At 38.8% G+C, this 72,089-nt stretch overlaps 2 protein-coding genes across 2 annotated transcripts; both read right to left on the reverse strand.

Moving 5' to 3' along the window:
• Nucleotides 1–10,509: 10,509 nt before the first annotated feature.
• Nucleotides 10,510–47,398, reverse strand: LOC144994279 (uncharacterized). Its single transcript, XM_078951458.1, has 2 exons — nt 45,442–47,398; nt 10,510–11,117 (listed from the first exon to the last, which is right to left on the reverse strand). Exons 1-2 carry the CDS (start codon nt 47,275–47,277, stop codon nt 10,536–10,538), a joined length of 2,418 nt encoding a protein of 805 aa, XP_078807584.1. The 5' UTR covers nt 47,278–47,398; the 3' UTR covers nt 10,510–10,535.
• Nucleotides 47,399–49,048: 1,650 nt separating this feature from the next.
• nptx1l (neuronal pentraxin 1 like) lies at nt 49,049–52,500 on the reverse strand. The gene is made up of 5 exons (XM_004071538.5): nt 51,899–52,500; nt 51,376–51,583; nt 50,656–50,900; nt 50,397–50,576; nt 49,049–50,241 (listed from the first exon to the last, which is right to left on the reverse strand). Exons 1-5 carry the CDS (start codon nt 52,340–52,342, stop codon nt 50,020–50,022), a joined length of 1,299 nt encoding a protein of 432 aa, XP_004071586.1. The 5' UTR covers nt 52,343–52,500; the 3' UTR covers nt 49,049–50,019.
• Between the last annotated feature and the right edge of the window lie 19,589 nt (nt 52,501–72,089).

A 72,089-nucleotide genomic window follows, 5' to 3' on the forward strand; every position in this document is an offset into this window, starting at 1 on the left:
TGGTGAAGATTATTAAATAAAACTACTCCACCACAGAGAAACTGAGTGTGTTGTTGAGAAAATTAAAATCAGAAAGAACTGCAATGATATGCAAATGAAATGGAGTCATCCGTGATGCTGCAGATCAAAACATCTCCACCTTCTTTAGGGAATTTAAACATGATTATGAATTATCATTTTTCAGGAATATCAGACAGGGAGGAACAACATGGGACCTGGATTTAAAGCATTTCTGTTTGTATTGACATCTAATGACTAGAAGATAATGATATAAATGAAAAATGAGGGTTTTGATCAACATAAATGACAATTTTAGCCCTCTAAATTATAAAACTGTTTTCAATTATCAATTTTTAGAGGACAAATGTGTTTTTTATGACTAAATTTAATAATGTGAGGAAAAACTCCTCTAATGCATTAGGCTGCAGACTTTTACTGTACTGTTCAGCCTCATTAAAACGTGAGTCGTGTTCTATGTGGCTCCTTCTGACAATCTTGACCTTCCCGCTAATTGAAAAGGAGAGCTCTGAATTGGTGCAGTAAATTATTTTTTCTGAGGCTCACAACACTGGAGGAGAAACTTTTCCCAACCCCGTTTGTCCTCCAAACCACTTCCAATTTAACCTGAGACTAACTGGTGCAAATCCAAGTCCAGGTTATATCTGTTTATTCTTACCAAGTCAAGGTTCTGCCAAATTCCTGTTTTTATAAAAATAGTATAGAAGAATAGAATATAAATATTCGTTTCCTGGCTCGATCAACATCTGCACAGGTTCACTTCTACCCACATGTGTTTTAAGCTTTGTGTCTGCACTCCTGTTATTTTCTTTTATTTGAGTAATATTATTCCCTGCATATTATAAAACAACTTTTTCTTTTCTTAAATATAAAAGACAATTTGTTTACTCATCAAAGGAATCCAGTACACTCATACAACTTTATTCAAATTGAGAAGTTTGCTGACAAATCCAAAAAATTTGACAAGTATATGAATGAACTTAGAACTTAGAAGGGAATTTCTAAAACTAAGTCTTAGAAAATTAGACTTTTAATGATTTTGTCTAAAAACAGCATTATCACAATTAAAAAAAACACTATAAATGTCACCACAGTTTCTTCAGAAGTGGGCCAACTTTGGCCCCTATGCCAAATGCAGCCCATTAAACTAAAGAATCTGGTCCACCAAACTGGAATAAATAAAAATGAGCAAATACAAAAATGTTGTTTTCCCTGATTCGGGTGTCCCCACAGATGGTGCACTACAAATGAATTGACCTTCATTCATGTGCATAAATTCTGCCTCCATGTGGCGTTGGAAGAGTTCGTTGTTTTCTGAAGTTATCTGCATTTTCCAAGTCGGACAGTGATATTTGAGTCAATATTAGTTACATTAATGACAAATTAAGAAATGATCATGACAAGCTTCCTAAGCACTGCAAAAATAACAAAGGCAATATTTTTAATTGACATAAAAACTATAAAAATAACGTAACTGTTGCAAATTATTTTAACATTTCGTGATTGCTTTCCACTCAGTTGTTCTCATTTGCCCCCTTTCCAAAGTCTTCTGTTCCCCTCCCACTGCCCCTCTTCCAACCACATGAATGCAGCATTTCTTCAAGTTAGCATTTTTTCCCACAAGTCAAAAAGTTTGCCCAACCCTGTTTTAGATGAACACAGATCCTTTAAGATTTGGAGTTTTTATCTGTACAGTTATTTTTCTGGTAACCATTTTTCTTTTTCTTTTTTATATTTAGAAAGAAGCAGCTTTTTTTATGTGCTTGTATTGCAAATTGTGTTTGTAAAAGCCTTGTTGCTACAGGAAAACAGATCTTACCCTCACTTTTCTCTCTCTCACTAACCTAGATTTTGTTTGTATATCAACAGCATGATTCCACAAAAATGGAGCCACAAAGGGTTTTTATGGAGTGTTGTTATGATGCTGCAGAGAAACACAATCCCTCTAGTTCCTATTGAGGCTTTAGCCCAAAGCTCATCAGTAACCATCAGGGGAGAAGCTGTTTACATTGAAATCCTTATGAACTTTTTTTAAAAAGGCAGCAAAGTGTGCATATAAAGCCTATGTCAACAGTTAAAAAAGAAAAATTATTCCTGTTAAATATTAAAACAGTTTTGTTGGTCTTGGAATCATTTACTACTATTTAATAAAGTTAAAACTTTATTGTTCCACTTGATTTCAGTCAAGAGGTGTGAAATTGACTGTTTCGCTGCTGTAACATACAGCCTCATTGACATACGTCTTTGTTGTAAGCGTGACAGGAAACACCTTTCTCCTGTTGGCGTGTGCGTGTCACCATGCAGCTAACGTCTGGGGTATGTCGATGCCTGGAGGACTTTTTTTTGTTCAAGCAAAAAGTGAAGAGTGGCATATGAGGCATCTGTCGTCACTCTTCCTACCTGCCAAGAATTACCACCCCTCAGTGAGCACAGGCTGACTTGTTGGGAGGAAAAGGGCTTGGCAGGAATCCCCCATACACTGCAGGGACGTGAGCATGCACTGAATTAAGAGCAGAGCCTCCCTGATAAAGGGGAATACTGAGGGCTGCTGCATGTAAGTGAAGCTGTGAAAGGAGGACTAAGAGCAGAGTAGGATGTAGATTTCGGAGAACTTCTGCTAATCCCGTGGGACGAGCTGCCATCTTAACTGTCTCGCTTTTTCATCCTTTTCAACTTTGAAAGCAGAGACTTTGCACAAGTGGAAACTTACCTTCCTGACTTTTACAACTTTGACAAGCACACACTGATTTTGACATGTGCAAAAACAGAATATACGCTACTTGTGTTGTATTTATTAAAGTAGGAAGCGATATGCTTGAAGAAAAGGTTTCAATCAGCTTTCTTATCAAGATCTAAGATAACGTGAGCTGGCCAGTGAAGATGGGACATATAACACAAAAGCAGATCAACATTTTTGTATCATAATTAAACCTGAACTTGTTTGCATGTTTTTTTTAAACCATTGATTGTATATGAGAACTACAGTAGACTGACTGACCCCTCCCTCCTGGCATTCCAAACAGGAAGTACCTGCTGGCTCCAAGAAGCCAAAATCCCATATAGAAACAAACAGCTATCTATTAGTCACTCTATTTGTCTTACTACCATTTTTAAAAACATGTTCATGCTCTGCTTTTTTTCAAGAGATTTTTCCTGTAGCGGAAGTTATTCAAAGTTGTGAACGGACCAATCAGATGCCTAAATAAAGGTGTTTGTGGTCTCACATCAAATGTTTGACACATTTGGTTGATAGAATCTCTTCTGAGCCCATTTTCAAATGTTAAGGGTGTAGACTTTCAACAAGCTTACTCCTGATTGGCCAGAGTGGTTCCCATAGAAACGGGATCAATCACTGCTTACTGACATGGCTCTAACATGCCGGCGTCTGCATTGTGAAAATAAAATGGTGCCTGAATTGACTTTCTTTCATTGAAACTCGAAATATCTGTTTTCTATGTGTGAAATCACACTACAGTCGATTAGTTAGCATGTTTGCTTTTACTTGTTCTTGCAATTTAGCTATGACCTGGCATAACACATTTTTTTTTTTTACATTTTATGTGATCCATTTTCTTTTGTGCATTGTCCCTTGTTTTAAATAAATACACTCAAACTCTCGAGCGTCCTCCTCTGACGACAAGTATCTATGACAACAGGTACATTATTGATGCTCAACATTTCACTTGACATTGTTTCAAATAAAGGACAAAAAATAGTAACAGCAGCATGCACCAATGCTAAACATAAACCAAAAATATACTTTGGAATACAGAAAATACAGTATTTCCTGCACTATGGGGCTCACTGGATTTTAAGATGCAGCCTCAATGAATGGTTTATTTTTTAACTTATCTCATCCACAAGCTCCAAATTATAAGGCGTATTAAGTGAGATAAGATTCAGAGACAAGTCTGTCAGTCAGACGGACTTTATTAACTCAGAGTAACTTTAGAACTTATTTGTAACTTACTACATGTTCGCTATAATAGAAGCGTTAGCATATTAACTCCCAACCTTGCTTGTAACACGTACAAAAAAACAGACTGATATCGTGTTAATTTGAAAAAAAAAACTCAATCAGACCCGCTACACATTAGCCTCGTAAGCGTAGTCACGATAGCTGTAACTCAAAACCTTGTTTGCAACACATAACAAAGTAGACTGATACCACTAAAACCAACATTACTGTGACTAGTAACCAACTTCTTGGATCTTTTATTTTGGGAGAGGTGTGTCCCTCCCGGATTACTCTAGATACCAGAGGGACGTAGAGGAAGCCTTGATCATTGCTGAACTTTGGTCTCTGGTCTCTAGGGTAACCCGGGAGGGACACACCTCTCCCAAAATAAAAGACAAAAGAAGTTGGTTACACTGGGTTAAGCCCAAATCTTGTAACTAATAAAAATCGCAGTCCGACTCTGCAATGTGTTGGCTCCGTTAGCATATTTACAAAAACACCAAAATCGTTAAAAAAATTTAAATAACAGACGGACATTTTGTCACTTACACACTATAAAACACAACCAGAATAAATCCATATACATAGCACTCTGGATCATAAGGCTTTTAAGTGGGCTTCATAGTTCAGAAAAACCAGTATGTAAATTGTTGCATCATTATTATGTCTACACCAATTTTGCATTCTCTATTGTTCTATAAAGTTCTTTGGAGTTTTTATGTGTATAAAACTGTTGTACTTATCGCTTTATTTTATGTTTTAGGGGAGCTTTGTTTATAAAAAAATAAAATAAGAAAAACACTCACAGAAAACTCATCTATAACGCACAAAAACTTGTGTTTTAGAAAAAGGTTAGCATCACACCCATCTGTGTAAATTCATTTTCCAATTTCATCAAAATTATGCTTGTGTTTAACAATCTTTTTGATGTTGAATTCAACTACTAATCATACTATGTATTAAAAAATACATTTAACATAAGTGTTCAGTGACTTATAGTGATGCCCTTTAACACGTCCATTTAAAATGTCCAATAACCTAAAGCAAAAAGTGAGACTGACGATCAAAAATTGGACACATCATCTCATATTTTGGCAAGTAATATAGTAGATTATTTTGCTTTGGCAAAAGTTTTACCCCACTGCATTTTTTTGGTCTTTCTTCCTCTTTTCAGTTTACTGAGCTGATGCTGACAATGTTTTGGCTCCTGCAGGCATTCAGCCTCTTCCTAATCTCTTTAAAATGAGAGGAGAGGTGAGCTGCTCTCTTTCTCTCCACATTTTTCTGTTCTTTCTTGATGTAACTATACTGAGTCTGCAACTCTAAACCTCTGAGAAATTTCGGAGCTGGATGCAAATGTGGAGAGTGTTTTTCACCAGCCACCGGTACTTGGGAGAGCATCTTTGATGAGTAACAGAACCGGAGAATGACAAGTTTACTTATTGCTTGTGCCTGGGGGAGACTTGTCACCTCAGGGGGCTGAAATGCACTCGACTGGTGTTTGCTGCACTTACATGTTCTTATTTGTATACCAAAATCTCCAAAGAAGAATCAAACAAGGTTAGGGTTGTTGTGGCAATGAGTGTTTTTGCCATTGCTTTTCTGTTTACATGATGTCCATCTGCTGTTGTCAAACACAAAAAAATAATGAATGGGAAGATGTATTGGGGAAAAAACGCATGAAGTCTTTCTGATAGTCAAAGCCAAACTGGAAGTCCCTTTAAACAGGAAGCCAATAAATACTGTTGTTCAGGGGTCACTAACTTGCCGATCGTGGTTCTGATCCAGACCGAGATGCTGGGTAAAGGGACCCGGACACGGACCAGGATCTGAACTTGGCACAAAACTAATACGATTGAAAACTGTCCAATGCTTGTTGTTGTTGCCGCTAACACATTCTCACTCCCAACCTGTAGTACATGGACGTATTTTCGTGTCACTTTTTGACGTTTTGGGTGTCCCCAACTTCCCATGCTGCCTGTACCCATTAAATCACAGTTACCCAACCCCTTAGCCATGAACCAGTTCTGCTCCTGGTGTTTACCGGAGATGAGTCAGACCCAAGCCACTCATCTCCCCAGAAAACGGTCCCTTGGATATGGGTTTAGGAGGTCAGTCACCCCAGAGAGCTCGGAGTACAGCCGCTACTCCTTCACATCAGTTGAGGTTGCTCTGCTATATGGTCCGGATGCCTTATGGGGAGGTGTTCCGGGCGTGTCCCACTGGGCGGAGGCCCCGGGGAAGACCCAGGAGACTCTGGAGAGACTAGGTCTCTCGGCTGTACTGGAAACGTCTTGAGGCCCCATCCCCAGAGAAGTTGGAGGAAGTGGCCGGGGAGAGGAAAGTCTGGGCATCTTTGCTTAGACTACTGCCCCTGTGACCCGCTCCCGGATGAGCAAAAAAAGATGGATGGAGGTCAATCTTTGTTTCTGTTCCTTCCTTTCCACTTCTTGATTTTAACCTCTTCTTAAAGTACGGACAACACGGATTTTCACACATAGGGACATCTACTCCTTGAAAATCATAAACAACAAAACATCTTCTTTTACGAATTATATTAACATGAAACAATGGGTTTGCACCTTCTAGTGTTCATACAATGCATAGGTTTTGATCCAAACAACTGTTCAAACATTGAATGTGTTTCTAAACAGATATACAAATCTGATTGAATTTAGTAGAATAGAAATTAGCAAATAGAAATAAATAAAAGAAAAGAACAAATCTTGCATTATTTCAAAACTCATGAAATAATTATGAGTTTCACATAATTACTTCTTAAAGCTAAATCTTGTAAAGAGAAAACCAAATTAACTTGCTTTCTTAATGAAAAGATCTCCTCTATAGAAGTTTTAGTATTGGTTGCATTTGATTTTACATTTTTTCTTCATACTCTGAATATATGTTTCGTCCAAGAACCTACATTTCATATTGTTCATGGATTTTGCAGTGACGGCGGAAGCAAGTGTAACTGTGGAATTCACTATACACCAATTTTAGCCCACCCACCCTCCATCTCCAGAATGTGAAAGACTTCCCAAACTAGATGGATAAGTATTTTAGTTTGCCAAAACAGAGTTATTATCATGAGAAACTTTTCCATTAAGATGTGACCTTTCGCACTTAAAATATTTGATTGCTTTGGACAGAGAATTTTTGATTAATTAAAGTAGTTGGGTCAGATGTGCATTATTATTTCGCTGGTGTCCCTGATCCCTGGTGCACAAGAATTAAAGATTCTTCTATTTCCTTTTACAATTTATTAAGGTAGATCATGATGTATTCTTTGCTACCCTTTCCACAGTTACTATGACAACGCAGGCACATGTTAACCAGCAAGAATATACATTTTTCAAGCCTCTTTTTTTATTTTTTAAGTTTCACTACAGATGAATGAAGCAGGGTTTTATACTTGGACTTGTGGAAATAATTAAAGGAGGAACTGGGGAGAGTTTTATGCCTACTTTTAATGCCTTTTTTGGTATGCACAATGTGAACTGGAGCTAGAAGTTAATGTAAAATCACAATGGTCTGAGTTTTATTCAGTATATAGATGAGATTCATTAAGAAAAAAAGTGTGCTACTGTATAACTTTTAGGAAACCCGTGAGTTTATTTAAATGTTGATGATCAGGAGGCTGTAAATAGGGGTCATGTATTTCATGATGCTATTTTTCATTTTAATGATTTGATTCATATCATAACTTGTGGTTGATAACTCGATTCATAGTTTTGAACGATCCAATTTGATCGGATTCACTGGGATAAATTGGATCCAGGACATCTTTAGCCAAAAAATTCAACCAGTGACTTAGAGATTAATGCCAGGGTATGAAACAGTGCATGTGAAGTTTCCCATTCCTTGTATTTCTTGCAAGATAATCAAGTGTAAATCTAATATGTGTACAATCAAACAAGGAAACAAGAATCAATGGAAAATCCATTCACATTTTAGATTCCTGAAGTTCAGCCCAATGTTGTTTTTTTCCATCAAAATAATACAAAGGGAACATTATTAGAAAGTTCTACAACACTGTATGGTCACATTGCTTTGCTTTTTCAAACTGTTTCCACACATTGGAGTGGAATGATGATTGATTCGTTTTTGCCGCCATCACAATTGTGTTGTTCGCTGTGATGGCACTTGGCCATTTTTACCTTATAGTAAAATAAACCAAACGTGGCTCAACCTTAAGATATTTTCCAACATCGATTATAATCAATTTACTTAATTTTGAAACAATTTTTTAAATTGTTTAGGTCGATTCCATTAACACTTGCCTCAGACAGATTGATCTGGTTGAATCACAGGAACATAAATCAATTTATCAATTAAGTCGATAACACCCCTTATAGACATTTATAATTGGGTTATAATTTCTGACTTCACTCATTGAAGTCTTTACAGCTAAAATGAACGCTGAAGTGGAATGGACACACAGACCAAGCCAGACTCAAATGCAAAGTAAAGCTTTGCTGAGTTCACCTTTGTGTCTACCCACCTACCAATCAAATATCTACACTCATAAATCGGAGAACAAAGTTAAAAATCAGTTGTTATTAAGTGAAGCTTTTGGCATAACTTCAATGAGGAAGATCTATCTCACCTAGAAGTACGCTGGGTTCTTACATTACTCTACAAACCCATTATCAATTACAATTTTGCATTATAAAGGGTAAATGATTAGGTCACACATGTTTTTTTACAAATGTGAAAAATTGCATGTAAATGGGATAGGGTTAATAAATGGTAACATTTGTTTCTAGATAATGATCCCAGGTCACATTAAAACTCGAGCGTAACCCCACAGCCTAAATGATTGTTGTAATACAGTGTAATGGGTCTGGAGTCCTTTTTTCGGCTCTTTGCTTGAGTGGGATCAGATGGACGGTTGCGTCAGCTTCAGTCAGGAAGTCCCTGCATCCTGATCAAACATTTTCCTACACCTGAATCCAGACGTCTTCACCGTCTTTGAATTAAAGCTTTCAGGCTGATCAGGATTATGCAAGAAAGAAAGGTAAAAAAAGAGCTTACACCTTGAACTGAAGCCAAGCCAGGAAATTCCCTTTCATCCTCATTAGAATCCAAGAAGAGGGCTTCATAGCTGTAAATTGCAATTTCATGTGAGGTGAATTCCTGCCGTGCTTTTAATAGATGTCTCTGTGGCATTTAATTGTTTGGGAAGCACCATCACTTTGCAGGACAGCCCAGTTCCACCTGTGATTTGATGACTTTGAACCTGTCATGATCCCTGGATCCCGTAATCTTTCAGGTGGCACTGCCCCTCTTTCTCCTTTCCCATTTCAATGACACATTTGGAATTTATTCGGCTGACATCGTCTATCAGTTTAGCTTTAATTACTTGAGCAGTAATACAAATTCATTGCAGGATTTTCCAACCTGCAGTCAGGTCTACAAATACTGGTGTTCTGACTGTCCATGTGGGACAGAGGGTTTCAGTAAAACACCTGCTTCCTGTTTCAATGTCAGTATGAGTGCCAGGATCCCTGATAAGTGATACAATGAAAACTATGGAAATACCAGAATCAGTCAATAAGACAATACCACTTTGATGATCTAGGACAGGGGTGGACAAACTTTTTGACTTGTGGGCCACAAAGGGTTTTTAAAATTTGGCAGATAGGCTGGACCAGGACCAGATACGTCAAGTGTTTTGGTAGTCCTCCTAATAAGAGGAAGTAACAACACGGAATCTGGATGAAGACACGTTTTATTTTAATTGAAATATTATATACATTAATAAAGAACTTTTTTTTAAGTTTTTGTTTGAAACTGTGTGGCTTCCGTTCTTGTTTTAGTGCCAATTGCACCAATGGGTCGATGTCCCTCATGGGCAAACGCAAAAATAGAGAAATGCTGCATTCATGGGGTGATGAAATGAACGTCCAACTCAGAAAACACTCAACAATCTTTCAACACTATATGAATTCAGACCAACTTTCGGAACCTAGACAAAGGTCAATGTATTTGTTCTGTATCATTCAAGATCACAGGAAAATTACAACATTACTTAAGATTAGCAATAATACTTTCCAGTATTCCAGTTTGGCACACCAGATTCAATAGATAAATGCCTGTTCTAAACAAAAGCTAAAAATGAATTCTGTATATTGGAGAAGCAACAGCAGGCTCTGGAAAAGGACTTTGGGTTTTTAACAAAGCGTGGTTCCATTTGGACGACAAAGCTCCACCTGAAGAGCTACAAACACTAGAACTGCAGTTATTGCAAGCATTTAAATATACACCTGCGGATGAGCATGATATTTTCAGCTGCTACACACTAATAAACAAAGAAGATAGAAAGAAATCAACTATTACTGAACAGCTGATGACCTCAAAACCAAAAATCAACATTTTGACACGGACAGAAAAACTAAAGAACTCATAAAGGAACCAAGGAAAATGGGGAAATGGGAAGAGCAATCCACATCCTTAAAAAGAAAAGCAACATTTTAAACAAAACTGAAATGCAACAGGAAGGAAAACAAGACCTGATTGATAAGAACTGTACTTCTTCTTTCTCTTTCGGCTTTTCCCATCAGGGGTCGCCACAGCGAATCATCCTTTTCCACCTCACTCTATCATGGACATCTTCTACCCTAACATTAGCCAACTTCATGTCCTCTGTTAAGACATCCATATATCTCCTCTTTGGCCGTCCTCTTGCCCTCCTGCCAGGCAGCTCCATCTCCAACATCCTTCTACCAATATATCCACTATCCCTCCTCTGCACATGTCCAAACCATCTCAGTCTGGCTTCTCTGACTTTGTCCCTAACACAGGCAACATGAGCCGTCCCTCTGATGTACTCGTTCCTTATCCTGTCTAACCTGGTCACTCCTAAGGAGAACATCAACATCTTCATCTCCGCTACCTCCATCTCAGCCTCTTGTCTCTGTCTCACTGCTACCGTCTCTAACCCATAGAGCAGAGCTGGTCTCACCACTGTCTTGTACACCTTTCCTTTGAGTCTTGCTGACACTCTTCTGTCACACAACACTCCTGACACTTTCCTCCACCCGCTCCAACCTGCCTGCACTCGCTTCTTCACCTCTTTTCCACACTCCCCATCACACTGAACTGTTGACCCCAAGTACTTAAACTCCTGCACCTTCTTCACCTCAGCCCCCTGTAACCTAACGCTTCTACCTTGATCCCTCTCGTTCAGACACATGTATTCTGTCTTACTACGACTGACCTTCATGCCTCTTCTTTCCAGAGCAAACCTCCACCTCTCTAGCTGTTCCTCCACCTGCTCTCTACTCTCACTGCAAATTACAATGTCATCTGCAAACATCATTGTCCAGGGAGATTCCTGTCTTACCTCGTCTGTCAGCCTGTCCATCAGCATAGCAAACAAAAAAGGACTCAAAGCTGATCCTTGGTGTAGTCCCACCTCCACCTTGAACTCCTCTGTCTGACCTACAGCACATCTCACCACCGTCATACTTCTCTCATACATGTCCCGAACTACTCTGACATACTTCTCTGCCACTCCAGACGACCTCATACAGTACCACAGCTCCTCCCTCGGCACCCTGTCATACGCCTTCTCTAAATCTACGAACACACAATGCAGCTCCTTCTGACCATCTCTGTACTTTTCCATCAACATTCTCAAAGCAAAAATGGCATCAGTGGTGCTCTTACGGGGCATGAAACCATACTGCTGCTCACAAATCTCCACCTTCTTCCTAAGCCTGGCTTCCACTACTCTTTCCCACAGCTTCATTGTGTGGCTCATTAACTTTATTCCTCTATAGTTGCTGCAGTTCTGCGTGTCACCCTTGTTCTTAAAGATCGGAACCAGAACGCTTCTCCTCCATTCCTCAGGCATCTTCTCACTCTCTAAAATCCTATTGAACAACCTCGTTAGAAATTCCACTGCTGTCTCTCCTAAGCACTTCCATACCTCCACAGGTAGGTCATCAGGACCAACGGCCTTTCCGCTCTTCATCCTTTTCAGAGCCTTCCTAACCTCATCCTTTCCAATCTCTGCTACTTCCTGCTCCACAACAACCACATCTTCCTCCCTTCTTTCCCTGTCATTTTCCTCGTTCATCAGCTCCTCAAAATACTCCTTCCATCTTTTCTGTACACTCTCCTGGGTTGTTAGCACCTTTCCATCTCTGTCCTTAATCACCCTTGTCTGTTGCACGTCCTTCCCATCTCTGTCTCTCTGTCTGGCTAGCCTGTACAAGTCCTTCTCTCCTTCCTTTTTGTCTAACCTGTCATATAGCTCATCGTAAGCTTTCTGTTTGGCCTTTGCCACCTCTCTCTTCACTCTACGCTGCGCTTCCTTGTACTCCTGTCTACCTTCCTCAGTCCTTTCTACATCCCACTTCTTTTTAGCCAACCTCTTCCTCTGGACGCATTCCTGTACTTCCTCATTCCACCACCAAGTGTCTTTACCATCTTTCCTCTTTCCAGATGACACACCTAGCACCTTCCTACCTGTTTCCCTGATAATCTCTGCTGTAGTTTCCCAGTCATCTGGAAGCTCATCCTGACCACCCAGGACCTGTCTCAACTTCTGCCTAAATTCCTCACAAGTTTCTTCATTCTGTAGCTTCCACCACTTGGTCTTCTTTTCTGTTTTCCCTCTCTTTTTCTTCCTGACCTCCAGAGTCATCTTACACACCACCATGCGGTGCTGTCTGGCTACACTCTCTCCTACCACCACTTTGCAGTCATTAACCTCTCTCAAATGACCTCGTCTGCATAGGATGTAGTCCACCTGAGTACTCCTACCTCCACTTCTGTATGTCACTCTATGTTCCTCTCTCTTCTGGAAGTAAGTGTTGACTACAGCCATTTCCATCCTCTTCGCAAAGTCCACCACCATCTGTCCCTCCAGATTCCTTTCCTTCACACCAAACCTGCCCATCACCTCCTCATCACCTCTATTGCCCTCACCAACATGGCCATTAAAGTCTGCTCCAATAACAACTCTCTCTCCTCTGGGGATACTCTCTATGACCTCATCCAATTCACTCCAGAATCTCTCCTTCACTTCTAACTCACAGCCAACCTGTGGTGCATACCCACTGACTACATTCACCATCACCCCTTCAATTTCTAACTTTAGGCTCATCATCCTGTCTGAGACTCTTTTCACCTCTAGAACACTGTTTACAAACTCCCCCTTCAGAATCACACCTACCCCATTTCTCTTCCTATCAACACCATGATAGAACAGTTTGTATCCTCCTCCAATACTACGTGCCTTGCTGCCCTTCCACCTTGTCTCCTGCACACACAGTACATCTACCTTCCTTCTCTCCATCATGTCTGCCAGCTCTCTGCCTTTCCCTGTCATTGTGCCAACGTTAAGAGTCCCTATTCTCAAACCTATGTTCCTGCCTTTTCCCTTCTCTCTCTGGCCACAGACCCTTCTGCCTCCCCTCTTTTCTTCGACCAACAGTAGTCAAATTTCCACCAACACCCTGTAGGTTAACAGCATCGGTGGCGGTCGTTGTTAACCCGGGCCTCGACCGATCCGGTATGTCTAAAGTGTTGTGGATGATTCGCATGGTTATTTTGGCAATTTTTTACGCCGGATGCCCTTCCTGACGCAACCCTCTCTATTTATCCGGGCTTGGGACCGGCACAGAAGTAACTGGCTTGCAACCCCTGTGGCTAGATTGATAAGAACTGTACAAAGTCCGTAATAACAATAAACCTGAGAGAACTGGGCCAAAACAAATGATTTCAACAAGTTGACTGAACGACAAAGGTATCTGGGTAACTGACCTTTAGTTTCTAATGTTTGAAAAATAATAAATTGTGCTTTTCATTCTTGATTGTATTCATTCTATTTCATTTATTTCATTTCATTCCCAATTCATTTCAAAATTGTCCCTAGGTGTGAGTGTGAATGGGTGTGTGATTGTGGCCCTGCGACAGACTGGCGAACTGTCCTTCGCCCACAAGTGGCCGGGATGGGCTCCGCTGCACCGTGACCCCAAAAGGGAAAAACAGCAGAAGATGAACATTTTCATTCTTGATTGAACTGGAGTTCCATCTTAATTGTGTGTTTATCATTACAGATAAGTGACAGCCAATTTTGGGACCACAACTGCTGTGCTGGAAAGTCCCATAGTGGCCACAAGGTAAACAAGACATCCTCTGTCCGTGATCCAAACGTGTCATTTATGCATCAGGAAGAATTTTGAACTTCCTACCATAGTTAAATCACTTTAGCTCACTGCAACTTTAATTGCTTCCAAACATTAATCGATAAGGTGACCAGGATGATTGTTGTTTCTTTGAGTGATTGTGTATTTGTTAAATGTCACACTGATGTTTAGCATGAAAGATCAGTTTTTTTAGATAAAAAGCACACAAATCTTTGATCTTCTAGAGTTTTTATGTTGCTAAGGTAACTGGATCACATCCTTCACCAGCATTAAATTCTGTTGCAGAGAGCCAGGAAGCTGGAGGAGGGCTCCGGAGACTCTGAGGAGCCTCCAGTCAAACGACAGGGTCTGAACCCTGCAGCTGGTCTGCACACCTCGACCTCTGCTCCATGGGCACAAGTGAGCACTCCACATATGATTTCGTTTTTCCAGTTTGTCATTTTATTTAACAAAGTAATCCCTACAGCTGCCAGAGTGTAAAGGATGCAGTTCAGTGATCTTTTGTCTCAACTTTTCTGTCTATCAAAGGTTCAACCTCCAGGGCCAGAAGACCATCCAGGAGGTGCCAGAAGGTCAACATGACAGCAGCTGTCTGTCATACAACATCTCAAAGTTTCTGCAATGTTACAATGCTGCAAAAATGAGAATTCTGGACAAAAAAAGCACACAAACCCCTGATGTTCCAGATGTTTTTGTGGTTTTCATGTTGGTGAAGAAACTGAATTTCATCCTTTATCTGCATTCTTTTCTGTTGCAGAGATCCAGGGAGTTGGAGAGAAGGCTAGGAGCCCAAGAGGAACCTCCTGTGAAATTGAAGCACCTAAGCAGCTCCTTGTCCTCAGTGCTCCAGTTGTCTTCCACAATGTTCACCCTTTTGTGGACTAGTTTTCCTTTTTTTGGTCTAAATTTAAATTAAACTGTTTTACATTTATTGTATTTTATTAATTTATTCGATTGTTAACTGCTTTTACACTGACCAAAAATATAAACACTTTTGTTATTGCTCCCATTTTTTATGGTATGAACTCAAAGATGTGAAACATTTTCCACATACACAAAATAACCAGTTCTCTGAAATATTGTTCACAAATCTGTCTACATCTGTGATAGTGAGCACTTCTCCTTTGCCAAGACAATCCATCCCACCTTACAGGGGTGCCATATCAAGATGCTGATTAGACAGCATGATTACTGCACAGGTGTGCCCGTACACACCGGGACGAATATTCGCCAGCCGTTTTTCGCCAGTGTTTTTCGCCACGTTTTTTGTGTTCACAACCAGGCGATTTTCGCTGACGATGAGCCGAGCGAACATGCAATTTCATTCCCTGACATTAGATGGCGCTTAATGTAAAACAGAAAACCCCTGTACACAAGGTGGCGCTGCGCAACTTTACCCTTCTTAAAGTCGCTTTTCACTCAGAAGAAGAGAGCAAGTATTTACGCGATTGTCAGAATCAAACAAAGAAAACATGAATATTTCAAGCACCAGTAGCTCCAGCTTCAGTTCCAGCGATGAAGAAATTATTGTTCTGTTGAATGATGAAAGACGCCGGAAAAGACGTCGATTTTGGGTACATCCCATAGTTACGAGAAGAGAAGAACATGGGGAGTTTAATCGACTGGTACAAGAGCTGAAAATGTATCATGAGCGTTTTCGGGGATATTTTAGAATGTCCGTCATTATTTTTTTGCGGCAGTGTAGGTGCTACTTGGCGTCTATCTTCTTCGCTGGTATGTGTGCTCAGAAAGGCAGTTTTGTGTTTGAGCCCCCCCAAGTTGTGTTTTACTGTAACTTCAGAAGCTCCAGACAAGTGTGCAAAAGCGCCATTCTCATTGGTCGTATAGTTTTTGACGCGCCGCGTCAAACCAAAAAAACGAACCCGAGACGTTTTTTAAAAAGTGACGCTTTGACGCGTGGCGTTTTTTCGCATCGGTGTGCATACTCACATTGGTGCCCTTTGTTTAGTCACGAGGCGTTAAACGTCGGCGAATATCGCGGGCGAAATTCGTCCCGGTGTGTACGGGCCTTTAGAATGGCCACAAGAAAAAGCCACTCTGAAATCTTCAGTTGTATCACACAGCACAATGCCACAGATGTCACAAGTTTTGAGGGCATGTGCAATTGGCATGCTGATAGCAGGAATGTCCACCAGAGCTGTTGCTAGGGAATTGAATGTCCATTTCTCCACCATAAGCCGTCTCCAAAGGTATTTCCGAGAATTTGGCTGCACATCCAACCGGCCTCACAACCGCAGACCACGTGTAACCACACCAGCCCAAGACCTCCACATCCAAATAGCCTTCAAGTGCCCACTTTGAAATGAAAAGTCTATGTAAACGCCGTTGAAAGGTAAACCAGGTTAAACTTTGAGCAATCAGGGACTCCGATTTTTTAGAGATGTATGGATGATGTCCTTTTTATCTCGTTGAAGTGGCGACCATTTAAAAACACAGCATAGAGGAGAAATTAATAACTCCAGTTTACGTCCAGCCAGAGGTTTATGACGCCAAGTCTTTCATTTATTTGAATAGAGCTGTGAGAGAAAAAGCCTGGAACAAGTCGGCTCGCGTTCATATTCAAAGCGGACTGACGGCGTCTGTGGCATTTTGTGGCTGAGCATTTTTCTGACTTCATAGCTGTGAATCAAGTGGGTCGTGCTTGGAGGGGAACAATGTGACTGTTGTAGCTAACAAACACATGTATGGTTTTGAGTTATTATGTATCCGCAAATATGCTATCCTGTAGCCCATTTTTGCACCCACCGGGGCAGCTGTGGTGCAGCGGTAGGGTGTTTGACCCATGATCGTATAATTGCAGGTTCGATTCCCGCCTTGCACACCCATGTGTTAAAGTGTCCTTGGGCAAGACACTGAACCCCACCTTGCCTCTGTTGGGAAGTTGGCGTGAGTGTTCGGCAGCAGAGCTGCCATCAGTGTGTGAATGTGTGTGTGAATGTGTGTGTGCATGGGTGAATGGGTCTGTGACTGTAAAGCGCTTTGGGCCTTCGAAAGAGGGTAGTAAATGGTATATGCCATTTACCATTCATCCACCACAAAAAAACGCTTCAGTCCTGCGTGACAGTAAACGGCTTCACGTTGTAAGGATCTGTTAAAAGTCTCTGAACATATTTTAGGTCACTATTCTCACTGCACACGTCACCCACTGAGCATGCATGAGCTGTTCGGACCAGCACATACAACAGCAGCATGTTTCAGTTCAGGCAATTATCCAGCACATTTGCACCACCAGATCCCAACTGGTTTTCCCCTCAACGCAGTAACATTCTTTTTGGATGGCCTTCATACTGTGCATCCTGATACACACCTGCACAACAATCATGCTGACAAATCAGTATTCTGATATGCCACACCTGTGTGGTGGAAAGGCTTGTGCTGACAGAGGAGCACTGCTTACGGGCACATATTTAGACATGTGTGAATAATGTTTCACAAAAAAGAGGATTTTGCTGCATTAAAATAGGTTTTGTGTTCATATTTTTTTATAGATGAGAGCCCCAGTAGGGAGTTTAATATATTTTGTTTGCAAGCATGCATGCAAAATGATGGCTGCAGATTGCATGTGTGTCTTTTTTCTGCCTCGTCAAATTTCCTTTGAGGTCTGAAGCCTGAGCTGGACCTCAAAGACAGACAGACACAGCTCAGGTGATTAATGGGTTTACAGCTTTGGCATAATGTAGCAGGACTGAGTCAAACTGAGCAAAGTAGGGATCCCGGTTGAGGTTATGATGAGGGTCAAGATACGTGGTAAAGAAGGTAGAAAGAAGCACATCCTTCTGAAGTGTTGGCCAAGTCTGCAGAGTTGTCGAGTGTGAAAGCTGCCTTGGACGATGCAAAGGCTGATGCCTCTGTCCTAAAACTAATTGATCTGCAGACTCCGACCTGCTCTTGATTGCATTTCCCATCAGGCAACTGTCAGTCCATCCTGTGACGTGTCCTTTTCCAGATGTAATTTATGGTTTTCATGTCAGTGATCCATCCATCTGTAATCTAACCTATGACTGCTTTGTTCTCTTTATTTACGTTGGTGATTCACAATAGTGTCAGTCCAAATTGTATTCTTTTTTTCCTCTTTCAATAAGCCTGTCTCTGAAAATGTTGACTGTTCAAACCAAGCTGATGCTTTGGAACCACATCTTTTATACCTTCATTGTGGCTCTTTGGCTTTAAAGTAAAATAGCAACAATTTGATTAAGTACTACATTAGTTAGTCAAGCACACGTTCTAATCTGGGCTGCACAGTAGTTGTCATAATGATACAAGATGCAATTCTTGACTCAGTTTGTTGCATTTTTAATTCAAGTAAATCTGTTGCAGCAAGAGGATCTTGGCGGACACTTGGGCATACTTTACTTTAAAAGGAAGTTGCAAGTGCCGCTGCAAAGGTATGGAAGTTAAAGTTTTTATTTACAGAAAAAAATTACACTTTAACAATTCAATTAATGTAAATATTTAAATGCTATATTCAATAAATGAATGGCTTTGTGGCCACATAAAGAGTATTTTCATTAAAGATTGAATCTTAGCAGCTCTTGCTGGGTTTAAGTCAGGAAGAAACAGGACCTAATGGCTCTTTTGCTGTTAACAGTCGCAGACCCCTGGTTTAGACCTAAAAACATGGCAGGAATGTGATGCTATTATCTCGGGGTTTACTTTCCTGCCTCACTTTAATAATGCTGTTTCAATATTTCTCATTAAGGAGAAAAAAAAAGTTTCTGGCTGACTTTCAAAAGAGAACCTGTGTTCACAGGAATAAGTAATTGCTCAAGATATCAGGGAGTAAACCGTGTGTACACTATGTATTTTTTTAGTTTTTAAACCACAGGTGTCATCAGAGGTGAGTCATGCTTGTATTGGAGAAAATAACAGAGGCAGAGATAAAGAGGTTGTGGTGCATCTAAACAGAGACAGATTTTAAAGAGAAGAAAAAGTGTCAGCCAAAGGAAAGGAAAAAGGGTTTTGCTGATGTTCTAATCCTGCTCTGCTGCGGTAGATGATTTGTCTGCCTGATGTCAAATGTGCTAACCACATTAAGGTGGGATGTTTTTGTCCTGCTAGAGTTTTTAAACGGTATTGATGCCTGGTAGATAAATGGATACAGGGAAGAGACAACACCATTAAACGAGAAGACTGGATACAATTTGCAGAACGTACTTTGATAGTGATTTAAAAAATAGTTATGTAAACTTTACTCTATCATTCCTTTAACTATATAGAAGTCAATCTATTTTGTTAATCCCTATTCCATAATTACAGACAAATTAGAGTGCTATTTTTTAAAATTGCAATTATCTCATTTTTAATATGTAACTAATTTGTATTTGTCAGGGATAATGGCTGACAACATACTGATTTTGCTATGGTCACTTATGAAAGAAATACATATTAAATAAATTCTGAGTTCTTTAATCTTGTTCTATGTTTAGGCTTAAAGCAGTTTTTCACAAAAAGAGGAATATATGAAACGTGCTTCGACACGATGCCACGGTAATGGCTATAGAACCTGCAGTGATATAAGTTTAAAAAAAAGCATCATCTTCAGCCAGAAGGTTTACCTCTTACTGCTTGTTTGCGTCCAGATGATGAAGCAAAAGCTTGCTTCAGAAATACAAAGTCTTATTGTTCAATTCCTTTGGTGTTCCCTCTCTCCTCCTTATATTCTCTTCAATTTTTTTCTTCTGCTGCATTCCAGTCTTCAAATTGGTCAAACACGTTAAAGAAAACCATAAAATGACTTTTGTCTTTTCTACTGTCTTGCTGTTGTGATAAGCTAAGAAGTTCATATATAGTCAATATTTTTTGGATTGCTCAAAAAAGGGTTCTTACTGTTTTTTGGTGTGTTACATTGGAAAACTCTGGACCTGATATTTTGTTTTGTGTTCAAGATTGAAAAAAAATACCCCTTGGTGGTGTAAAGGCAAATGATTGGAGTTCTGTTATAACAAAAAAACTTTCATAATTGTATTTTGATCTTTTTATGTGCACCAAATTTTAGTGACATTGCAGCTTTTCATTTGTTAGGTTAGATCAAAAATAGATGAATTAATTAGGTGAATGAATTAATCACTCAAAAAAACTAATTGCATGACAGCACTAATTATAAAATGTTTTTTTGTGTGTGTTAATGCGATAAACTAGTGATTTTGCTTAATCTTTTATGGTCGAGATTGTCTGGCAGTCAGGCAACTTTGTAAATACTGCTGATTGACAAAGTTGCCCACACATGCAAAGCATAATGTTGAGTCACTTACAGATATGATTATGAATTATTTATCTGTTCTGCATTCCAGTTGTCTGTGCTAGCATCACATTTTTTTTTGCATTATGGATGCATAAAGTACCGGACAATCCATCAAGGATGTAAGACTGAAAGAATCAAATACTCACTCAAAATATTCATCTCCTTTCAAAGGCTCTGCAGCTAGTAATTCAAAATCCATTTTTGTCTTTTTAAACAAAGACAACCTCATTAAAATAATCCTTTCCTTAAGGCGAAACAACGTTCACATAGCAGGGCTGGATCAACAAGTAATTGATTTTATGAACTGTTGAGACTGTGGATGATATTTAAAGGGAAAACCTAAGCAGCTCAATGTTGCTCCAAGTCAATAACACTTCTGTGTTATCAAACTGTCCAATTAGGAAGCAACGCAGACTGACAACTAATTTCGTATGTTTTTGTGCAAGTGGAATAGACAACAGGTAGAAATAATTGGCGATCAGCAAAACACCTTCCAATAAAGAAGTTGTTCTGCAGGTGGTGACCACAGATAACTTCTCTGACCTTATGCTGTTGTTTTTAGTGACTTTCAAGTGCCGACACTGTTGTCACTCCAGTGGTATCATGAGACGTTGTCTGCAACCCAGATACTCAACTCATCCAGGCTGGCACATCAATGCGAGCTGTGGCAAGAATGTTTATTGTGTCTGTTAGCGTAGTGTCCAGACCAGAGCGTGGAGTCGCTACCAGAAAACCGAACATAAGGAGATGTGGAGAAGGTTGTGTGAGGGCAACAACCCTACATCAGGACCACTACCTCCTCCTTTGTGAAAGGAGACAGGAGGAGCACTGTCAAAGCCCAACAAAATGATCTCCATCAGATCATAAATGTGCACATATCTGCTCAAACTATTAGAAACAGACTCCATGAGAGGGTGTTATGAGGACCTGACGTCCACAGGTGGGAGTTGTGCTTACAGCCCAACACACCGGAAGACATTTAGGAATTGCTATAGAACACCAAGATTGGCCAATTTGCCACTGATGAATGAAAAGCAGGTTCACACTGAGCGCTTGAGAGAGTCTGGAGAGGCCGTGAAGAACATTCTGCTGCCTGCAACATCGTCCAACATGATCAGTTCGGCAGTGAGTAAGCAATGGTTTTGGGTGGCTTTTCTTTGGAGGGCTGCACAGCTCTTCATGTGCTCAGCAGAGTCTGACTGCCATTATGTACTGAGATGAGATTCTCAGACCCCTTGTGAGATTATATGCTGGTGCGATTGGCCCCAGGTTCCTCCTAATGCAAGACAATGCCAGACCTCATGAAGCTAGAGTGTGTCAGCAGTTTTTGCTAGATGAAGGCAATGATGTAATGGACTGGCACGCCCGTTCCCCAGACCTGAATCCAAATACGCACAACTGGGACACCATGTCTCTGTCCATCCACCAACGCCAGGTTGCAGACTGTCCAGGAGTTGGCCAATGCGTTGGTCCTGGCCTGGGAGTAGATCCCCCAGTAGAGCATCCGCCGCCTCATCAGAAGCTGCAGAAAAGTAATTTGGGCATGTGGAGGCCACATCTTGACTTGTTAGAGACATAACATCCAAATTTGTGTAGTGTGTTTTTCACATCCAGTCAGTCATAGGCTAATACATTTTTTTCCCAATAATAATTTTTTTGTAGTTGTGTTGTCAGCACATGCAACTATTTTAAGAATAAAGCATTTAAAAATTATATTTCATCTGTATTTTTGTAGAGTACTCTTTATTTTATTTATGTATGTATAATTTGTGTATATATCGTCTTTGGTGTTGAATTTGAAAAGAAACACACCTCTGTCTGATTCGCAGATGAAAACCTCAGACTCCAACCTCAGTTCAACTTTGTAGCTTTAATATGAATGTTACATCAGCTTCTTTGTGAAAAAGGGAACAGTACTCCTCATTCTCAAGTGATTTTTGATGAATTTTTTCTTCTTTTCATTCATTTTCTAAACCTGTTGCCAGAGACTGGCCCAGCCACTATTGGATGAAGGCGGGGTAGATCCAGGATAGATCGCAAGCCTGTCGCAGGGCCGCAATCACGCACACCCAGAGACAATTTAGAGGAATCAACGATCCTGTGAAGCATGTTTTTGGTTTGTTTTTGAAACCCATACGTATGAGGAGAACATGCAAACTCCACACAGAAAGGCCCCAGCCAGGAATTGAGCTGGGGACTTCTTTCTGCAAGGCAAGAGTGCTATCCACTGCACCACAGTGCAGCCCTTTTTTTGATGATTTTTTATGAAGTAAATCCAAAAAGATACAATGAAATTTACTTAAGCTAATTGAGTGATATAAAAGCATAATCTTCTTCAGTGATCATCTATATTGCATCATTAGCATGTTGAGTAGGCAAAGTATGAGAAAACAACACATGTTAATCATACTTTTGATGTATCACATGAATAAATCATCTGTAATGTTAGTTTGCATCTGTAACTGGATGAACAGAGATTTAAATGTCACGCTGGCGATGATTTGTTGACTTTCATTATGTGCTTGTGCAATTAAAGCTCTAATTAAGTAACGGCTAACACTGTCAACATCAATAAAGGATATTCAGTCAAATGTTGAATTAAATGGGGCAAATATATTTTGTGAAATCATTTTTCACAAAAGATGCATTACCTATCTGTCAGAGCATCAGTACAGCTGGAATTAGTAAGGAAAAGTTGGTAGCGAATGCTGAAACTTTAAAACTGAAGCAGCACAATGGTTTTTTTTCTCTCCAAACGCTGCTATCTCCCAGTGCTAAAGGTGCTGATCTTGTGATGTGGTGCTAAAAAAAAAAGAAAAATAAGGCAGATTCTTTTTTACTTATTGATTATGAGGTGCATTGAAATTCTACTAGAGTTTTCAGGACCCCAAAAACACTCTGGCTGATCGCAGTCCTGCTTTCTTTTGTTTTAGCTCGAGAACAAAGTTTGGCAGAATCCATTCATCAGAAAGCTTGTTTTATTTCTTTATCCACTTACAGTGAAACCCAAAATCGGTAATTAGATTTGATCTACCAAATTAAGGTACAGGACAAATGTTAGTTAGTAAAGAGGATGTGACCCCCTGTTGGACAAATTAAAAGGAAATAGACAGCTTTCATCTACTGTTTTGTGCATTTTAGACTGAATCCAGGGGTGGAGCCCCCCGCAATTTTTGAGTCAATATTTGTATCATTATTGACAAAGATGAAGAAATGACCAATACAAGCTTCTTCTTTAAGAATTACTGCTTTACATTAGTAATATCACCAAAGCTAAACAAACTGCAGCTGTAACCCTTGTGCTATCCTAGGCACTTTAACATTGGGAGTTGGGTCATCTAAACCCACTAGACAGTGCTCTAAACCTTTTTTCTTCAATTATTTGTGATCTTCACTGGTGTCCATGGATTACATGAAATCTTTCCACCTTTATCCACCTTTGTCATGGTAGGAATAACACATCAATGTAAGGGTGGAGTCATCTAAGATAGCACAAGGGTTAATACTTAGAGCAATAATAAAAAAACTTTGAAATGTGTATTTCAGATTTTTTATTAGTGTACCCCCCCCCATATAAAATGTTCTACTTCCCCCACAGCCAGAACCTGTTGGGTTCATATCAAATCTGCACCCCAAGGCTTTTGCTCAACATTAATGAACCTTGCTATTCAAAAATAAAAATACAAAGAAACAGTATAATAAGTTGTTGGGAGTCTAAAAAAACATGCAGGAACTTCTGAATCATCTGATGAATGAGAGACCAGAGTAGCCATGTTGGCCCCTCTTTCCAAGGACAGTCCTCTCTTAATGGCATGTGTTTCACTCAAAACTGTCCTCATGTTTGTGTGATCACTTTACATGCTGAAGAGTGATTCATTATGTTGCACCTCTCATTTACTGTCAGAATAGATGAATTTGTTGAGGCCCAGCCCTCAGTTTTGTCAAAGGGAACGAGAGCATGCAGCAGTACAGTTTTAACTTGAGAAGTGCCCAATTTAGCGTAATAAATGCATCTATTTTGCTGTTATTTTTGTCCAAAGGTGAAGTGTGTGATCCATTTTTAAGTTTTCCCGGAACTAAAATCCATTTTGCTTACATAAGTTATGGGATTTTTATTCTTTTTTTTTTCTGTAAATAAAAGTTAATTAGATGAACCACTTGATGTGCGTTGATGCATATATGTTTCAAACCACTTCCACTCCAAATTTGACTTTATTTCCCCTACATTGTTTTGTGAAATATGTGTCTTTTTAAAACATGGCAGATTAAATGATGTCAACCTCAAAGACTAACTACTACTTACTCTTTGAGGTAAAATAAATAAATGCTAAATCTGCAAGCTGTGCCTTAAGTAAATCAATACATCTAATATTTTCAAGAACTAAATCTAATTTATATTTGTAGGAATGCCTAAAAAAAAAAAACTAAACCGAAGCCATACATGGTGTCAAAAATAAATATTAAAAACATGGGGAGTAAAATGTGGGACAAAGGTGGATAAAGGTGGAAAGATTTCATGTTATATATGGACACCAGTGAGGATCACAAATCATTGAAGAAAAAAGGTTCAGCGCACTGTCTAGTGGGTCTAGATCAGTGTTTTTCAACCAGTGTGCCGCGGCACACTAGTGTGCCGTGGGAGATGGTCAAGTGTGCCGTGGGGAATTGCCCTCATTAACTGAAAAATTAAACATTTCCCATCTCCAGGATTTCAGCTCTCTGTTCATCCAAACAGGCCCTGATAAAACAATGAGGAGTTAGGAATATAAAAGATCGAAAAATACTTTTTCTTTGCGTTTATTTTATTTTATTAAAGACATTTTGATAAGAATGACGTACCGCGATTCAGCTGCAACTCCGGCTGTATTTTGGAAAAGTCCCGCCCCTTTAACTGTCTCCACCAATCATTCTTGGGGAGCTTAATCACATGTCATCGGTCTGACCAATCAGAAGTGGTTAAAGTCTTCACTTCCTTGTTCCGATTTAGCTCGTAAAGTCGCTCAGTTCTAACAAAAATAGCAGCTAAAGCTCGTCTTTATCGGTGCAGCTTTCCACAGAATCCGGTATCAGACCGTGGAACAAGTGAACAAAACAAGGAAGCTCAGAGACGCGATCTCCGCCGGCCGTTTAATGCACTACATCTCCCATGATGCATTGGGTTGTGAGAGTGACGCGCTCAAGGAGATCTGTTGTTAAACGTCTTGAAATCAACGAACACACATCAAACTGTTTTTACATCTTCTAACTTAACTTTTATTGCATCTTTTAGAAAAAAACAGCTGCAGTTTCCAGCTTTTTCTGCAACAATTATCTAAAAAATGCATGTGAGATTGTGGAGGGACTGTAGATCATACAGACCATGAGTTTCTCCTTTTTTTTTTTTTTTTTTTAATTTTTGGATCCTGGTGTGCCGCGGGATTTTTTTTAAGGTTAAAGTGTGCCCTGGCTCAGAAAAGGTTGAAAAACACTGGTCTAGATGACCCAACTCCCAATGTTAAAGTGCCTAGGATAGCACAAGGGTAAAAGACCATCCATTCATTTATTTTCCCAACCTCATCTCTTTTCGGGTCACCGGGTCACCAGAACCTGTCGCGGCTACTGCCAGGTGGAGTTTTTAAGTTGTGTTTTTTCCTCAGCCCCAGGCAGAATTCAACAGTCACACTTCAAAGTTTTGTATATGACATTGCACTGTAATTTTCATTAAAAAAAATTAGATCTGTATTTTTTTTAGTTTGTTACCCTCTCATGATAAATTTTGCCTGTTCAAAACGATCATCATTTCCGTTCACCTTTAAAAAACAGTTTGTTGCCATTACAAGTTCACTGCACAACAGTTTTGCACCGAATTTACTACATTTCCTGCATTTTGCCCCCATAAAAGTTAGACAGACAATCCTCTCTCTGTCAGTGTTTCCAATGATCACTGTCAAAATAGAAGCTTTATTATGTAACTTGAGGATGAGCTCTGGCAGACATGAGTGGAAAAACCGACCTTGGATTAGAATCTTGCCCTTCCACATTGACCTGCCAAGAAGGCCAATCTCCAGGGATTATATTAAAACCGCAACTCACAAGATAATCGGGCACCACATTATCGGAACAGGAAAAACGAGCGTGTGTGGGTTGTAGGGGATCAAAACATTAGGGATTAGTCTTTTGAGTCATTTAGTATTTCTTATTTCTGTCCCAAAATCTTGAGTCATTTGGGTTTTGTTTGTTTGTTTATAACCAAGAATGACCCAAAAGCTAAAAGAAAATACAACTTCATTAATGCCAATTTGAATTTTTTAAACACAGCTTTCTCCTTCTGCATTCAGTGTCCTCCACAGCTCTTAAATCATATAATAGATAGTGGACATTGCAATTCCCTGCTCTGAATTGTCTCAGCGTGACTCAGACACTGTCATCTGTGTGAGCTGCATGAGTCATGCCTGAGTCTAATTTATGTGGAAAACGTATTGAAAAAAAAAAGGTGTTGGCTCTTTTTCACTGCAATCTACTTATTTTGTCAAAACTGTCAATAAAGTAAGAGGCTTCTGTCAAAGTTTTAGTTAGATAACTTTAAAAACTTGAAGTTGTGTGATGAAATGGTGACATTTTATTAACACTATGATATATTTTTTGTTTTGAGGCCCTTCTACTATCAAATGCCAAACGTCTGGTAGAAAGGTTGACTTTTTAAGTTAGGTGCTTTGTTTAAAATTCTAAAAGTTGTGCCAAAAAAACGTAAGAATTTAAAACTTTACAGGCTCACTTTTTCGCTTTTATGTCTGTTTTCTAGCATTACTGCAGGGCTTTTAAATTAAAGCAGTAAATAAGCACTCAGGCGTGGACAATAGCATTTGTGTAGCTGTTCACATGGATCATTTGAAACTCTCATTTGTTTTAGTCACCTGGCAACAGCCTTCACTTGTGAGTGCATCAACTCTAGCATGTTTTTAAAGGGCTTTAATTTTTCTGAAAGATTTAGTTATAGACCCTCTCCAAAGAAAATCGTGTGTTTTTTTTTAAATTCTTGAGGCAGTTTTGATGATGGAGGACATAATCTAAGAAAGTTAAGCTTAAAAAGGAATTTGATTATTTCTTTATTCAAATCGTTGTGAATCAGGACCAGACAAAAAATGTTGTTTAAAAAAAGATTGTATTTGTGATGTAGAAAACACGATGGGCGGGGCTTCACTCCATTCTGATGTATCCATTTGCAGACATATAGATCCACATACGTCTTTGTTTAAAAACTGGACAGCTCATATATTGCTTGCCATTTTAGTTGCACCGCTTTTGTGAGGGGCTGTAAGCTGGCAGAAGAAAGTGTAAACAGATGGGTGATGGGAAGTGGAGGCAGGCTTACACTGCGCCAACAATCCTGCAAACAATTCAGAGGTGAATTTCTAATGAACTACTGCTGCTCCGCCGAAACTATGTCATAGAAAACAACAGTTTTTAGTTTTAATTTGGCTAAAAACAGCATAATCAACGCTTTTAAAATAGATCAAACGATTATTGGAGTGGGACTTTAATTAAAAAATTGTTAAGTATTAGAGGAAAATCTTTTTTTTTTTGAATGAAGATAAAATAAATGTAATGATGATGAAAATTTTGATGATTAAATGTCTGGTATCATTTAATGATACCAGACATTTACCTTAAATTCACATTACTATATGATCCCATATGGCTCGTTACTCTGCTATATGTCTCTACCTCTGCCCTTCTGTCACTGGGCAATATAATTGAGGGGAAATCTGTACTTTCCACCAGCCCTCATCCTAGATTCAGGAAAACACAGAGAGACTCAGGGGAACTTTAGGCCAGACTTCTATAAAACCTGGCTTCATTAACATTTTCTTGACAAAGTCAGGAGTTTCTCAGGAAGGAGAACCTAGAAAGAAGTCACAGCCATAAAGGTTAAAAAGTATGTAGGGCTTATGAAGGGCTCAACCAATTTAAAAAGCTTCGGGCCACTCAGTCGTTGCTGGTATGGTGTCCAGTTCTGATTCAATTTTATACTCGAGACTGGAAAAATGAACAATTCATAATCTTTTTTTGCAGTTAGCTAATGATCGATCAACTCTTTTGGCTTATTGCTGTTTTTGTAGCTATCGTTACCAGCATAAAACATCTCCAGCTCTGTTTGGGCACAGCGCGGCACACAGCGAGAGCTGCCATTGAGTTTCATCTCACTGTAAAACGGAGATTAACTGGAGACAGATTAAATCTCAGACACCATAATGGCTGTTGTCCAATGGTGTGATGATGATCGTGTCATCTCCAGTGTCACTTTGCCGGGCACAATCCATGGTCTGTTTGCACCAAAATTGATCAATTCATTAGAACATCCAGCAGCAATTAAGGAGATTTGTTTCTGCAGGATGTTTGATCATTTCCTACATCCTCAAACCCTTTCATTGGAAATGCTTAAGAGATTTTCTCATATAACCATCACATATATTTATACTTTATTGTATTGTTGATCTAAGTTTTGCTGGACTTGGTGTATTTAGGGTCAGAACCAGTACAGTTTTTTTTAGTTTATACGCTTCAAGGAGAGTGGTGATGTTTTCATATGTTTTGGATTTGATTGAACTGTTTTGATTTTTTAAATGATTTTAGGCTTTTTTTGTCTAAATTTCCAGGATATTGTCTAAAAATTGACGGCTGTTGTTTAGAGTTTAAAAATTCTAATACCTTGGTGTCACCGGCTAAATCATCCTTTTGATCTTCAATCATTTCGGTTTGAAGCGGTTCCACAGAAAACCAATTGGCCTCAAGGCTTTAGTCCGCGTGAGTTTGGTTGTTACCTGTGGTAAAACTAGAAAATTTTATATGGGGGCTAGAGGGTGGGGTGGCAGAAGTCTTTGCATTGCAAATAAAAGCAGCAGAGCGGAAAGCCTTTACAAATGAAAGTATCAGAAATACATATTTCAGTTTTATTATGTTATTGTTATTAATATTAAAGCAGCAGTTCTTTTGGCTAAGGGGCTATTATTAATGCTTAAAAAGCTTGTATTGATGATTTTTTTTTTTCTAATATTGACTCAAAAATGGGGAGGGGGTGTTAGCTTTTGCCCCCCACTTTTCCGTCACAGCTCCACCCCTGCTTGTAACTAAATTCAAAAGTATTCTTAAAATACCTAAACGTACTATAGAGAGGTATATACAGTGGGGCAAAAAAGTATCTAGTCAGCCACCAATTGTGCAAGGTATCCCATTTGAAAAGATGAAAGAGGCCTGTAATTTTCATCATAGGTTTACCTCAACTATGAGAGTCATACGGTGGCCCTGAAGTGCAAATTATTCAACAAATTACTCAATACAAAAACTTTTTAAGATCACGACAATAAAAAAAAGAACGAATGGTAAAAAGCAGTTTAACATTTTAGAAAACAAAACAAAATTTCAGAAACCAAAACTTAAAAAATAAAAATGAAGAAACATTTAAGAAAACAAAATAAATTTCCAGAAAACCAAATGAAATATTAAAAAATGAAAACATTTCACAAAACAAAATTAATTTCCAGAAGACAAAATTAAATATTAAAAAAAATGAAAACATTTCAGAAGATAGAATTCATTTCCAGACATTTCCGAACCGGAAGAGGTACTGATTCCTCATAAATGTGGTTTTCCAGATCATCAGCCTGACGCGAAAGGCAGGAATCATGGCTCGTCTTTCACTCCCCAATGCATCCTTTACAACCAATCAGGCTTATGCAGCAGGTTAATTTTTTTTTCTAAAGGACCTGCAATTAAAAAAGTTATTAAGATATTAAGGTCAAATAATATTTAATGATTACATTGCACATAGATCATTGTGATTTGCCTGTTTACCGCATGGTGAAATGAACGACTTTAGTCTTCTTTTCTTCCCATGTAGAGTCTGTTCTTCTGCAGCACAAACTTTTCTGGAACTCTGCTTCTAGTAACTTCCCCTGCAGAAATAACACATTTTAATTCAATCAACCCTTGTGCTATCCTATGGGGTCAAGATGACCCTTGACTTGTTATCCCTACCATGATAAAGGTGGATACAGTTAATCATTTCAGTGTCAGTTTATGGATGTGCATGGTTCAAAAATACACAATGCACTTTAATATTATTTCCCATATTAAATTGTTTACTGATTTCAATCTTAAGTATATTTTAGCAACACTGATGCCATATAATTATGGTTCAAATCACAGAATCAGGCTGGCTCTGAGCTTCCTCTGTCATGTTGTCGCTGAAAACGGGAAACTAATCATGTGAAGACGGTTCGTCTCCATCAGGTTCCTTGTGCGCATGCGCAAGTTTAAAAAAAGCAACAATTATCTTGTCAAAGTAACACACACCCTAGCAAATCAACATCCTCAGACACATGTGACTAAAAAAAGAAAAGATCACAGAATTGATTCTTACCTGGAAAATGATGGTAATTGATAGCATGAGCCGCGCAGCTGTAGACATCAGAGCGCAGACTTTATAGTAAAAGTTCACACAAACTACTTTCGGGTGACTCTTGTGTGTCGGGCGACATGTAGAAAAAGAATTTAAAAGTTCATTAACAGTTTGCTCCTTTTTTGATTTAATATGTAAATGGGAAATATGTGGATTATTATGGTACATTGTTGTTTGGACAATAAAATCCAGCATCGCTTTATTTAAAATAACGTTCAGTTCAAATGATTGACAAACATCATCATCCAATCAGCGTTGTCCCATATTACCTACCTCTTCCGATTTGGAAATGTTTTTCATTTATGAACATTTCATTTTGTCTTCTGGAAATTAATTCTGTCTTCTGAAATGTTTTTTTTATTTGTTTAATATTTCATTTTGTTTTCTGAAATGTTTTCATTTTTTAATATTTCTTTTTGTTTTCTCGAAATTAATTTTGTTTTCTGAAATGTTTTTTCATTTTTTGTGTTTGAAGTTTTGGTTTCGGAAATTTTGTTTTGTTTTCCAAAATGTAATTCTACTTTTTAACATTTTTTTGTTGTTGTAATTGTCGTGATCTTAAAAATATTTTTGTATCGAGTGATTTGTTGAATGATTTGCACTTCAGGGCCACCGTAGTCATGCCCTGGAAGGATCCTCTGATTATGAGCCCTCACCAGGTGGGCCTAGGCATGAGTTTGGAGACCAGAGGAAATGAATCCTAAGAAAAAGACCAACACACCAACAACAGAGCCAAACAATGGCATCTGTTGAAACCACCGAGGTTCATGAGTTGGAAACCCCCAAATCTTCGGATCCCCTACAAGACGAAGCGAGCGGGGTCTTCCAAAGAAAAGGTCAAAATAAAAGGCAAAACTGTGCTAACTGGAGTCAATGCCCTTGTTCCAGTTGTGGAGAGACACCTAAACAAGATATCTTCTGTCCAGTGGGCTTTGCTGAAGGATAGACACATTGATGGGGAAACCTTAATCATTTTGGCTGAATTGGTTACAGAAATCATACAGATATCAGCAACTAATGTTCTGAAGGTTCTGTTTCCAACGGTCCAGAAGAAAGTTTCCAAAGGAACACTTCACAGGATCTGCAATGAAACTCTTTGACCAAATGTTAACAAGAGACTAGTGTTCAAGAGATAAAGTCAAACAAGTTCTCACAGACATCGAGGACCTCTTTAATGAACTGCTGAACGATGAACGACAGCAGAGGACATTGACATTAAAGAGTCTTTAGAAGAATCATCTGATAAGGGTGATGAATCATCCCTCTTATCTGATGAAGATTAAGAGGATAAAAGCCCTGAGGTTTTGACAAGTTTAGAAAACAGAGAAAATGGGACTCCAACAACAGAGAATGCATCAATGAGTCAAAGAGTCATCACCTGCTGGTGAAACTTGGAACGACGCAGTTGTGACAGGCTTTCTGGTCAAGCCAACTTAAAGATAAAAAGACGAACTCTAAGGAGGCTGCTGGAATCAAAACCTTAATAGAAAGTCTGTCAGACCAGGTGCTACCCAATAAACCATCTGAAATCTGCAAAAGCCTTGTAGTACCTGGAACTTTGAACAATGTAAAGACAGTTCTAATCACAGACCTCCAGGAAAAGTTTGGCAACTCAGAAAAGTTCTTTAAAGCTGCTTTGACATCACCTGACTCGGTTGTTGAAGTAGTTATGGTCTATGTAAAGGAGCACCTGGGAATAAGGGAAGAACCCTGCAAAAAGGAAAGGACTTTCTCGATTTGCAACTAGCATGCGCAATCTATTTTGTCCATGCAGAGGTGTGGTCGAGAGCGATTCTTAGTCTTGTTAGTTAAAAAAAAATTGCAGGATTTAGTTACATTTTTATGACAAATGTAAATTTAGTTAAAATTTTAGGATTTAGTTATAATTATAGGATTTAGTTAAATTTTTAGGATTTAGTTTTAGTTGTAGGATTTAGTTATATTTATAGGATGTGGTTAAAATTGTAAATGGAAATAGTAATATAAAGGTCATGTTCAATGCTGCAAAAGCTAAAAACTCAGCTCTCAAAACAAGGCTGAATTCAGCCATGAGGGGTAATTACTCAGAATTTAGAAAACACACGTACGCAAATCTGGAAGCCCCAATTCAGTAACCAGGAATCTTAAAGAAAAATATTGTTCATTCACTTTTTGTAAATAAAGAAATCTGAAGTCTAATTTAATTTAAAAATCTAAATAAATAAGTTTTCCGTCTTAAAAAATAAATACATAAATAAAATAAAATAATTAAAAAAATTCTCCCCCTACATGAACCGCCACTTTACTGTGGTGGAGGGGTTTGAGGGCTAAAGTTCTCCTGGGAGCTAAGCTGTCAAGGGCTAATACCCCTGGTGGGGTCTCCCATGGCAGACAGATCCTAGGAGTAGGGCCGGACTAAGAGCGGTTCTGAACTTCATTAATAGTTAGCTTCATCAAAGATCAGTTGTGATTGGCGTCACTGGGTCCGACCATAACCCTTGTACCATCCTATGACCCCACCCTTACATTGACATGTTCTCCCTACCATGACAAAGGTGGATAAAGGTGAAGAGGATTTCATGTAATCCATGGACACCAGTGAAGATCACATGTCATTGAAAAAAAAGGTTCAGCGCACTGTCTAGTGGGTGTGGATGACCCAACTCTCAATGTTAAAGTGCCAAGGATAGCACAAAGGCTAGACGACCAGGAGGCCCTAGCTATGAAGGTCATTTACCCTTGAGCGGATCTATGAATATGGGCCCCCACCAGGGCCCCTAGGTATGAGAGGCATGCACCCCTGAATGACTCTCTGATTATGATCCCCCACCAGTGGGCCTTAGTTATCAGGGGGGTGCATCCTTGGAGGGATCCATAAATATGAGCCCCCACTGGGGGGGGGGGGGGGGGGGGGGGGGGGGGGCATGCCTTGGAAGGATCCTATGACTATGAGCCCCTACCAGGTCAACACAACAGCAAATCATGAACCACAACAGCAAATCTATCCATTCAGGATGGATGGTATTTTTTCACTCAGTATATTTTTTGATGCTCAAACCTTTTTTAAATCACCGTTCTGATCTGAAAATGTATTACATTTCGGCTTTTAGTTTGTTTTCTTGTCATCCATCTCATTACAAATACATTAACTTCTGTACTTTTTCCTCTGCACCTTGTCTTAAAGCCCAGCTCTGCTGACAAGCAACCTTTTTTTGACTCCGCTATCTGTGATAAACTGTAAATTTGCAGCCTTTCATCTGAAGTAAAACACAAAGTAAGCTCCAGGCCAGCCACAAGTAAGCTTGTCTTCTAGTGAATAATGGCTTTTACCACCTTTTCTGAGTTTGCTGTATATTGTACAAAAAAATAAAACTGGAAACAATGCCAAATGTGTCTTTGTTTTTTACTTTTTTATTTCTTGATCTGATTTCTAAACAGAATTTAGTTTTCCTACAATCTGAGCAAATAGAATCTCAGTAAACAGCATGACAGAGAGTCGCCTGCATTCAAGAATGTGATTAAGTGTCTGAAGGTGGATGGGTAAATGTTACAGCTTGTTCATTAAGCGTGCCACAGGAGTTGTGATGCTCTGCCCTGCAGTGCTGTGCTGCAAAACACAGAGGGAAGATGGGACAGCAGACATGGACCAGGTGAGCCAGTCATATGACTGTGCTATTAAAGCCTCCCTGTCAGAAAAGACTAAATTTGGGAAGATGCATCGCTTCCAACCATTCTTTCTTTTTGTGGCAGCTGGAAAGCACTCCGTAAACAAGCTCCACATGCATGCTCTTCTGTATTTTATGTTCAAAATACTGCAATCGAATATATTAGAGTTTCTATAATTCTGTACGTTTATCATTTATTTGTACTGGATGAGATGTTTTAATTCATTCTCACTTTCATGTTTTTGGAACTGAAGGGGGGGAAATGAACCCTTAAAAAAAATAAAAAATAAAAAGCTCATTGGTTCAGTGTTGAGTATAACAACTCGGATTGTTGTTGTTGCCGAGATTCTCCCACCCTCTGGCAAGCGCATCTACACTCTTGTGTCCTGTTTTGACAGTCCGCAAACCTCACACCAAGCTCCAGGAGCTGTTCCCGGTGCCTCTGAGGTCATGGATTATTCATGGGATGTGGGGAGAGATGACATGGTCCCATTGTGCCGCTCGTATGCCAGCAAGCGTGACAGAACTGGCTGCATAAGGTCAGCAGAAAAAGCCGTCACGTGTCCGGAGTTCATGGTAGGGAATGATGGCAAACCAGAATCATTATGGAGCAAAACAATCTTGAAGCTGTGATTATGATGTATGACAGGAAACGTGTCCATTCAACTTATGACTTGCTCTCCATCATAAAATAAGAAGATATCAACTTTAAAATAAAATAAATATATAGATCAGTCACTCAGACCTTTCATTTATTTATAATCTTTTAATTTTATGAGAATTCAGAGATTTCAGTCACAAAGAGGTGTTGACCATTTATCATTACCAAACTCTTGATTCGTTTTCAAAACTAAAATTCCAAATAAATTTGTTGTTTTTCTTCTGGGATTTTTACTTCACTGGGTTGTCCTCTTCCATTTGTGGTGGGACGCTGGAATCCACTGGTCCAGGTCACTGTTGATATCCTGCCTTTTGCCAGGGCGGAAAACTCGTAATGCCAAGAAAACGATTGACTTGACTGGCTGCTTTAAGCACGTCCTTCTTTCCAGACTAATGATTTGATTTTTTGACCTCAACTTTTGATGTCCAGCCAGTGAACACCTCACAGAGTTTGTTCATGAATTGTCCATCATGCTTTTTCCACTGACCTGGCTGGATAAATTTTTGAAGCACTGGTGGTAGTCCACTGGTTGGAAATTCCTCCATCTTCTTCATGTCTTGCATGTTCCTAGAGGCTGCAAATTTGTGATCTGACACCAAATCGGGAGTTTTCTTTTGTTGATTCAATCAGGAGGATAAAACCTAACAGATATACAAAGCACAGAAATTATGTTTTTGGTGTTTTTAACTGTCAGGTAGGGAGGGCTGGTGAGCATGAAGGACCCAAAATGCAGAGACGGGAGGCAAACAGTTCCAGGCCAAGGGGTTTATGAACTAACAAAAAGCACTGCCGAGCAGGGAAACAAAACAAAACTAAACTTGGGGGCTAAACAGGAAGACAGGGCAGAAGACAGTCAGGAAAGAGATGGTGTGGACCAGCACAAGAGGAAGGCAGAGACAAGACAAAACAAGACTGACAAGACACAAGTGAACATGATCAGGAGGGATTGGGACCAGGGAAGTAAAACTCCAAAGGATGAGAAAACAGGAAATCATTCAAAATCAAACAGGAAACAGAACTTAAACATGAGAGAAATGAAAGAAAGCAAAAACTAAGGCAAAGACACCCAAACCATGACATTAACCTGTTCTTGTGGCATTTTTCTCATGATGGAGGACATATATAAAGACAAAATTAAGATTAAAGGGGCAAATTTCTAATGACCTCCTACTGCTATGTCCTAGAAAACAACATCTGTTCTAAAAATGGCATAATTATATTTAAAGGACCACTGGAAACTATATTACAAATTATCTTAAACTAATAAAATGCCCATAACTGAGTTCCAATATCCACTTGTGTTTTAAAGTAAAACTGTGTAATTTTAGTCCAGTTTTCATGGAAGATGTTTTTGCTTTTTTTGGTCTCCTTTTGCATCTTTTTCTGTCTTTTTTGCATTATGGTCTTTTTTTTCTGAAGATGTAAAAAGTGGTTTGATTTGCTTTAGAAGTCAAAGTGCTATACAAATACATTTTGATTTGATTTGATTTGTTTTGATTTCCATACATGCCATAAGAATGCATCCTAAGCTTAATAAGTGATCTTTTTTGGAACAATACAAACACAAAGACGTTCTCCATCCTTATCTTTAAAGATCTTTTAAATTTTAGATCTTTGAGATTTGATCAAAGAGATCATGTTTTATTGCTTTGAAACATTTTGTAGTTTTATGTTTCTCTGGTTTTGGCATATCAGACATGTGAAGAAGTCCTTTGAACACACATTCCCAGTTTTATTTTCCTTCTATTTTCTCCATGAGCGTTATTGTGTTGACTTTAAGATCATTTTTATTTTATTTTTTCAATGTCTTCATAGTCTTGTTAGACAGTTTTTCAGACCTCATTTTCCCATACAGTCCCTTTTGCATCATGAAGTCAATAGATCAGAAACTTCTCATAATTTTGAAAACTAGAAAGAAATCCCCAAAACCGAGCCTCTCTAAACGGTTCCAAACCACAGAAAGACATTTCTTCTATAACAATATAAGATCTTGCTCAGAATATTGATTTATTTCTATTTCTTCACATTTATTCACTTCAGTTGTCATCTTGTGTAATTTATGCTTTACCCTTGACTGTCCAGAATTTTGGATTCTCTTTATTACAAAAAGCAGATGGATTCATTGGTTGATGGACCAAATTGGATTGCATTGAAGAAACTGTACAAATATGCTGAGACCTCTTCATCCACAACAGACTCTCAACAGAGGGTACAGACACCATAAACAGTAAACTGAAGTTTATATCAGGATTAAAAACGAAATAAATACATAAATAAATAAATACTTCATCAAAAACACAGACTCAGAAGGATATTTAATTCCCTCCCTAATGCTGAACTACTAAAAACTATTTAGTGCGGGACTATCTAGTGCCTTGGTATTTAAAAGCAATTCGGACAGCATGCTTTATACTTTTTTTAACGCCAAATATTACATCATTGATTTCACAAAGTAAAAAATACAAACAATTAACTAATTATGAATCCACTATGTTCTGATGATGATGAAAACTTGGATGAGTTATAAAAATTTTTTTAATTAAAATATTTTTTTTTCACATGGAACAATATTCAAATGCAATGCATTGTGGTCTTTATTCCTCAATCTAGTGAGCATCTTTGTACACTGTTTTTTTGCAGAGACTTTTGGGAAATTTCTAGTACACGCGATTTTGTAATCATAGATTTAAACAGCTGTAGAAAATGGGGAACACACTATGTTGTGCTCTATGTAGTGAGTAGTGAAGAAATTTGGACACAACCACAATCTCCCTATTTTTCAACATAGATGAACTAGGACCCCTACGGTGTCCATCACCATGCCTGAACAAATGACCATACCATCAAAACTGAAGAATTGACATTATGTTGTTTAGGTAAGATATTTTTGTAAGGTTTTCTTTTACTCATCATATCGGAAAATGAAAGATCCTAATTTTTTGTGGAACATTTTAAATGCATAAAATCATTATTATTTTTTTAGCTGAAACCTTTATCTACCTTAAAAAAAGTGGAAAATTTGACACGTAATTTGACACCTCACAGAGACAATAAATTGTTTTTCAACAACAAACACATTAATTACATACAGGTAGCAATAGGACAGACTATACATACAGATGTATTCCTGTTATATATTTTTTCAGTGAAAAAATAACAGTTTACTTTCCAGTCAGACATTCATTTGTCCAACATGCTCCAGTCTCAAATTTGCAGTCTCTTAGGGTTTGATCTTCTGTCAACACCAACAGGTGGAAATTTAGCAGTTCCCTCTGATCAGAAGTCCGCACACAGCTCCACCTGGAGCTTCCTGGGGTGGATGTGAGGACATGAGTGTTTTTGCTGTGGCTGCTTGTGATTGACCTGATTATGGAAAACAGGCCCTGGCTTTGCTCCCAGAGGGAGCAGTGATCGCAGCATCTTCATGAAAAATATCTCTGCTGTGCCAACTTCTGTCACAAGATGCCCGTAGATAAGAAGCAGTCGTGGAGGGCTGCCATGAGAGAGAGTGCGTAAGCTAAGGGTGAAAAAGGAGGAGAAAAACCAGGAAGCGCTTTTTAATGGAGAGAGAGATGAGAAAGAATGATGAAGCATTTACACAATTGATTATTTCCCCGAATATTAAGCAGAGAGGTGCCACCTATTCATGGGGGAATTCATAAAGGGGGATTTTGTAACTGTTGTATTGAAATCACAGATTCATACATCATGAAATTACAAATCCAATTATTTCCTGGTTTTCAATAATATGGAGGTAAACAACATTTTTGAAATATTTTAAATGATAATCATAAAGTCTAGATGTCTGTCTTTTAGAGTAAAAAAAGCCAAAATAAGGAGGATTACTCTCATCTCAGCCTGTTTACTTGCTGCAGATGTCGAGCTGGTCAAGGAACAAGCCCCTCTTTTTCTGCACTCGCTTCAACTGGATACTGAGGCACACAGTAAGCTTTTATGTAACCTGATTCAGGCTTTACAGCCTGCAGTGCTTATAACTAATCCAGTTAGAGTTTTTGGAGGTTTGTTTGAACGGTTTGTGATTTACTAGAGCTAGATGGTAAAACTAAATGCCGTTTTTAGACCAGTGTGCTTCATATACACATAAGACAATTCCTCAGAGAAACCTGCAGGACCCAAACGATCAATGTGTTTAATCACTGAGTAATCATTATTGCTTATTTCCTAACTGCAAAGCCCTTTGATCAGCACATCTACTTGATTTTTTTAAGTGGATTTTTATATCAAAGAAGATGATGATGATGATGACAATCCTTACAGATAAACTTATGGAAAGTAAAAAATTAAGTTTGAGTAGTTTGTTGCAACAAAGCCCTTATGGTGGTTTAGAGAATCTAAGTGCTAATAAAAATATGTTTCTTTTTAAGATGCTAAAGTTGAAAACAGGGGCAGAGCTATGGGGGGCAGGGGGGTTGCACTTACACCTAATTTTTCAATATTAGTATTAATATTATTGACAAAAATTTAAGAAATCACCAATACAAGCTTCCTTAAGAATAGCAAAACAACAAAAGCAGTCAGCCCTTTTTTTAAATGAAATATTGAGCCCCACAAATTATGTATTTTGTGAGTATTTTTTACGTACACACACTTTTGATCCTGGCCTTTTTATAATGGCCTTCCAATCTGCTGTTCTCATTTGCCTATGTTCAGATATTTATTTTAGTCATTAATTTTAGTCATTAATTTAAACCCATGTTGCCTATTGAGGAACATATGCATCAAACCACTTCTGCTCCTTAAGTGAAAGCAAAAATATACTTTTTTTTTCATGACTGTAAAAAAATTCCGTGAAGATTCTGTTGTTTAGTCTGACTTTTTAGTGGTGTTTTCGGTAATGTTTTTTGTTTAAAAAAAAAGTTCTGCTTTGTCACCAGTTTTGTTGCTCCATGGGTTCTCTCATGCTTTAGTTTATTTATCAAATGCTGAAGTTTCTGCAACCAGGCACGTTCTCCTGCACCTCCAGTTTCTGACAAATCCAGATAAATCGTAAATTACTAATTGATGTATAAATCTCCATTAAAAGTGCAAAAAAAAAACTGCTTTATTTCTTCTTCTCTATAGCATTTTTGTGTTTTGTGTGGAGTGGGGGTCTAGAAGGAAGACATTTGATGCTTCATGACTTAAGGACGACTTTGAGAATCAACATATTAGATCTCATATAGACCCTGGTTTATGAAATGTTGGATCCATAGTTTTAACTGTATCACTGTCCTTCAACAGTAATGTTGAAATCTAGAAGATATTTTAGGATTTAAAAATACTAAAAAATAAAGAAGATTAAAAACCAATTTGATTATAGAAAAAAAATGTGTTAGTTTGTACTTAACCTGTACTTCTTCATCAACCAAAGGCAGTTTCAATCATTTTAAAATTCTTTAGAACAAATTTGAGCCTTATTTCATATAAACCTATAAGGTTTAAATAGAGCATTCTGCATGTAACAAAGTAAAAAAGTGACTCAAATGTATTGTAAGAAAACCAAAAACAAAGAAAAAAGATGAGTTATGGTTAGGGGTTTCTGTTTCTGATGAATGGATAATTTTAGTTAGGGAAAGATTTCCAGCTAAATATCTGTAAATATTTGACAAAAATATACCACGAATAAAAAAAGTAATAAAAAAAAAAAAGATTCTTAAACAAACATCAAAATCTGCAGACCTTTAAGCTGATTTTTCATCAAATTTCCAAAGATGGATCATGTAAAAAATATATTTATGATATATTTATGATAAGGTTCTTCCTTGTATCATATTTGATACCCTTGTTTCACTATCCAAACGTTCATTATAATCCTCTCTTGGTCATTGTTTTCTGCCCTGTAGTTCATCATCATTCCACTTGGGGCAGTAGAATGGCTTTTCCTGTTCATTTCAAAATAGCTACCTCCAAAAACACTTTTGGTGGGAAAACTTTTGCTAATCAAAACTTGATGGTAAAAATAGCTTTTCTATTGTTATTTTTTCTTTTTTTATGACTTATTTATGTTTGAAAATATGCACATTTTATAAATAATAAATACTTTGTTATAAAGTTAGACAAATTTAGAAAAATGTGTGTATTACATTAGAGACAATAAGCAGATTTCTTTTCCTGAACACTCGTGTCAATTGTGTATTTTTCCTTTTTAAACTAACATTGTTGTACAAAAGAAAATATTACCAAATCACCCAATATATCAATAGTAAGTAATATCATTTATATCTTATAAAAAAATATTGTTTGTTTTTTGTAAAATCATCAAAGTATTACAACCATCTAAATTTAAAAAGTTTGAATACTCTGTGAGTTCTTTAATGCAGTGGGGCTTTACAAGGTTAAAAAAGTTAGGGAAATTGATTCAAAAACTGTGAACTATAACTTTTTTGTAAAATGTTTAAACCAGTATATTTATTTTTGGTTTTTTATCTTAATTTTATTTTTCTTTCTCTTTCTGTGTTTGTATTATTTTTCTGTTTTTTCCTTTCACCTGGTCTTTTTTCTCTGTATGTCTGGTTTTTACCCGTCTTCTTATTGTTTTCTATAAGTTTTCCAATCAAGTTACGAATACTCAGTAGACTATCTGCATGTTTGAAACTTTTCTTCTGCATCCATCAATTCCTCAGGTGCTGGTTGCCAGTCAAACTCCAGACTTTTAGACCTAAAACAACCCAAAATGATGTCCGTCCCTGAGAAGTGATTATGAACTTGCTCATGTGGCAAAGACTTCAAGGAATAGCAAGAAGAGCATGCGTTGTGTTAACATTTCCCTGAAGGAAGTGCATTTTTGTATATTTTGATTGGAGGTTCAGTGGCTGATGGTACAAAAGGGAATTTCCCATGTTGGGAGGAAATCAATTATTCATGGGGGGGTACCACCCTGACAGCTGCTGAAGTAGCTCCAAGATTAAGGACAAGAAGGGATGGATGTCTTCCTCATGTATATTCTGCTTCATCAGGCAGACTCAGTTCTTCTCCCTCCCTCCCCCCACCCCCCCCCCCCCCCCCCACCTTCTGTTCTCTTAGACCAGACTACAAATGAAGGGATGCAAGTGAGTCGGTCAGACATCCATTGAATTCTGTGGAGACATGAACCTGCATCCAACAAAAAAACTGATGTGCGCAGCTGTCCTGTAACGAAATTTTTGAAAAAAAATCTACTTGTGTGAGCTTTGTAGCCTTGATCAACAAATAATATGTTTACAAAAATTGAAAGTAAAACTCTACGATATTACGCACCAAGCCTATTCCGTCTGTGGTGTGTGTGCAAGTATTGGGTAACAATCATATGCTAAAGACGCGAACAAAAACCCACATTCAGCGCGTTCCAGAATGCCTGGTGTGAATGTAGCTTCCCTCGATCCAGGCCTTTTCAGCCAACCTACCATTGAAGCTCCTTATTGGCTAAACACACCTGATTCAGGTGATCAGCATCAGATAATTCCTGGAAAACCATCGGGAGGCCAGCCATCAAGGCCTGGAACCTGACACCCCTGTGAGTCTACTACACCAATGACTGCATCTCAAAAGTCCTATCTGTGAAACTCCTGTAGTTTGCAGACAACGCCACCGTCATTGGACTCATCCGGGATGGCGATGAGTCAGCAAACAGAGGAGAAGTGGCTGATGGTTCTCTGGTGCAGCCAGAACCAGCTGGAGTTGAACCCACTTAAAACTGTGGAGATGACGGATGGACTTCAGGAAGAACCCCCCCTCCACCCTCTCCATTTACAAGCCTCAACAGAACAGTCCCTCCAACAGACTCACGCGGTTCCTAGGGTCCACCATCTCAATGGATCTGAAGTGGACCTCCCACATAGACTCCTTCCAGGAGTAGGCCCAGCGGAGGTTGTACTTCCTGCGACAACTTAAGAGGTTCAACCTGCCAGGAGCTTCTTCTCTGCGGTGATCTGCACTGACCATATCTATCACTGTCGGGTTTGGATCGGCAACCGGACACGACAGGGACAGACTGTAGAAAAGCATCAGCACTGCGTGGAGATCATAGGTTCCAATCTTTCCTCCATCCAAGACCAGTACCGGTCCAGAGTTAGGAAGCGAGCTGGTAAATTCTCCACGGAACAATCTGTCTAAACACAAGCTGTTCTGACTCCTCCCCTCAGGCTGGCGTTTCAGGGCTCTGTACGCCGGAATCACTCACCACAAAAATAGCTTCTGTCGCTCTGATTAACTCTTGACCATTCAGTGTGAAACCAAAAACATGAGGATTTTTAACTGTTGTACAAATTTTTCCTATTTTGTATTTGGTACACCTATTTATGCTTTGTCCTTGTTTATGAGAGCATCAATCACCAAGATCAAATTCCTTGTATTTCCACTCATACTTAGGCAATAAAGATGACTTGGATTTGTTTAATATAAAGATTTTATCCAACTGCAAATTAGTCAAATTTCAAATTGCCTCACTTAAAAAAATCTATATCTCAGAGACAAGAAAACTTCTCCGAGATTTCAAACTGTGGTCCTTGTTTGTCCTTTTAGTGAAACTGCTAAAAATCTCATTTTGAAGGTGATTGTGGAGATGTGAACATTCATAGAAACCCATATTTTCAATTTTGCACACATCTCTGTTTGCTTTTGCAACTAAATTAAAAAATGAAAAGCTCCTAAACCAATTAAAGGACGAAACAGTATTGTTAAAACTTGTGAAATTCACCAAATAAGTACAGTAACCATTCTTTGGGGGAATCGTTTCTTTCAAAATCTGTGTAGCTTCTATTTTCATCTTTATTTTATTTTATATAAAGGTAATTGTCATTTAAGGTTAGGCTTTTGGGTTTATGTGAGTCTGTGATGACATTTTATGTGTGGTATTACGGAAATCAAGCTTTCTTTCTGCAATGAGATTTCGCTAATAACTGTTTTGTCTCTTTTGTGGCTCTTTTTTTTGGACCTGCTGTGAGTTTAGTGTTTCATGTTGGACAATAACATTTTTTATGACATTCTCAGAACTAAATCAAATCACAGCTTTAGATAATAACTGTCTGAAAATGCTTTTGTGACCGCAAAACGATATTTGAACCAATTTTTTGGTCCTTTCTGAAATTTCACTAAATTCATTGCCTGAATGTTTTATTTTGCTGTTTTATTTAGATTTATCGTAAGCAATAAAAATGTATGAAAAAAGGTGATGGAAGTTCAGCAGAGCTCGGGAACAGTTAACAGTCTGGATAATATTCAGTTTGTCGGACTTGAAAAGATCTAGGTCAAGAAAAAACCTGTTTCTGCCAGAGAGTGTTCTGGAGGTCAGCTGTGTCAGAAGGATATAAACAAGGAGTGAAATTCAATTCCTCATGAGCACTTGCTGTATACTTCTGAAGAAAGTATCTATCTCCCTGTGTTTACATAAAGCACCACTTCACATACCTGCTAGAGTGTTAAAGTAGCCGTGGTCCTGAGCCAGTTTCTGGGGAAAAGCCTGTGCGGGGCTGTAGATGAAAAATGGCCCCTCCTTTTCAGAGGCAGAGAGTAGAAACCAATTTGTGGGACTTATGTTGCAACTGTGAAGGTACTTAACAATCCAGCTAACAAGGACAAAAAAGAAGAAAGAAAACGTTCTAGTGTCATCAATCAGACTCGGCTGTTTCAGTTACATTATTCCAATCTCCTATTCTCCTACTTTTTTTCTTCCATTTCCATAATCAGAAAAGACTTGGGTTCAAGGCAGGAAGTCCTTATACTGTTAAAGACCAACTTTGATGAAAATTCTATTTGGTGTTGTTACTCATGATGAAGGACATAAATCTTCTTTCTCTTTCGGCTTTTCCCATCAGGGGTCGCCACAGCGAATCATCCTTTTCCACCTCACTCTATCATGAACATCTTCTACCCTAACATTAGCCAACTTCATGTCCTCTGTCAAGACATCCATGTATCTCCTCTTTGGCCGTCCTCTTGCCCTCCTGCCAGGCAGCTCCATCTCCAACATCCTTCTACCAATATATCCACTATCCCTCCTCTGAACATGTCCAAACCATCTCAGTCTGGCTTCTCTGACTTTGTCGCTAACACAGGCAACATGAGCCGTCCCTCTGATGTACTCGTTCCTTATCCTGTCTAACCTGGTCACTCCTAAGGAGAACCTCAACATCTTCATCTCCGCTACCTCCATCTCAGCCTCTTGTCTCTGTCTCACTGCTACCGTCTCTAACCCATAGAGCAGAGCTGGTCTCACCACTGTCTTGTACACCTTTCCTTTGAGTCTTGCTGACACTCTTCTGTCACACAACACTCCTGACACTTTCCTCCACCCGCTCCAACCTGCCTGCACTCGCCTCTTCACCTCTTTTCCACACTCCCCATCACACTGAACTGTTGACCCCAAGTACTTAAACTCCTGCACCTTCTTCACCTCAGCCCCCTGTAACCTAACGCTTCTACCTTGATCCCTCTCGTTCAGACACATGTATTCTGTCTTACTACGACTGACCTTCATGCCTCTTCTTTCCAGAGCAAACCTCCACCTCTCTAGCTGTTCCTCCACCTGCTCTCTACTCTCACTGCAGATTACAATGTCATCCGCAAACATCATTGTCCAGGGAGATTCCTGTCTTACCTCGTCTGTCAGCCTGTCCATCAGCATAGCAAACAAAAAAGGACTCAAAGCTGATCCTTGGTGTAGTCCCACCTCCACCTTGAACTCCTCTGTCTGACCTACAGCACATCTCACCACCGTCATACTTCTCTCATACATGTCCTGAACTACTCTGACATACTTCTCTGCCACTCCAGACGACCTCATACAGTACCACAGCTCCTCCCTCGGCACCCTGTCATACGCCTTCTCTAAATCTACGAACACACAATGCAGCTCCTTCTGACCTTCTCTGTACTTTTCCATCAACATTCTCAAAGCAAAAATGGCATCAGTGGTGCTCTTACGGGGCATGAAACCATACTGCTGCTCACAAATCTCCACCTTCTTCCTAAGCCTGGCTTCCACTACTCTTTCCCACAGCTTCATTGTGTGGCTCATCAACTTTATTCCTCTATAGTTGCTGCAGTTCTGCGTGTCACCCTTGTTCTTAAAGATCGGAACCAGAACGCTTCTCCTCCATTCCTCAGGCATCTTCTCACTCTCTAGAATCCTATTGAAAAAACTCGTTAGAAATTCCACTGCTGTCTCTCCTAAGCACTTCCATACCTCCACAGGTACGTCATCAGGACCAACGGCCTTTCCGCTCTTCATCCTTTTCAGAGCCTTCCTAACCTCATCCTTTCCAATCTCTGCTACTTCCTGCTCCACAACAACCACATCTTCCTCCCTTCTTTCCCTGTCATTTTCCACGTTCATCAGCTCCTCAAAATACTCCTTCCATCTTTTCTGTACACTCTCCTGGGTTGTTAGCACCTTTCCGTCTCTGTCCTTAATCACCCTTATCTGTTGCACGTCCTTCCCATCTCTGTCTCTCTGTCTGGCTAGCCTGAACAAGTCCTTTTCTCCTTCCTTTGTGTCTAACCTGTCATATAGTTCATCGTAAGCTTTCTGTTTGGCCTTTGCCACCTCTCTCTTCACTCTACGCTGCGCTTCCTTGTACTCCTGTCTACCTTCCTCAGTCCTTTCTACATCCCACTTCCTTTTAGCCAACCTCTTCCTCTGGACGCATTCCTGTACTTCCTCATTCCACCACCAAGTCTCTTTACCGTCTTTCCTCTTTCCAGATGACACACCTAGCACTTTCCTACCTGTTTCCCTGATAATCTCTGCTGTAGTTTCCCAGTCATCTGGAAGCTCATCCTGACCACCCAGGACCTGTCTCAACTTCTGCCTAAATTCCTCACAAGTTTCTTCATTCTGTAGCTTCCACCACTTGGTCTTCTTTTCTGTTTTCCCTCTCTTCTTCTTCTTGACCTCCAGAGTCATCTTACACACCACCATGCGGTGCTGTCTGGCTACACTCTCTCCTACCACCACTTTGCAGTCATTAACCTCTCTCAAATGACCTCGTCTACATAGGATGTAGTCCACCTGAGTACTCCTACCTCCACTTCTGTATGTCACTCTATGTTCCTCTCTCTTCTGGAAGTAAGTGTTGACTACAGCCATTTCCATCCTCTTCGCAAAGTCCACCACCATCTGTCCCTCCAGATTCCTTTCCTTCACACCAAACCTGCCCATCACCTCCTCATCACCTCTATTGCCCTCACCAACATGGCCATTAAAGTCTGCTCCAATAACAACTCTCTCTCCTCTGGGAAAACTCTCTATGACATCATCCAACTCACTCCAGAATCTCTCCTTCACATGATGAAGGACATAAATAAAAAATAATAAAATTAAAGTTTCATTTCTGAGTATTTTTGTATTTCTGACAAATTGTGAATCAGGATCAGATCACAAAAGGCAGTTTGCAAAAGATTGTAGTACCTACAGCATCAAGCAACAAGCTCCCTGCTCTGTTCCATTCTGAAACATCAGACTATAACCATGTACATCTTTGTTTTCCTCATCCGAGCTGCAATGTGGCTCAAAACTATACAGCTGCATAGCTATAATATTGTTCACCATTTTTGTTGTACTAATAATGTTTTGTTGGGCTTGTGAGGGGCTGTAAGCTAGCAGGAGAGCTTTTTAACAAACTGATGATGGGAAATGGGGAAAGGCTTATTCCGTGCAAACAGTCCCGCCTACAACTCAGAGGTGAATTTCCAATGAGCTCCTGCTGCTCTGCAGAAATTATGTTTTAATTTTGACTAAAAATAGCATAAACATAATTAAAAGACCACCGGGAAACATTTATAATATATCTAAAGACGATTTAAAATATGTTTATAAGCCAGCATGCGCTCCACTATTTGTTGGAGGATATTTTTCAAACCTGTGGATCAATTATCTATAAAAATCTGGAATTAGTTCCCTTTTTCTTACCCCTTCAGCTCCAATTCCACCATCAAAGTTTGGCATTGTATTTGTAAAACTTTCACTGTGACAGTGAGAGTTTGAATTTAAATCCTTTTCATCTTTCAAAATCCATCTAACAACACAAATGCAACAAGAACATTTTGCTTGGCATTTGATTCTTGCGAGTTTTTGCAAGATTTTCTAAGAATTTAATTAAATTGATCTTATTGTGGAAGTGTATGATGAGGCTTTTTCCTCCGACGATGTTTCTACCACAAATTAAGAAACTAAAAGATTAATAATAATGGGGATGATTTAGGTGTGGCACATTTCACTCCCCCCCCCCCCCCCCCCGCAAACACACATACACAATAATGATTTGAACCCCGTGTTATCTATTGACGCAAATATGCATCATACCACCTCTGCTCACCAAAAACACTGAAACGTCGAATCTATTAGAAAGCTAAGACATTATTTTTCAATGCTGAAAAGAAAATCAAGCAAAAAATGTGTTGTTATAACTACAAAACAATTTTAATCATTTTTTGTGAGTTGTGAGTTTGTTGAGAGTTTAATTAAAAACCAAACTTGTATTTTTAAAATTGTATCCGATATATAAAACACTGATGTCTGATCTTTGCTCAGATAAAGAGATGCAGAAATTATTAAATTAAATTAAGATACAAGTTATTCCGATATAACTGTCATGTGTTTTTAATAAGTCACCTTTAAGAAAGTGAAAAGAAATTAGGTAGGTCAAATTTGAAACCTTTAAAAAGTTACCAAAAATAAGAAATCCTTTTTAATTTTTTGATGTTTTATAATACTGATTATGTTTTTTGACCAAATAAAGTTGCACTAAAGGCAAATGTGTCACATTTTTGTGACTTTTACACCCACACCACTTCTGCATTTTTATTTGCAATCTTTCTAGAACTTGCAGACTAATAACTTTGCAAAACGTTTGTCTTTTTATTATTTTTTCTTATCTCTGTCCCACTTCAACATGTATGCATGGAAAAATAGTTATTTTTACGCCTGCATATGATTGAAGTATCACAATTTATTACAAAAACTAGAACTTTTCTCTCAACTTTGCCATGCTATAAGCATATACATATATATATATATATATATTTATATATTTATAACATTAAAGTAGAAAACCTAAACAAAGGATATTAAAAGCAGAGATCATAGATGCTGGCGCAGCATTACAGAAGTTAAGACATGCTCCAACTGTACAGAGGACATTCCCACCGAAGGTCAAAAGAGTGTAAAAGGCGCCATACTCATCAACAATGACTTGCATTTTATGACCTGGCCACCTGTTGGTTTAACTCTAACAACAAACGTCTCCTTTAAATTCTAATTACAAGAGAAGAAACACAAAATGCACGAAAACACTGCAAAGAAATGAGAAATGTGCTGAGATCTCTTTCTACAGCCTAAAGGCACTCAGGCTCAAAAAGTTGGCAATGAATAAACATTGTTCTTCACGCGAAGCCACGCCAAGCAGGTGGTGAGAAGAGAAGAGTGACAGAGAAACAAAGATGTCTATTTCAAAAACCTTCAGTCGATCACATTCCGCTTAGATGAGTCCACCCCGCCCTTTTTTCACAGTGAAAATTCCTGGCAGTCGAGATGGAAAAGACATTTGAAGAAGTCGGCTGCTTTGCTGAACTGTGTGACATCTGATTTCTACAAACTATGCGACCGCCGCCTGTGCGTTTGGTTCTTCATTTTGCTCCAGAGAGGCCATCTCCACTCTCAGGTATTTTACAAATGAAGCCACCAGTCGACCTGACATGGATTCAAGCACCCCCAAAAGGCCGAAATGTCCTCTTTCAGTTCTCCGTCCCACATGGGGATCTGGGAAAAAAATCATCCACAAACTACGATTTCAAATATCTAAAACAATTTCCAGATTCTTTATCCTGATCTGTCTACTTTGTTCACCAACCACCTGGACAGCTTCGGCTTTTGCAAAATGATCAAACTTTTCTTCCCTGCTTTTCAGTTCAGCTGACGACAAGCTTCAAAAGTCCACTTGGAGGCACCTCCATAAATGTCAAGGCTCGTCTCCATCCAGGCAAAAACGTTGCCCACTTGAGCTTTGCTGCTGCAGGTTGCTAGATTATAAATCTCCTCCACAGACAGTTTTTTATCCCAGATGTGGAAATTTGCCAAGTCTCCAACAAAGGCTTGTGTGGCATCAAATCCGCCTCCGTAGGTGTCCTGGGGTGAAGCAAGCAGATGAAAGGGTAGGTGATGAAGCAGGAAAAACAAAATAGCATAACCTGTTGTGACAGTATAAATTAAAAAAGGGAAGTGGATCCTCAAAGCATCAAAATTTATTTTAAATGTTTGGATCTGGAAATCTGTTTGTTTACCTGCTCTTGGCCCAGAATCAGCAGCCCCTGTGGTTTGATAGGATGATATGGAGCCAGGTTTTCTCCACTTCCCCTCTTGACACCATCTTGGAAAGCTTCCCAAACCCCATCCCGAGTTGTCCAGGTCACACAAATATGATGCCACTTACCGTCATTGATAAGAAATGGCAGCTTTGCCACCTTTAAGGAAGCAAAATTACAGTAAACAATAGACAAATAGTAAGAAAACATGTATCTCGGTGCAGAAAATCAGCCATACCTTGTCATTTATTAGTATCTCCATTGGGTTGTTTCCCCACTCTATGAGGACCAGCTCGTTGGCCTGACCTGGAACTGCATAGGAGAAAGGCGTTCCCACTCCAGGAGACGCATTCGACTTCAGCCACATGCACACAGTGAGGGCGTACATCTCTGGTAAACTCTTCTTCACTTTTGCATACATGTAGTTGGTTCTGAGGGGGAACGTGAGCTGAAATTTATCCAGAGGTCTACTTTCTCTTTGGCCTGAAAGATAAAATTTAAAAAAAGATACATTATTTGATGGGTTTTGCTTTTTTTTCGTGTATTTGTTGAAGCTGAAGAACTCATTTTTTATGGATTTACTGAGTTACACAATAAATCCACAGCAGTGGGGCTCCAGATCTGCTTTAATCTTGCACAATTAATCCAAGCATGGAGCAATGGATTTGTTCCCTTTCATCTCGTCTTTTTTCTTCCTTCACACCTCTTTATTTCACTGCTGCACAGCATCACGTGTGTCCCAAACAGAGACGCTGGGATGCAAATTACGCACCAGATGCAGGGATTAGACGGAAAACCACCATCAGCTTTCACATTTTACTTCAAATGTTTAACTATACATAACTTCCTTTTGATTTTTTTTTATTTCTCCTTGGTTATTGTGTTCCCCATCATCCTCTCACAGGACACTCGCCTTGACTTCGTGCTTGGAGCTGTGTGGAAAACCCCTCCCACATACCTTTTTCCAGGTCTGTGATCCTCTGGTGTAAGGACGTGAGGGTGGACTCTACTCTCCCACGCTGCTCCGTCTCATTCCGGAGTCCGGGCTTCCCCTCCTCAATGCTGTTGACCCGGGACAACACCTGCTTCTCCAGGTCATTGATCTTACTCTGGAGCAGATCTTTGAGGCTGTTCGCCTGCACGGAGCTATTACTTCTGTTGAATTGCTGTTAGGGGTTAAAAGAATGGGATGTTATCCTTTAGGCGTTCTAGAAACCTGAGCCTGTTAGACAGTGCTATAACATTTTCTTTAGCAAATGAAATGACAAAAATGTGTATTTTAAACCGTTTTATTCATGTGCAAAGCTCAATATTATCTCAAAAATTGGGGTGGCAAAGCTTTTTGCGGTGGGGGAAGTTTCCCTCTTGTAGATCTGCCCCTGCTTTTAGATATTTTTTAATGTAGATATAAATAACTATAAGGCAGAATGACCTTTTGCGCAATACATGCAATCTAAATATGCACCCATATGTTCACCTACCTCCAGATTTTCCAATCTCTGCTTCAAAGACTGTAAAGTCTGTGACAGTTGCGCCAAAGTGTCAGCGGGGCCCCTGGACACGTCCCCCATTGTGTTTTTGGTCCCAGATTCCTTCCTTCTCCCCCCGGGCCGCGCGTCTCCAGGCTCCACGCCACTCTGGCTTTCACAGCGGGCCAACTTCGAGGTCAGTTCCCTGATAGTTTCTTTTTGGTTAATAATTGTCTCCTTCTGCTGCAAAACCGTCTCCCGCAGCTGCATGACAGTAGTTTTCAGATCATCTCCCGGAACGCTGTTCTGCAGCGTGGCTGCGCAAATGTCCACATCCTTGGGCACGGACGTGCAGATGAACTGCGTCTGTCCTCCGAAGTCTTGGGATAAACTCTGCAAAAGCGCGCAGGAAAGTAGAAGGATCCTCCAGCAGAACCCGGTGTTGGTCGCCTGCATGCTGACGCTCGTTCTCGTCTGCTTCACAACGTTGGTTTATGTGCTGCGCCCACCTCGCACTCGCGTTCCGCTTGACGTTGCGCTCATCATCCTGTGCCAGCTGCTTTTATACCGCGCGCCCGGTTCTGCGCAGAGCGGCTTTACTGCATCACGACCCTGAGGGGCGGGAATCGCTCTGTCCCCGTTTAAACGTCTGCGCGAGGCGCGTCACATTCATAAGATTTCTGCTTTCAGCCTGTCGCCTGTTTAATCTTTTATCACTTCGACTGTTTGTCATTTCTGGCTTTGTATTATTCATCTGGAAAAAAAATGCGGGGAAGTGGGTTTTCTCTGTGGGGTTTGGGGCAAACAGAGCCAGTTGTATTTGTTTTGTGGCCACAGGATCCTCAAACATAAAGTGGATCGGGTCCCGCAGATTCAGCACAAAGGACAGCTCCACTCACAGACAGGAGTTGAAGCGTCCTCCTGTTTGATTTTTATTTTAAGTCAACTAAATGTAAAGATATATAAAAACTGAAAATTATAATCTTAATATAAAACACACTAAGCACTCTTAATTGTCCCTAGGTGTGAATGTGAGTGCATAGGTGTATGATTGTGACCCTCCGACAGACTGGCAACCTGTCCAAGAAGTCCCCTGCCTTTGTCCCCAAGTGGCTGGGATAGGCTCCAGCAGCCTCGTGCCCGCAAAAGGGATAAAACGGATTAGAAGATGAATGAATGTAGATCAGGAGCAGTTGGAAAAAAGCTGTAGATGACGTAGGAGCAACAATCTGTGCCATTCCCGTGCTTTCACTTACACACAAATAGATGCACATAGATCTTCATTTTCCTTGTCTAAGCTGGCATCTAGCTTAAAACTGTATGGCTGGATAGCTCCAATATTGCTCACCATTTTTGTTACACCAGTAATGTTAGGTTAGGGTTGGAGTTGGGAGGTGCTGTAAATAGCAAAACAGAGTGTAAAAAAAGGGATCATGGGGAATGAGGACAGGCTTACTCCAAACCAGCAGTCCCACCCACAACTCAGAGAAGAATTTCTAATGAACAGCTGCCACTCTGCAAAAGCACTGTCCTAGAAAGCAACATAACTTTTGGCTTAAAAATGACAACTGAAGACACTTAAAATAGATCAATAAATGAGTTGGATTTAAAATTATCCTTAAAATCTTTTTTTCATATGGTTAATGTTGGCATGCCTTTATTTGACTGCAATTTTCTTCTTTGTTTTTTTTAATCTTTAGGGAAGTGTTTTTCAATGTTTTTTGAGCCAAGGCACACTTTATCCTTGCCAAAAACCCCACGGCACACCAGCATCCAAAAATTGAAAAAAGGAGAAACTCTTAGTCTGTATTGATCTACAATGGCGTGGCTGGAGGTAATAGCGCAGCTTGGCAGAGCTTGAGGTTTCCACCGGACTGCAGGAGGACTCGGACTGACATTCACACTGGGGACACTTGGAGGCTGGAATCCTGAGACAGGGAGAGGCAAGTTAAACACAAGGCCAGACTTAAACATGGAAACATAAACTAGACTTGAGACCAGGTTTAGTGACCATAAAAGGGCAACGAACTGGCGTTGGCTAATGGGTCTGGATCTCCTTAAGAGCAGAAGCAGTGATGAGGTGAATTGGTCCCAGCTGGTGGAGTCAGGAGCAGAGCAGGAGGGGGAGGGGGAGGAGACCGACAGGCACCATAACAAATATGTTTGATAAATTTCACACAAAAAGACTAACATTATATTTATGTTTTCTGTAGCTACACAAAAAGTGAACATTTTGAAGTTTATTAGTTTTTCTCTTGTCTTAATCAAAAATAAAGTCTTTGAAAACTTTAATTAAAAATGTTTTATTTCTTTTTAGATGATTAAATAGTTTCAATTTAGTTTAATTGTTTCTGTTGGCCACTTCTTCTTATTCCTGTTTCTTAAATGTTGTTATTACTTCTATCTAAGCTTAAGTTTTCATTTTTCAAAAGTGACTGAAGTCTGAAAGCGAATTTGTCCTTCAATCCAGACATTATTAGAAAAGTGTTCCAGTTAGAAAGATGACTTGGACCAAACTTTTGGATGTTTGGCTGTTGATAAACACAAACCTTGAAGGAGAGCTACACTGTTTACCTCTGATTTCATCAAGAAGATTTAAAAACTATTTGATGTGTGTTCGTTGTGGTTTCAAGACGTTTAACAAGGAAGACTCATTTTACGCTGAGATGCTGTCACTTTAACCCAATGAATCATGGGAGATGTAGTGCGAAAATTGCTGCAGATGCCAGACTGACTCGCTTCTCTAAAGTTTAATTGTTTTCTTAACTTGTTCCACGGTCTGACACCGGATTCTGTGGAAAGCTACACCGCTAAAGACGAGCTTTAGCTGGTATTTTTGTTGGAACTGAGAGATTTTAAGAGCTAATACGGAACAAGGAAGTGAGGACATTAACCACTTCTGATTGATGGAGACAGCTAAGGGGGTGGGACTTTTCTGAAAACAGAGCTGAAGCTACTGCCAAATCGCGGTACCGTCATGTTTATAAGCAGCTTATTTGAACTTGTAAGTCAGTTGTAAGACATTTACAACTGCTAATAAATGTCTTTATAAGCAGCTTACTACAACATTAAAAGTGCTTGTTAATGTCTTATAAATAGTTTATTAAGGACACCTATTATAAAGCGTTACCAGTGTTTTTAATATAATTAATTCATTACAAAGAAAAAAAGTATTTTATGATCTTTAATATTCCTAACTACTCAGTGTTTTATCAGGGCCTGTTTGGATGAACACAGAGCTGATATCCTAGAGATGGTAAATGATTTTAGATCATTAAAAATAGGTTATTTCCCACGGCACATCTGACCATCTCCCACGGCACACTACTGGTTGAAAAACACTGGTTTAGGGTAGCAATTCTTTGCATGAATAAACTGTAAGTATAGCAAAATAAACATTAAGACTACATTTTTTTCATAATAATGAATACCTCCAAATTAAATCTATAAATGTTTGAAGTTTTTATTGAAAGTTTTTGCGTACATAGCTTTCCAATTTTGTGACTGAATCCTTGTTTTTTTTTTTTGTATATTTAGTGAAATTATAATTGCAGAGATGAACACAAAGATGTACGCACGAGCGAGCACATGCATGTGGAACAGACTGCATGTGACAATGGGACGGCAGGTGGATAAGGTTAAAAAGGCCGTGGGATAATTACTGTCATTCATACAGAAGACTGACAGTTTTGGGACAGCACGTGCCAGTTTGCAGGCCAGGAAGTAAATCTAAATGATTACAGGGATTTCAAAGCCGAGAATCAGATTTAAAAGCTGAAAAATCTACCAAGAATCCATTACTATATCAGAGATTAATATGTCTTCTTCAGAGCCATCCTCTGAAATGCAAATATAGTCACTGTCTGGTATTTTCTAGCCTGTTTTTTTAGTTTCATCTTTTACTTTGTGGTTATTTTTAGTGATTTTTCCTAACTTTTTGGCCTTTAGTACAGACAAAATTCAGTAATTTCATGTTTAATCTCTTATTGTTTTTATATTTGTATTGTCTCCTCTTTTATGTAGTTTTCATGGCATCAAAAACTCACTTTTACATTTAAGAAAGCAGCAAGTATCTGTACAGGGTTATAATACATGACATAACTACACTTTCCTGCATTTATGTATTGTTTCTCCCAGCCCTGAACCTTTGTGTGTGGATTACAGTTGATTTAAGTGATGCAACTTATAAAAGGAATGAAAAAGGGACCAGACTTAGTGATTTTTCTCTCCGGTCTTAATCCAAAGTTGATGGGCCACCTTTGATATTACAGAAAATAAAAACAGGGAAGCTTACAGGAACTAAAGACAAGAGCGCCTTTTCAGCTTTTCAGTGTCGAAAATAAGTCACTCACAAATAGAAGCGATAGTGATGTAACAGTTCAGGCAGAGACTATGTTTATCCGGAGAGTTTCAAGGATGAATGGAAAAAAAAGAGGAAAAGTGAGATCAAAGGTCAAAAATAACCCACCGTTTCACTAAGCCTTGTTTTGCCGTTTGAAATCCAGTGGAAAGAAATCAAATTAGAGCAAATAGTGAATAAAGAAAATGCTGCACCCCCACCCCACTCCCAAGCACAGAGGAGGGATTTAAGGTTATTGCTGCTGGATGAAATATAGACAACGAAAAAAGGACAAAACTTTATGAGATATGGTGCAATTTGAAACCCTCATTTTTGCCCTCTCCCACCGCTAAAACTCATTGAGCTCGAAGGACACAATTTTTGCTCATTACAGCACAACATCAACCACAAATAAAATCTTTCCTGCTCACATAATTGACCATATAGATATGCGTACAGAGCATGTGTAAAAGTGCTTTTAGAGGAGTTGAAGTAGGTGTGCAAATTCTATTCTAATTAGACTACATCTGCAAATACTGCATAATCAGACACAATATCTAGCAACCACGTGGCTCTATACAGAGCATGCAAAGTCTTACATTATGAATTCAACATTCAGGGCTTCCCCCGCAAACAAGTCTTGGAACTTAACCATATGTGTTTCTTGTTGCACCTCTGCACCAACACCTACCACTCACCCCCATGTATTCTCTGGAAGGAGCCTGTTGTTTTGCAGCTTTACCGGCCTCTCACATTCATATCCTGCAAAGCAAACACCCAACTCAGGCAGAAAACAGATTTTGTTGTGATGTAGTTCCTAAAAAACTGGTTGAATTTTCAATGATGTTTACTGTTGTTTTCATGAAAAAATAATGAGGTTTGGAATACACGATTAGTTATTTTGGGGGTCATTTTTCTTGATACAAAGATGATAACACGCTCTTTGAGGTGATTTTATCATTGTTTATTAAAAAAAATACAAATTTTCATCCCCTTTTTTCTTTTTATTCTAGCTCAAATATGTAGTTGAGCTACATTATTTAAGATCACAATCTAACATTAAGGAAAGCATTCAATAACTCATGTGAACACCGCAGTAAAATCTTTATTATGAAGTCCAAATTTTACAAAAAATGAAGTGTCGGATTATGAAGTGCACTGTCAATAATGGTTTGTTTTCAAACTTTTGTCATATTTACGGTGCACTGAAGTATAATACATGTATAAGTGCCCATGTGTTCTCTCCAGCGTCTCCAGCTTCCTCCCACCGTCCAAAAACATGCTTCAAAGGTTAATTGGTTACTCTGATTTGTCTATATGTGTGCATGGGTGTGTGATTCATGTGGTTCTGTGAGAGACTGGCGACCTATCAAGGATGACCCCTGCCTTCGCTCATGAGTGGCATGGATAGGCTCCAGCAGCCCAGTGACCCCGAAAGGAACAAAACGGGTTTAGAAGATGAACTAAAGAAGCATAAAGGTGTTTTAAGTGAGACTAAAGAGTCAGAAATACGTCTATCAGTCAGACTTAATTAACTGCGTTCACAACTCGCGACCTTGTAAGTACCATGTGTGGTATAAAAGAGTCAGCTAATGCTACACTGTTAGCCATGTTAGAATAATCACAATAAATCAAAAAGCACAACCAGAATTTATCTGTATAATTCTGGTTCTGCAATGCAGAGCTGTTATATATTAACCCATAGATAAAAGCTCTGCATTACAAGGTTACTGTTGGTTTTTGAAAGAAAATAAGGCTTGCAGTGCAGAAAATACAGTCAAGATTGATTTCACTGAAATGAAATCTGAAAATTCATCCATCCATCCACTTTCCAAACCTGCTACATTCACATGTAGGGTCCCTGGGTTGCTGGAGTCTTCCCTGCTACTGTTGAGCAAAGTTGGGTACACCCTGGGCAGTTCCTCAGTCCATTGCAAGGCCACAATGAGACAAACAACCACTTACATTCACACATGCCATACAGCTGTTGGAACACCTAAAACACACAGCCCACAGAGGCTAATTAGGATAAAAAAACAAACAAAAAAAAAATTACTCATATTAGTTCAAAAGTTTTTATTTTTCCCAGTGGGGTCCACGGATGGATGCTCTCCATATATTTATTTATGTATATTTCCCTGTGTTTTATAAATTATCCTGGTGGAATTAGTTTTGCAATAATCTGAAAAATTGACAGAAAATTTTGTTTCATGTTTCTCAATTTGCAGACATTGTTTTCCCTTTCCTTGTGTTAAGGGGATTTTATCCAAAATCCAACAAATTGCTGTCTGATCTAATCCACTGGAAGCTGAGGAGCACTTGAATATTCACAAAAAGCTTTGTAATGCATAACAGAGCAACAGTGCTTCTTGATTTGCTCTCCTACTATCACTGCTTGTCTTGCTTTCTTCTGCATACAGATCCTAGACGATGGCTGGCTGGGGTATTTTTCTTATAGGCAAGTTTACATTGATACACATTTGTTTACAGCCATGCAGTCACTTTATGCTCCTAATTCAATCCTAATTTAATCACAAATGGCAAAATTTATTGTTTTTATTATCATATAATGAATATTTTAAAAAATCTCCTCCAGCAGTTTATTCAGAACCAGCTTTCCCGCCACATTCAACTGTTTTTCATGAATTGTTATACTGTGGTTGTATGCCAACAGTCTAGGTCATCCGTAGTGATGGGTTATAAAACCCTGATGATGTAACTGTAAACAGTGTATTTAGCTGTTATTGGAGTTTGGGAGGATTTGGCTGATTTAAAAAATTGTGACCAAATCAAGGCTCAAAGACTGATATGCTGAGATAGTCTATCAACTCACTTAAGTTGTTGTGAGTCTGTCACTGTTATCTTGTTATTGGACAACACAATTATAAGCAGTGACGTGCGGTGAGGTTAATGGCTGGTGAGGCACTGACGTCATCAGTCAGATTTACAAACATCTGAACCATACTGAGTGACTTATTCACCATTTAATTGACAACAGTTAACGTGTTTTGTTTAAAATATCATTTCAACGTGGTTTTTTTTCATACACAAACTGCAGCATAGAAAAAAGCACAAATGTTATTATCATCTTACCTTTACTTGTAAATAAAGTCCATACGCCGCTCCTCCTGAAGAAAATGACTTGCCGCTTGCTATCACTTATTCTATTATTTTTTAGCGTCATAATCTCAGGGCTCACCGGCGCCCCCTAACATGAGGCACGAGAACTGCAACATGAGGCACGAGAACTGCTGGCCTCACCCAGCGGCTTTTTTGCCGGCGTTTAGCGCTCAGCACAAGAAACACGTCCCTCATATACAGTTATTTATAAAAACAAACACTGTACATCATATACATCTGCTAAATTATGCAAACTCAGCTCATATAGTACAAGTGATTGAACCGACATACAGAGAGACAACAGGACCGTCTGACTGCATAGGTATTGCGCAATCCAAGGTGAGGCTCAGCGGGCTGGTGCCTCATCGCACGTCACTTAGTATCTGAACGGCAAATGCGGAAATTCAGCGATTTTGAAAAGTAAAAACACCCAAAAATGGTACATTTAAATGGAAAATGACTGCAAAGCACAAATTACTGATTAAATATAATAACTGAATTTATTTTTTATCTTTTCTTCCCATAATGACAGGTGAGGCACAGCCTCACCTGCCTCTCCTGACTGCACGTCACTGATTATAAGGCTTGCTTTCATGCTCATTCTAGTATGACAAGAATCTCAGGAATTTGAAAAGTCCTTTTGAATTTTGTCTTTTATCTGAAAAGCATGGTCATTCTTAAACCAAAAAATTATTTTTTTTAACCCTTGTACTATCTTAGATGACCCCCTACATTGACGTGTTCTCCCTACCATGACAAAGGTGGATAAAGGTGGAAAGATTTCATGTAATCCATGGACACCAGTGAAGATCACAAATCATTGAAGAAAAAAGGTTCAGCGCACTGTCTACTGGGTCTAGATGACTCAACTCCCAATGTTAAAGTGCCTAGGATAGCACAAGGGTTACTTGTTGTGCATCTAAATGACTATATTCAATGCTTTAGTCATATCTGGCCTTACACGTGGATATGGGCTGCATGTAAATCTGTACGGGGCACGTAGGTGGTCCTCACAAAATATCCTGATTGTAGACTGGTCAATAAGCCCGTAGACCAAAAATGTTCGTACACATTTTTTCTACATGGATGCTGCGGAGGACAGGTCATAGGGGACACTTGAACAACACATAAGGGTGAATGGGGTTAATTAGGTTAGACGTAAGCTTGTCATACAGATTACATTATTTAACCCCCCAAACTGTTGCACCCTGACTGTTAGAATCTTGTAAATTAGACAATCAAAATCACAGTTTGTATGTGCATGCTATGGACATCATACACATCACCTGCACATCCTGTGCGTGCAGTATTTGCGTGTGGTCAGTGAGGTGCTGGTACTCCCTAACAACTAGATTTTTGGCATAAGGGCACTGTACAACAGCTCCCACTGCGCATCATAAGTGTGTGTAGCATACATTATTCTTATAAATACTTTACGATCACTTCACTTACCAATCAACAACGGTGCAATCCATTTTCCTGACATTCCTTGAGATGGCCAAAGGAGACACAGGGAAACTACAAGACACACCTGCACTCCTCTACGGGCCTGGACAACCCAAAAACCTGCCCCACGCGTATGGGTCAACCGCCCGTTTGAGTGAATGTGTTAATCCTACGTCTTTAACTTTCGTTTTTTATATTAATGAAAAGTAAATTTTAGCTTCTGCCTTCTATACACGAGTGCGTTTCATCCGCAGCTGTACATTTATACGAGAAAAGTTTTCTATTTTGTGTGTTATTGGTATTATTAAATCTATGAACTGTTCAGAAAGCAAAGGAAAAGAAACACCAGGAAAAAATGTAGCCCTGTGAGGAGTCTCTGTCTTTTCACGCTGCACTGCTGTTCTATATGAGTGTTGTTTTGGGATGTATGCATGAAGATCAGTTTTCCTTTTGTAACCGAAGGGATGATACATTATGAATTAGGCATCATAAATTCTCAGGCTCACATCACAAATAGCCTTTGATTTCAATCTGCAGAGATTTTTGCAGTGCTATTGAAGGCTGACTGCAGACACTTTTTCTTAAATCACTTTTCTACTCTAAATCCCCCTGATCAAGATGCTTTATAACCTGAAAATCCCATTTTGAGAGGCTATCATTTATAGCTAAAATGTAAGTAAATATATCGTCATACCTTCCTTTTGTTTTTGCTAAATTCCATGGAAAACTTCAGGAAGGTCACCAGTCCTTCAGGAGCACAAAATGTGAATTTTATTCAAATGCAAAGCAGATTAAATCCAGGTTTCTGAATTTAATTAAGCTATTCAGCCTTTTTTTTCCTGCATTGTTCTACCCTTTTATGATTTTTTTTCATACATGTTGCTGGTCGTTCCACATGTTCATCGCATGCGTTTGCAATACAGCAGCGAGCCATGTATGAGCGGTGTGTAGGTGGGAGCTTGTGCACAGCTCAGCTGTCAAAAATGCTGTGGGGGCAAGAAGTGCTGTCAAAAGATGCTGTCTAATGAAGAGCTGTATTCTTGCCTCGCAACACAAAAGTAACGCGACTGACTTGCTCAAGGCCCCCGTCTGGCATCTCTTCTGTGCAGGAGAGACTGAAAACAGAAACAAAAGTTGAGGCTTTGGGAGAAAAAGTTCTGCCTCAGTTTTAACTTGTAAAGGAGTGAAAAAAACCAGAATGTGAATCTTGGGCTTGGGCTGATCTTTCCAAAATAAAAATGCAGATAAGAATGTTTCAGAATCAATAAGTGGATTCTGTTTTTATATTCCATATCTAAAGCTAGACATATTTACACATAAGCCGCTTTTTTGCTGGTAGAGCTATTTTTCGACACATTTCATTACCTACAATGGGCTCATCTTGAATTTTTTTGGATGGTTTAGTCCATTCTGGGCACCTTTTATAAGGTTTATTCACACTTTTGCAAATGTTGACATAGACAAAGTAGAGGTATCTAAGCTTGCAGATCAAATTCTGTCTTTCATCTAGTTCCTGACAAGCTCCACTGACTTGGAGTTGGCAGCAAGTTGACAAATGGCATTAGCATGTGAAGCTAATTGTGCATTCTTAAAGAAATGTTTGGGTAAACTGCTATTATAAAGTAATTAATTACTTTGTTACTGGATGAAATTGTAATCGAATGACTTTACCTATTCAAAAGTAGTTCACTACTCTTTAGGCCTACCTTACTATTTTCCACTCGTTTACAAATTCTCAAGGGAAAACAGCTGGCAAAAACAAGATACCCTTGTCTTTTATTTAATTTTATTTTTAAAGCAATGATATTGTGCAAAGTGTGAACATGGTTCAAGACATAACCTGGCTTTATTAGAATTCAGACAGCACTGTGAAAAATGACATAAAACATATTGTGGCTGTGGCTATGGACATCTTTCACCACAGCTTGGTGTGGCTGTGCGATCTTGTCAAGTGCTTAGAAAGGTTGTTTCTTGACATGTGTGGGAAACAGATTATCTCCAGAAGAGTACTAAAAAGCTTTTGCCTTTGTTTTCAACAAATTAGAAATAAAGCAAATAACTCCAGTTGCCGAATGGTCCTACGAATTTGTCCTCGCCCATGTTTCTGATTTCTTCCTCCAGCTTACTTTGACTGATCTCCAATCCTGCGTCAGTGTGCATTCTTGATTTTTTTCGTTTTTTAAGAGAAAAAATGTAGGAGCCAACTATTTACACAAATTAATTACTTTCATTAGTCACCTATAATGGCTTCACTGTACCAATATGTGAGTAACAAAGTAGTGAGGCCTTCCATGGTCTAGTAATGGTAAATTAATTACCAAAATTTGAACTGTAATTTGCTACATTCCTCTGCTAATGATAAAAGTAATTAAATTACTGTATTTAGTTACTTTGTAAAACATCACTCCCAACACGGTTCTTTCAGCATGTGGTGTTCACACTGGACGAGCAGGGAGGGGCTTTTCCTCTTTTCTCTTTTGCTATTGTTTACTACCATGACCACCACCTACAGTTGGAAGACTTGGTGCAAAATGTTGAAGTGGTGCAAATCTTTCTCCATGCTTTTTCTTTCATAGCAATATTCAGGTTAATAAAAGACTTGGTGTCATAATATTTCAGACACAAACCCCAATCATTAATTTCTCCTTTATGATTGATTTTTGAATGGTTGGCAGTCCAGTGAATTAAAAAGGATGTTGTTTATACGTCACTGCCAAACCCAAGTTCCTAATTGGTTAAAGTTCAACCTGACTTAACTTGCGACGCACCTTCAATGGTTGCGCGTTTTGTTTGTAGAGCCCAAAATGGTTGTAGAAACTTGCATAGAGGCCAGAAACGCACATTTCCATAGACTCTCATTAGAAGTGGTCGCTTGAACACACGTTGTTGAGAGCGGTGTGAACATAGCCTAACAGCTTAATGGTTAGAAACAGTCAGCACTGCAGCAGTCATCCAGAGATGCCCAATTTTGTCACTTGTCCATATTTGTTTTGCGTATGAATGTTTGAGGTCCAGATCATGCTGCATGTAAAAACCTGCCTTATCAGGGAAAAAAAAATAAGAAAAACATGTTTTGAACTAAACTTTGAAAACAAAAAAGATAGAAACCTTTTTTACTGACTAGATTTTTAATAAAGCCCCTTCATGACTTTTTATGTAAATATGCATCAAATCATTTCGGCTCCAAAATTGCCCTAATTTAAGATCTACACGAAATTAAAAGCATACATGATTTTTTTTCATTGCAAGAAATACATTTAGGCGTCAAGGGGTTAAAGTTAGGCTACTGTGAGACACATTTTGTCCTTTTTCCCTTACAAAAGTGTGACAATGACCCTGTAACCTTTGAAAATTGTTGAGAAAATAAAGCAGAGGGGCGAAAAAAACAACAACGTCTGAAAACCAGGTCAAAAACAAAAATTCTTCATGAATAAACAGGATTTTGTCGTCAACTATGAATTCATTAGCACATTTTTCACCCACTGAAGTCCTGAAATCATAAAGCATGCACATACAGAGGATGTGTCTGCATGCCGTGGCTTCGTGTTTGAAAGAACAGCAGGATCATTGTCTCTACGTGAAGGCTCCCTCTGTGAATCTGCTGCCAGAGGAAAGCCAGCCTCTCATCTGTGTGGAATACTAAAATAGTGTCAGAAAGTGCTGGCAAAGAGTTCTGTGCACCAGCACTCACTTTGGAGAGTGAGGTCCAGACAACTGCAGCTATCTTTTTCATTTTTTCCTCATCTAAACCTCTTCCCCCTATCGCTTCCACTGATTTAAAACTGATACCGTGCAGTTTTCTCGTCTAATCTTGTTTCATCACCCCATTATGTCTTTTTAACAGAATGACTTCTCCCTAAAGGCAGCCGCCATCACCGCACACACGCTTCAGGTTCCCAGGCTTCTCTGAGGGGAGAACCAGAGAGCCCCGAGTTGTGCGGCAGCATCAATAATACAGCTGAAACACCCCTCACCACCATTTGCTTCCAAAAATAAATCTTCCATTTTTCTTTAATATTTTATTTGCTCCTTCTATGTGGGGTTGCTCTTTTTCTTTATTTATTATCTTTAAAAAGGTGAAGAGAAAAGACGTCAACAGATGAGTTTGCACTCTTAGCCTCCCACTTCCTTCTTCATTCCATATGATCAAAAGATCGGAAATCTTTTGAAATGATAAAGCTGAACCCAAGAGGGATGTGGTATTAAAGTAGATTAAAAGATGTTGAGCTTTAAATTTCTTTAGTTTTGTAGAGATTTCCTTTTTTTCTTTGTTTTGCCAAATAACAGAACTGTTCGACTTTTAAAAACCCACTCTGATGAAAATTGTGTTTTTATCATGTTCTTGTGGCATTTTACTAATGATGGAGGACATATGTAAGGAAAATTAAGCTTAAAGGGGCACATTTCTAATGAGCATTTCTGATGGAAAAGGTTGGATAGCTTCAATATTGCTTACCATTTTTACTGCATTGGTAATGTTAGGTTGGGGTTGTGAGGGGCTATAAGCTAGTGGGAGTGCTTGTTTGCAGATGGATGATGGGAAGTAGAAGTAGGCTCACTCCATGCAAATGGTCCCACCCACAACTTATAGGTGAATTTCTAATGAACTACTGCAGTTCTGCAGAAACTATGTCATAGAAACAGCGTAATCATAAATAACCCTTGTGCTAGCCTATGACCCCACCCTTACATTGATGTGTTATTCCTACCATGACAAAGGTGGATAGAGGTGAAGAGGATTTCATGTAATCCATGGACACCAGTGAGGTTCACAAATCATTGAAGAAAAAAGGTTCAGCGCACTGTCTAGTGGGTCTAGATGACCCAACTCCCAATGTTAAAGTGCCTAGGATAGCACAAGGGTTAAACGACCACTGAGAATACTTTTACAATATGTCAAAATACGATTGGAAAAAGTGACTCTTAATTTATTTAGTATGATTGATGCTGTTCGGTGACCTTTACCTTTAACATTTTAGGCCATTAAATTGAATTTTGAATTAATTTTACAAAGGTATTTTACACACTTTATTTATCACTAAGATAGCAACCATAAATAAAAAAACTTCTAATAACTTTTTGGTATGGCAAAAAAAATAAAAAAGTGTTTTGATTAAATCCAAAAAATTATTAAAATTGTAGTAACTAGTTTTTCATTGATTTTGCAGCAAAATATAAAAAAGGAATAGAAATAACAATCATATGAAAACCGTAATTAAATCTGTGTAGTGTCAAATTCGTGTATAAAGATTTCTTTTTGGAACCTCTAGAGCTCTGCATGACCTTCTCTACAGCAACAGTTTTGAATTTTACCTAAATTATCCTCTAATTTTATTCATGACCCTCCATTACTCCTTTTTTTCTTATAACCACAAAGAGCCTTGGCAGGAAAAGGCTGACTCAGCAGAAAAAAGGTCAATTTTGATCAGTTTAATCACATTTTTTAATAGGTGAACACATTCAAAACAAGCCAAGCTACACCTAAAAGAACAACTCTCAGAAGTTGCTTTCTGCTATCACTAGGGGCCAGTTGTTCAAAGCTAAGCTGATCGGATTTTGATGATCGGATTGGATCAAATCTTGAAAATGGGTTGTTCAAAAGGGAAAGAAGGAATCTGAAATCAGATTAGATCACAGAATCCAATCCTAGTTCTAATCTGGATCAAACCTTCAGTTTGTGTTGTTCAAAACTTGTCAGGAGGATTTGGATAACTTTGATCCAAAAAAACTGGATTATCCTGATCCCAACAGGGGGTAAGAATTACAGGTGGATTCCAGGAGGGAAATGTAGAAAAGCTTTAAAATTGGTCAAATAATACATTTGTTTCATTTAGTGTTTATACTTGTATTTATATTTTGCACTTGACTTGTGTAACCGTTGTAACAGGAATGAAATAGATACAGTAGACATAGGCTACCAATTAAGCTATTCAGTAAAGTAAATACAACCAAAGCAAAACTGCAGATCCGCCTCCTGAAAGCAGAGTTTGGAAATGCTGGTCTCTCCTCCTCAGATAAAAAAAACTCCCTGAACATTCTTTATTGTGTTAACTATCGGACATTTCGCCATTTTATTTAGGACGTTTTCAAAATATCCACAATGTATTTGTTAATGTATATTTGTTTTTATTTTTTGTGACTCAGATGAGGGGTCATAAAGGAAATTATGAATGGAAGTGGATGTTTGTTATTTTTGTGTTGTCTCAGAATAACAAACTCTTACAGTGACCCCATGTCGGCTCTTCTACCTGTTCTTTACATAGCTGGTAGCTCGTGTTGTGATATGTTGTCCCATTTAGAGCACAGGTAATCTGGATTTGGTAATCTTGTAAACTGTGTATCTGGATCAGGGTGATCCAGTCCAATGTTGCTTTGAAAAACCGGCATAAAAGTAAGACGGATTACCTGATCCTGCAGAGGAAAAAATCTGATTTCCAAATCTGGATCATTTTGATCCAGATTAAACTTTTTGAACAACTGGCCCTAGATTCAAGATTCAAGATTTGGTTTATTGTCATTCCACACATTGTATTTGAGATGTTGTTTCTCACTAGCATGACAGTGCTAGTTAGCAAGCAATAAATAACCATCAAAGAATAAAAATAGCAATAGCACAAGATAAATAAAAAATAAAATAAGATAAAATAAAAGAGACCAGCATTCAGTCTGATTGAAGTGACTACGTGCGTTCAGCAGCAGTCTTGTTTAGGGGGGGTTGTTAAGAGTCTGTATCCAATAGTGTTTGGGTTTCTAACTTAACTTTCTCCTTATTTTTTATATTTTCCAATTCGTTAGAGTTTTGTCTAAAGTTCCATAAAAGCAAAGAAAGTCCTCAGAAAGTAAGAAAGATGTTTCGGAAGTTCAATTCACCGTTAAACACAATAAATATAGATTTCTCAAAGTTTTGGTAAGAACTCGAGATAATAGTAGGCTTGGTCTAAAAGAAAAGAACTACACTAAAAACCTTCATACTGATTTAGGTTATTCAGTAATTGCTTTTAATTTTCTTGTAATATTTATTAAGCACTACAGTGATTGAGACTCTGTAATTTCTCAATTTTCTAGGTACTCTTCAAGTCCCACTCCGATCATCTTTTGATCTATTGTAAAAGCATTCCTAGTGGTGTTTTAATTATGATGCCATTTTATGGCAAAATCAAAAAAAATCTGTGTTGTTAGTTCTGCAGAACAACAAACTCTTCCAGGAAGAGTCTGTGCTGCCTGCACCGCTCCCAGGCTAACACACCGATTTTTTTTTTGCTGAGCTAGCGGTAATCGTCAAAACGCTTTCCTTTTACGTGCACAATATGCATATCCATCTTTGCAAACGATCAGATCTTGTTTGTTTTCGTTGGCGAGACTCAGACACTCTAATGAGGCAGGCTCCACATTTTGTGGGAAATGGGCTTTACCCACAAGGAGCAAAAGCCGGTGCCTTAGAGATTGAGTCATCTTACTTCCAGGTAAGAAAATGAACTGCGAAAAACGTTCTTTTGTGTGCCAAATGCTCATATAAAGTTTACACTGAAAGGCTTAAGAAAATATGAACAGATTCAGTGCTGGTATTTAAAAAGTCCAGTGTCTGTTTTTCAGTGGGGATTAAGTGTAAAACTAGACCCTGAGCATGTTACTCATTTGTTGTCTGCTCCACTAGACCAACTTTAAAAAATGGTAAACAATGGATAAAAAAAAAAAGATTTTTAGCCTCATAAATCTTTCATGATCTTCAGAAGTTTTCAAACAGTGTTTAATGAAGTGTGCAAATTGGTTTAAGCGGGCAGGATTGCATATCACATCTGTGACATTGTATCAAAATCAAGTTTCCCTTCATAAAGAAGTCTTTATGCCACGGTGATTGCAGTGGACCTTGATTCCTATGAAATACTTTCTTATGTGTATTGAATTCTGAATTAAGCAGGTTGAGAAGCTATGTAATATCATCGCATCTTCAATTCCAATACTTCTTTCTTGAGGGAAAAATGTTGTTTATGCAAAAAATATCAAATCAGAACAAAGGGAACTCAGATCCTCCAGCCAATCATTAGAAAGCACTCAACCTCAAACTATAAATAGTTTGCTGCCAGAGCAGATTTGTGGAGCCAGAAGGGACTTTTTAGAAGCAGTGGATCTGGCAGCCTTCTACCTACTTTAAAATCAATCACAGTGTGAACCTCACAGTTCTCTGAAGACTAAACTTCTCACACAGGCTTCTTTTTTTCATCTAACCTTAGACACATCAGCTTCTCTCAGTGGAAAGTTTGAACACAGTTTTAAAAGCATAATCTGCTGGAGAATGTATAATGGCTGAAAGAGATAAACTGGAATATTTGAATGAGACTTCATGACAACCTTTGACAGAGAAAGTAATAGACAAGTCCTCTCACCTACGACACCACAAAGACTTGTATGACTTTAGCTCCAAAGTCAACCAGTACCAGCTAAAATAGTCTGATAAAATAGCTGGATGATGTCAAAAATGTACCGTCTATGGTAATTGGTCTTCATTTCTTACCTAAACTGGACCATAAATGTGAGACATTTTCAATATTTTCTAAAAATCAGAACTGAAAATGAATAAATATCAACCCTTTTTTTTATCATCAGACAGCAGTTGAGATTGTCCTTACTTTTTCTTGGAGTGATTCTTTTATTAAAAGTCCTACTCCAATCATATTTTGATTTATTGTAATTTAATTTAATTATATTTATGCAATTTTTAGCCTAAAAAAAAAAAAAAAAAACTTGTGTCGTTTCCTACCTGGGACAGTTTCTGCAGAGCGGCAGTAGTCCATTAGAAATTCACCTTTGAGTTGTGGTAAGCCTGTACTAATTTCCGATCATGCATCTGTTTTCACTGTCTGCCGGAGTGTGGATTGCCTGGCTTCACATTTAACCCTTGTGCTATCTTAGATGACTCCACCCTTACATTGACATGTTCACCATACTATGACAAAGGTGGATGAAGGTGGAAAGATTTCATGTAATCCATGGACACCAGTGAAGATCACAAATCATTGAAGAAAAAAGGTTCAGAGCACTGTCTAGTGGGTCTAGAGCAGTGTTTTTCAACCTTTTCTGAGCCACGGCACACTTTAACCTTAAAAAAAATCCCACGGCACACCAGCATCCAAAAAAAAAAAAAAAAGAGAAACTCATAGTCTGTATTGATCTACAGCCCCTCCACAATCTCACATGCATTTTTGAGATAATTGTGTCAGAAAAAGCTGGAAACTGCAGCTGTTTTTTTTTTCTAAAAAATGCAATAAAAGTTAAGTTAGAAGATTTAAAAACAGATTGATGTGTGTTCGTTGTTTCAAGACGTTTAACAACAGATCTCCTTGTGCGCTGTCAATCTCATGACCCAATGCATCATGGGAGATGTAGTGCATAAAACGGCTGGAGATCGGTTTTCGGAGCTTCATTGTTTTGTTCACTTGTTCCACGGTCTTACACCGGATTCTGTGGAAAGCTACACCGCTAAAGACGAGCTTTAGCTGGTATTTTTGTTAAAACTGAGCGACTTTACGTGCTAAATCGGGACAAGGAAGTGAAGACTTTAACCACTTCTGATTGGTCAGACTGATGACATGTGATTAAGCTCCCCAAGAATGATTGGTGGAGACAGTTAAAAGGGACGGGACTTTTCCAAAATACAGCCGAAGGTGCAGCTGAATCGCGGTACTGTACCGTCATTCTTATCAAAATGTCTTTAATAAAATAAAATAAACGCAAATGTATTTTACATCTTTTATATTCCTAACTACTCAGTGTTTTATCAGGGCCTGTTTGGATGAACACTGGATGACTGTTTGGATGAACACTCCTGGAGATGGGAAATGTTTTTAGATCAGTTAATGAGGACAATTTCCCACGGCACACTTGACCATCTCCCATGGCACACTAGTGTGCCGCGGCACACTAGTGTGCCATGGGAGATGGTCAAGTGTGCCCTGAGAAATTGCCCTCATTAACTGATCTAAAAGCAATTACCATCTCCAGGAAATCAGCTCTTTGTTCATCCAAACAGGCCCTGATAAAACACTGAGAAGTTAAGAATATGAAATATCATAAAATTATTTTTTCTTTGTTTTTATATGATTCTATTAAAGACATTTTGATAAGAATAACGGGATACCGCGATTTAGCTGTAAGGAAAAGTCCCGCCCCTTTAACTGTCTCTACCAATCATTCTTGAAGGCTTAATCACATGTCATCAGTCTGACCAATCAGAAGTGGTTAAAGTATTCACTTCCTTGTTTCGATTTAGCGCAAAAAAGTCGCCCTGTTCTAACAAAAATACCAGCTAAAGCTCGTCTTTAGCGGTGTAGCTTTCCACAGAATCTGGTATCAGACCGTGGAACAAGTGAACAAAACAATGAAGCTCAAAGACGCTGGTCTTTCTGCGGTTGGCGGATTACGGGCACTACATCTCCCATGATGCAGTAAAGTGACTGTCTTAGTGCACAATGAGTCTCTCCTCTTAACGTCTTAAAACAACGAACACACATCAAACAGTTTTTGAATCTTTTGACTGAATTTTTATTGCATCTTTTAGAAAAAACAGCTGCAGCTTCCAGCGTTTTCTGCAACAATTATCACAAAAATGCATGTGAGATTGCAGAGCGGCTGTAGATCAATACAGACTGAGCTTTTTCTTTTTTTTAATTTATCTATTTTTTTGGATGCTGGTGTGCCGCGGGATTTTTGTCAAGGTTAAAGTGTGCCGTGGCTCAAAAAAGGTTGAAAAACACTGGTCTAGAGGACCCAACTCCCAATAATAAAGTGCCTAGGATAGCACAAGGGTTACTTGTTGTGCATCTAAATGTCGATATTCAAAGCTTTAGTCATATCTGGCCTTACACGTTGATATGGGCTGCATGTAAATCTGTACGGGGCACGTAGATGGTCCTCACAAAATATCCTGATTGTAAACTGGTCAATAAGCCCGTAGATAGCACAAGGGTTAACAAGCATCAAAATCCAATTACTTGGACAAAAATCTACTAAACAGTGCTGTTTTATAAAAAGAACATTGACAGGAACAATGGCATGTTAAAAGTGTTAAATATATAAATAAAAAATACATGCGTTAGTTGGTTGTAGTGAGTTTCCATCATTGCACTGCTTATAGTCGAGCTTAAGAAATATATAATAGATAGTAACTAAAGATTATTTTTGAGCTCTTGAGCTTTTTCCTAACTTTTAAACCTTGGTTTAAAAGGGTGGCAGTTTAGCTCAGGTGGTAGAGCAGGTCTTTCAACAATTGGAGGGTTCGCAGATCGCCCCCCAAGCACAGCC

This window comes from Oryzias latipes, chromosome 8 (genome assembly GCF_053564925.1).
Source record: "Oryzias latipes strain Hd-rR chromosome 8, Olatipes_Hd-rR_3.1".
NCBI classification, from domain to species: Eukaryota; Metazoa; Chordata; class Actinopteri; order Beloniformes; family Adrianichthyidae; genus Oryzias; species Oryzias latipes.

Bases quoted from the DNA above. Each gene is read 5' to 3' on its own strand.
- LOC144994279 (XM_078951458.1), bottom strand. From the start codon at position 47,277: ATGGGCAGGTTTGGTGTGAAGGAAAGGAATCTGGAGGGACAGATGGTG. The intron at 11,118-45,441 runs GTGAAGAGGCGA...CAGGGGGCTGAG, and splicing joins ATGGGGAGTGTGGAAAAGAG to GTGAAGAAGGTGCAGGAGTT.
- nptx1l (XM_004071538.5), bottom strand. From the start codon at position 52,342: ATGCAGGCGACCAACACCGGGTTCTGCTGGAGGATCCTTCTACTTTCC. The intron at 50,901-51,375 runs GTATGTGGGAGG...TTTATCTTTCAG, and splicing joins GATCACAGACCTGGAAAAAG to GCCAAAGAGAAAGTAGACCT. The intron at 50,242-50,396 runs GTAAACAAACAG...GCTTCACCCCAG, and splicing joins TGATTCTGGGCCAAGAGCAG to GACACCTACGGAGGCGGATT.